General features: G+C 42.5%; 1 protein-coding gene across 1 annotated transcript; it reads right to left on the minus strand.

The window, feature by feature from the left end:
- Window positions 1-34379: 34379 nt before the first annotated feature.
- Window positions 34380-60142, minus strand: LOC145397239 (uncharacterized). Its single transcript, XM_080270435.1, has 6 exons — window positions 60066-60142; window positions 50241-50365; window positions 49826-49942; window positions 49273-49505; window positions 48553-48605; window positions 34380-34633 (listed from the first exon to the last, which is right to left on the minus strand). Exons 2-6 carry the CDS (start codon window positions 50331-50333, stop codon window positions 34380-34382), a joined length of 750 nt encoding a protein of 249 aa, XP_080126561.1. The 5' UTR covers window positions 50334-50365; window positions 60066-60142.
- Window positions 60143-72089: the final 11947 nt, after the last annotated feature.

Consider the following 72089-nt stretch of genomic DNA (forward strand, 5'->3'; position numbering starts at 1 on the left):
AACAGAGCGAAAGTTAGAGGAAAGGCCGCGAATGTTGCAGAAATGAAGAAGAAGAGAGTCAGACAGTGGTTACAGGCAGCTCGAGTCGTCACCAGGAGAGGATCTCTAGAATTTATTTTAGTCATCAAGACATTTCTTTACTGTTTTTAGTGACTCTCAAAGCCCCCTTTTGGCCCTTGAGGGTTTTAACCCTACTCTCCCATTGGTCCTTGCCATCCTCGAGTGGCTTTAACTGATTCAGCATCGGGTATTGTTGGGTCCCTGCTCATGTTGGTGTAACTGGTAACGAAAGGGCCGATGCACTGGCCAAAGTTGCTTTTTCTCGTCGACTCCCTGCTAATTACCCTCTTGCTGCCCCAGATTTGATTCTTTCTGTCAAGTTTGCTGTTCAGGCTTGTTGGCAGGCAAGATGGGATGCTGTTCGTGACATCAAACAAAGGGAGGTTAGGGAAAGGGTTGTTATCAATACTGTGCTCCACTCCATGCCTAGACGGTTGGAAACTGCTGTGACCAGACTCCGCACTGGGCATTGACTCTTGGGCTCCTGACGTGTGGTGGGAACCAGATGTATTGTGATGACTGCCTGGTCCCCCTTACTACCCGGCACTCACTGGTCGAGTGCCCGAGTAAAGGGGACCTGCATCGGAGGTTCCTCCATTGCCATAGGGGGGTGGATTGGTGCCTATGTCTCTCCTCCGTGCCTGGGGGAGCCTCTTCCTTTTCATCTAAAATTTTTAAGTTCTTGAGGGAGGAGGGCTTCCTCTACCTCTAATAGTCCAGTGAATTTTTTGTCAGAGTTTCTTTATTTATGTTCATTGCCATGTCCTGCTATAATGCTGTGAGTGTATATGTATGTATTTGTATGTATATGAATATATACGTATTGACGTATTTTTGCGCTATATGACCTATCAGTTGCGGCGCCATGCTGTTTTTAATAATTTATTTCAAATTCATCCCATTTCCTTGCCTTGCTTCAGTGACTTTTTCTGATTCAGAGAAGAAACAAAGAAGTCCGATTTTGCTGGGTTCATGCGCATGCTCGTGTGGAGGGCAATGAGAGGGCTGATACATTAGCAAAAGCCGCTTCTTCTCGATGACCCCGCCAACTACCCCCTTCCTGCTTCCCATAGGACACCTTACTCAAAATATGTGATTCTTACATGTTGGCAGAGCCTGTGGGATGCTATTGTTAATAATAAACTAAGTCATGTTTTTCAGAGGGTGGTAGTTCCGAGGGTTCTTCCCATCATGTCTAATAGATGGGAGGTGGCTGATGCCCGGATTCGCACTGGGCACTCGAGACTTACTCATGGGTTCCTAATGTGTGGTGGGATTCATCCGAATTTTGATGATTGCCTTGTTCCCCTTACTGTCCATAATTTGCTAAGCATGTTTTCGAGTCAGGGAAACAATGCATTGGAAGTTCCTCCACAGGCAGAGGGGGATGGATGATGCCTCTGTCCTTCACGACTGGAGAAGCCTCTGGCTATCTGATTGTATTTTTCGTTTTCTTAGGGAGGTGAACTTCTTACACAATTTAGAGTTGATTGATAATTTACTTTGTTGCCATTTGTTTTCCTTGACAGAGGTGTCGATATTATTTTATCCAATTATTCAGTTAATTCACTTCCGTCTAGAGACATTTTTTTTTAATTCATCTCAGGATATAACTGTACGAAGGTTTGGTATCACCTTCAGCAACCCGTTTACAACTAGAAATTTATCTGCAGCTAAGTAAAAGTGCTTTGAGGCTCCAAAAACAGAATATGTTAGACATCATCCTTGTGAAACAAATACAGTAACTCTTTACTACAACGTTATCTCTAAAAATATTTCTATCTGCAGTCATTGTTACTCAGAAAAGGAGTGATTTCTTTAAAAAAAATAAAAAGAACATATTAAGCTAAACGATGAAATTCTCTTACCTGTGATATAATTCTTAGACATTTATCAATCTCAGGTGTGTATGGGGCATCATGTGGCACTGGCCAGGCTAACGAAACCTGTAGCAGACCTTCCCTGCCTAGATACAAGGGGGAAGTGCCGTCTAGTTTAGCAAAGTTCCGGGATATTATCAGCTGCAGGTTCAGAGGCTCCCCAATATGAGCACTCCTGAAATAAAGACAAAATTAGTAGAAAATATTAATTCCTCCAGATGCTTTCCCCACCTAGAAATAACATGAGGTAGGATATATAAGGACAGAGTATACGATACTGGGAGATTTATGAATAGCATGTCCAGTAGAGTGGGCCACATAATCATTCGTACATCATAGAGTCCTCTGGAATCGTGGCTCCATGTCCATGCCAAATCATTTACACGTTTTTGCTCCTTCAAAGATATATAACAACTTTAAAAAGATACATAAACAGCTTTATACCCTTAAAATGAATGAACTACTTCTACAAGTATGGACTTAAATAATGGCACATTTAGGCTCATACTGGGAAGTTATTATTCAGCTGAGAGAAATATGGACGAAGAGAGGATTATTCCACGGCTGTACAGCATCTCACTTTTATTTTATTTTTTCAAATCCTTCATTTTCAAAGTCTCTCTTAATTCCTATACTCGGAGGACGCATTTCCTATTTAGTTCTACCTAAAGTCAGATCACTGTATGCAGACTGGTAAGAAGGGATTGCTGAAACCTTTTTCTGGCGTTAATTCTCAAAAGCTCTTGAATATAATCGTGTGGGGATAGTAAGATGATAACGTAAGATAAATGGTGAACAGATGTGGTATAAAACTAACTTGAACTGTGGAGATTTAGTCCACAGTTTCTCGGTTTAGAAATTACTGCCACTATACCACGAATATTTTTGTGCACAGGGGAAAAAATCATTGTGAACATGTTATACGAGTATCTGCCATCTGTAATGCCTGGCAGTACTCTCAGTTCACTCTAAATGTCGTGTAACAGACTTTGTTCATGTAGCAGGGATCACTGTTCAAAAAGCCATTTTGGCCCATATTTTCGTCGGCTAATAAAGCTCCTTAGCACCATTTCCTAATCGATATATTATGCTTCTTACGCCTTACTGTCATACTCTGTCTTATGTATTCCTTTAAACATTGCCTTACTCTGCAGAAATTTCGAATGAAGAAAATTCACCAGCCACATTTTAAAATAAATCGAAAAGAACAGGTGCCAAGGAGCCCTCCTTGCCCAGCAAGAATACGTGTCAGGACTCTAAAATATCATAATACAATACATAATAGCTAGTATCGTACATATGTAATCTAGAGGTTGGGTGAAAGTCATGGCAAGGGCTGGAGGAAATGGCAGTCACACATTCTCTTTCAGGAATGCCATAGACAGCAGGTGTTGCGCCTGATTGGAAAGTCCCCAGGATCGAGAAAATTCCACTCAACCGTGCCTTACATGTGACACAATCACTCATATACAAGAGAGAAGGAGTGTGCAGGCAGAAGGAGTTAGATGAGAGAAGTGAGAAGGGGGGTCTAGGAGAAAGTGAAAGGCACAGTGGGGAAAAGGCAGGCGCGCAGGTTAACGAGTAAGTCTCATCTCACTACGCTCTGCAGACTATATTACTCCGGAGATATCCCCTTTGAAGAAAATATACAATCAAACCCCAGACTCATCTTTATTTTTCTCCTGTCATCAACGACAAGTACAACTAACATTATCTCCTACAAATCAACTAACTGTTATAACAGCTCGGCTACGACTACGAAATAATACAGTATATCTACAATTATGATACGGGCCTGTGTCCAGAAGAGATGTATTGCTTTGGGAAACAGACTAAATCTAAAACGAATACTTTTTCATTATTCCAGAAAATCGTAGCATTGTGTTTACCTGCATTTTTCTTTTCAATCTCGGAACAGTTAGTCTCAGAACAGTATGTTAAAGTTTCGGAGATTCAGAGCCATAGACAAAAGTGTTTTTATAATATACTGTGAAAAAATACAAAAGTAGAGAAAAAAAATTCATAAATTTGGCTTACTTATAGTCATAATTTTGCATTCCTGTACTTTATTTATTTCAAACTACTGCCAGGACTCCTTCTGAGGACATAATTACAAGACAAATTATCACAATACAAAAGTATACTTTGTCTCCCTCATAATAAGTACTTCTTTTAAATAATTGCACCACATGGAAATCACTGCTATATATGTTCGATAATTATACAACAGACAAAATCACAAGCGATACCACTGTGTTGTACCGTTACCTTTAATTCGGTGACATTTCATTTATATTCTTACTGTGTCCAAGAAAAGTCATTCAGGCATGGAAAGATCTTTCGAACAGGTCATGACAGATTGGGTATCCATTTACTCCTTCAGGACGAGAGATCTCACTACAGCCTAACAGTGTCGTCTGGAGGAAACATGAATAAATGAGGCTTAAGAAACGGAACCTGTGTGATAGCTATCGTTATCTATCTGTTGCCGAGTAGGTAGAAAGGTGTTCTAGTATTCCCAAGAAGGCAGGTTAAAATTCACTGTTGGAACGAGGATCAGTTTATGGTTCTGAATTTTCGTAAGAGCAGATTTTACTGATCTAAGACCCGCTGACATTTCGTAGAAACAGCCTTGCTGATACCAGTACAGCAATCCTGTATGAGACAGGCTTAGCGTGTTTTCAGTATGGACGGCGGATGTTAAAGCTGTAGTGATGACATGTGGAAGTGTATGGCACAGTGCACTGGGGGACTGCTCGACCTCAGGGAACAAGATCTGGTGCGTACACGTAGAGTCGGAGACATAAAAAAATATATTAAAAATGTTCTTACTTTAATCAGTAACTATCACGATGTACAATATGCGGTACGTAAAGTGGAGTGCCCAAAAATAATTGAAAATGCTAATACTTTTTTTTTTTTTTCATTTATTCATATATAGCACTTTTTTTTCTACTACAAATGTATGTGACAAACACTTTACATATATACATAAAATATTCTGGTTTATAATTTAAGCAACCCATTAACTTTAATTCTCTTATGTCAGTCAATGTATCTCCAAAATACCAATAATTTATGCAGTGAGTTTTACGGGTATCATTGTAAGTTAAACCAACTCACTTCATCTTCAGAGCTGCGTTGAGTCCGTCCTTAACATCTCCTCCCACAACCATCAAGTTCCCAAGTTCTCTAAAGGCACTTGATTCAGAGTTTAAAAAGAACACCTTAGCTGAAGCACGAAAAGCTGGGACTGTCACTCTGAAAAAATGTACGAATAAAAATTACTTAACCAGTAATACAACTAAGGCCCCTAGAATATCGCAGCACTAATACTTGACGTCAAGATACAAGTATTTTTTTTTTTACTTTAACTTGGCCTAATAATGTCATCTTTGCATTTCGAATGCTAAGTTGTAACAATAAATTAAAAGCAACATGTGATCCTAGTCATGATGAAGTGCTATGGAAAGGAAGCGTGACGTAGTATTGCCTCTTTCTGCCACTGAATTTGGTGAAATATGCTACAAATGGACAAAAATCTGGATCAAGTTAAAATGAAAGAACTGTATTGTTTTTTGTTGGCATTTCTCTATACCGTCCAATCACTGCACATTCCTTGCATTTATCATATTGTAGTATGCGGGATAATAATGATAAAATTAAACAACTGTCTGAATATTTGATAAGCAATGAGCAAGAATATTTCCACAGTGCTAAAGGATGTGCGGATGCGGTCCATGTAGTAAGACAGACAGTGGAGAGAGCATAAGTGAAGGACTGTATGGCAGTGATGTCTCTGAAGAATAATGCATGTAGGAGCGAATAAGGTTACGAGAGCGGTCAATACAAAAGTAAAAAAAAAAAAATGTAAAGTTGGAGATATATATTGAGGGATGGAATACTTCAAGCATGGTCTATGTGGATGATGTATGACGTGGTACTTGAGAACACCGTTTGTAGATTTCTTCAGTGTTGTTTTGCTTGTGAAGAGTCAGGTCTGACAGTAATGTATCGTTGGATATGAATAGAACACTAGTTGCTGGGAGAGAACTAACTCACAGTATGATGTGTTGGTTAACTGAGGGAAAGAAAAAAAAAACTCATGATAGAGTTTAAAAATTTGGATGCAGTGACAGAGCTGGGAGATAATAATAATAAAAAGGGCCCAGTGTTAACTCAAATTTCAGTTTAATTCAACATCTGTGCGTCCAAACTTTTGTACATCAATATCTCACCTGTCAACTGCTTTGACCAGCTCTTCAACTGTCTCGGGTCTGGGAGGCAGCCTGGGGAGGGTGAGTGAGGCGATGAGGCTGCTGCGATATGCTGTGCCCACCACCACACTGAAGAACAACCAGGTGCCGACCAGGATGTGGTTGGACTGGCTGGTTGATAGGCGGCCGTACAGTCCTTGACCCAACAGGGTGCCCACAGACTCCAGTACCACCGATCCAGTACTCAGCACTCCATGCCGTGTTTGCCATACTTTTCTCCTCGTGATCTGTAAAACATTCATAGACACATTTATACATGTACACTGATACGAGTGAGTGAGTAGCTGTTTCTTTATTTTGTCACAGGGGCGAGTAGTGATGTTTCCTCAGTGGAATGGTTTAGACAATACCAGTCATGAAAAGAATGTACCTCCGCGCATCAGACAGCCTACCATCAGGAAAAAACATAATCCTTATGAGTTCAGTCATACCATTTTTTTTTCCAGAGCTGCTTGATATATCCACTTTCCTAAGGTAATTTTTTCCCTCTCTCCATTTCCTAATGAAATTTTTGGGCTACATACTGCACGCTCTGAAATAGTAAACATGCCATGGACTAGTCACATACTGCATGCAGTGAAGGTATGATGTGTTATCCATTTTTTTAAGAATTCAATTTGTTAGTAATGGCTAAATTTCTTGGTACCCTGAAAAAGACAGGCAGGAATATAACTGAATGAAAGAAGAATTAATTAACAATGCCATGCAGTATTCTTCCTCGCATAAAAAAAAAAAAAAAAAAAAAAAAAAAAGTCAGAAGTACCATACTGCTTACATGATAGTGGCACTGTAGAAGGGGCTTGGCATGAGAAGTAACAATCCAAACTCTCCCTCTACTCATCCATACCATAAATATGTATTGCAGGGAAATGTTTAGGAGAAAATTGAATAAAAACAGTAAAATATATATTTTAATTTCTTAGTGTATGAAAGGGACATCATCCAAGGACAGTTGTTGTAATAATAGCTGCAAAATGAAACAAATATTTTACCATCTCACTCTTATTTTCAGATGTGAATCTCTGTTAGACACTCACTTGAACCTACTCTCTGGCTTTAACTGGAAAATATATAAATGTTTACCTGACCAAGAGGGGGGTTAATGGTACCAGAATAAACATTTGTCTCCACTGACTCACTCATCTAGTTTAAAATCATATACTGTTGGGTCATGTTATATACAAGAGATTTACAAGAAGCCTTGACCATGAGAGGGTTAAATGCATCACTGTTCTCGGTGAGCTTAAAACAATAAAGAACAATAGCAATAGACAGCTGTGGTACCATATGGGACTTTGCTAAAGTGGGGGATCATATTGTGCTTCGCTAAAGTATAGCACATTGTGTAAAAATTCTTAAGGGGCTAAGAAGTACCCACCTTGGAAAAATATTTTTACTTGTGTGACTAACAGCAGAAGACGGGCCTGGGCTGCTGCTAGAGAATGTCACACATCTTAAATATAATAATAATAAAAGTAAACCCTCAATATAACGCATTAATTGGGGGGAGGAGTGGGTCGCTATATCAGAAAGTTTGCTATATACGAGAGATCAGTATTTCCGAGGGATTACCGAACTCTGTTTGCTATGTAAGGGGAGTCGTTTGGTCTTACATGGCCAAACATAAACTAACTCTAAGAAATTTTACATGGAGAATTCAATGGTTTATGAAGTCGTACATGTAAACACAATTATGTATGAAGTTGTGCATATAAATGCAACACCTATAATAAGAATACAGTATAATGTAGTAGTTACAGTGCACTTAGTGTGCCAGGAAGGGATGCTGTTGAAGTACATTTACAGTGCCAGAAAGGGATGCTGTTGTCACCATGGGCTTATTCCCAAACTTCCCCCTCATTTAGCGAACATTGTTCGCAAAATCCGGGAGAAGTTCGGTTGCGATTTGGCTGTACATTATATCCTTAATTCGCAATACCGGGGTCGTTATATCGAGGGTTTGCTGTAATAATAATAATAATAATAATAATAATAATAATAATAATAGTAATAGTAATAATAATAATAATGAAACAAGTGGTGCCAGGCACAACAAACCTCGCTTGACAGCAGTTATTTTATTGCTTTTAAATGCTGATTCATTTCTGCCATTCAGTATCAGTGGACAATTAAAATCAAAGGTAATGGCGTAAATGTTTTCACGGTACACCCTCTGAAAATCCGTGATCTTGCATTTGACCTTTCAAGGTCACTCAAGGTCATGCTGCCAAATGAAAGCCCATATGAGACTTCCTAGATCTTGGTAATAGTAAACAGCTCTGTCTTCAACGAGTTTCGTGTTATGGCCCCCTGAATATTTGTGACCTTGAGACTTAGTCAAAGGTCAAGGTACCAATTAAAAACCCATATGGGATTTCCTATATATTGATAACAATAAATGTCTCTCTCACATCAACCAGTTTTGCACTATAGCCCTCTTAATATCCATGACCTAGAGCTTGACATTTCACGGTCATTCAGTGTCAAAGGTCATGGTGCCAAATGAAAGCCCATATTTCAAGATCCTGTATGTCCAAAGAGTATACATCTCTATCTTCAATCGTTTTCAAGTAATAGCCCTCTGAAAATCCTTTCATGGTCACTCAGTTACCTTCAAAATATAATCACTTTCTTTTGGGACCAGTGCTTACATATCCTGAAAGTTTCATGTTATTTCATCCTGCCGTTTTTTCGTAATGTTGCTAACAAACAATGAAATTGTTATGCAGCATGTTCTGTGTCCCAACTTCTCGGGTCCAGTCACGGTGCAACTCTGGGTCCTTAATTCCTGACAGGGTCAGCACTAGCAAGGAAGGGAAACATAAACACCACGAGTGAACACATACACCAATATATTAATAGAGAAACAATTACACACACAATATTCTATGACCAGAGTCGAAATTACACAATGCCTTACACTGATATTGGTCTGAATCACTGTCCACCTAGTTCAGCATCTTTGTCTCACATCTGGGTTATTTCCTCACAGTATCACAGGCAATATTTTGGCAATATAGATAATACATCAACACAGTGAGGTTTACATACAACATAACCCAGTATGCCCACAGGAACAGCTCTCAAGTCTAGGTGCTCGCATGACATAGACGGGTCCTAGCTAATACATCATCTCCGTGTGACATGTACAGCAGTCCCTAGCCAACTTAGCCTCTATATACGCGTCACACAGGTCAAGAATATACCGTAGGTCACACTGGGGGGAAGTGGTGGGGTGGGCGAGGGGCTTACTGAGGATAGGGAGGGTTTCTCTCTGTGGGGCTGGGCCAGGGAACAGGGAGGAGAGGAGGGGGAGGATCCAGTAATGAGATACTGCTGTGTTATGTGAGTGATACGGGCTCATCTGTCCTGTCCCACGGGGGGGGTGGCTCTCAACCTGGGGCTGGAATTATAAAGCCACACGTGATTCACAGGGGCTCAACTCATCAGCAAGGGGGGGGGGGAACACTGACAGGGAGGGGAGCCGTGTATGGGGATAGGGGATAGGAACACAGGAGAACAGTTCACTGGTAGTTCACTGAAAAAGGGGGGGGGGAGTTCACAACACTGGGGAGGTATATAATCCGAGACCTGTCACTCAGTTCTGATGGAGAGGAGACCATGGCCTAAGGGGGAGAGGGCCTATGCAGGGAGCTCCAGGTGGCGGCCAGGCGTGGGAGGTGGGCCGTCCAGGGAGCTGTGCAGAACAGTGGGGCCCATGGAGTTGCCACTAGTTCAGGAGTAATGGGGCGGCATCTGCGGCGGCTTTCTCGCCATTGCAGCCCTGCAGGAGGCAAGGCTCTCGGGACTGAGCCCAAAGAGGGCCAGAGGTCGGGCTGTACCCCGTTGGCTCTTGGTCGTCTTTGGGGTCTGGGGGAGGGCCTGGTGGAGGCCCGGCCTGAGGGTAGACCGGGAGAAGGGTGCCACGAAGGTAGGGCGGCCCGTACCCCGGTCCGGGGTGGCTGTCAGGGGAGAACTGCGGCTGCTTGCATCGGGGAGGCCCTTCAGCCTCAGCGAGTGCCTGGGGAGACCCGCTGACTCCGGAGAATGCTGCCTCTGCTGCAGGGGGAGGCTGACAGGGTAGGGCTGCAGCCTCTCGTCCTGACAGAGCCCGTTAGTGTCTGGGGTGGCCCGGGCTGCAGGGACTGGATTCTGGGCCTTGGGGGTCACCTCATCTGGTCCAGACACAGGTGGGGTGGCTATAGGGGGAGAGACTCCAGCCTTCCAAGGAGAGAGCTGGAAAGAGAGGCACCTTGCTCCAACACCAGGGTGGTGGGGCGAGGCAGAGGTGGCTCCTTTCATCAGGCAGCCCTGTTGGGCACTGCCTGTGCTCCTACGTGGATCTGGGGTGCGGGGGCACTCCTGTCATAGGGCTAGGGCCTCTTGCCCTGGAGACTTTAGGATGAAGAGGTCGGGCATACACTCTCGGCTTTCGCCACAGCTCCGACGGAGTGTGTCTTCTCTTCGTTGGGTTGGGGTAACCTGTCCTGGGGACGTCAGGAGGAAGAGGTCAGACATACTCTATCGGCTTGTGCCACAGCTCTGACGGAGCGTGCCCTCCTTCCGTGTGGGAAGGTCTTGTGCCTGTAATGTCGGGAGGAACAGGTCGGATGTACTCTCTCGGTTTTCGCAACAGCTCCGACGGAGCATGCCCTCCTCCAGTCTAGGTAGGGGAATAGCAACCCTAGAAGCTCCTCCTGAGTCCTCAGACGACTCGGCATCCGAGGGTGTGCCTGGGAACTTGCCACTGCAAGTCCCACCCCGATCCTGGCGAGCATTCCCTCTGCTGGAGAGTAGTGTACTTTTTCCATACACTGCCAGGTAGTCTGGCTGCTCGGAAGAGTGTTGCTGGGTCGTGAGGGAGATGTGCTGTTGTTTCCTGGACATCCACTCAGGTAATTCAGCCCCTCCGTTGTCTTCTTGTGGGGTGGGTGTCACCCCCTCACTCTCTCCTCCTGGGGTGGTGGTGTCGGGCTCATCCCGCCGTGCTGGTATTTCAGAAACAAACAAAATACAAAGAAACAGCCAAAAACAATACTTCCCAGGACTCTGTTTGGGCGAGTTAATAAGTAAATAAGGGCCCATGTCTGCTGCCTGTTATTACTAATACTGGTTTCATCCATTCCTAACCACTTGCATGTTTACCTTGACAAGTGTAAAGCAGACAGTCAGCGTACAAGCCAATAAACCGATCCACACTTGGCCACTCAAAGGGTAGTAGAAGCTCAGCCAACTGGGTGTTAGGATCGGCGTGGCCATGACGAATTTAACAGCAGTTTGTTCAAAGGCGAATGTATAGTCCCATCTGGAAACATTAGAATTTAAGAGGCTACATTTGTAAACTTTATAGTCATCTATTCTATCCAGCCCTTAGATAGAATTTGTCCAATAATAATAATAATAATAATAATTATTATTATTATTATTATTATTATTATCATTATTATTGATATTATCATTATTATTTTTATTATTATTATTATTATTATTATTATTATTATTATTATTGATTCCTAAGCAAATGGAAGCATGGCCCCTTGAATTGGCCAAACTTGGCTGTCTTGACGTTGCTACTCCTCACCCTTCCCTGGGATGGGAAAGGAGGTCCTGATAATGATGATGATGATGGTGATGATGATGATAATGATTATCAATATTATTATTATTATTATTATTATTATTATTATTATTATACCTGAAAGTGAAGTCCCATCTGGAAACAGTGTCAGAATATTAGAGATTCTGTACTCTTACAAGTTCATCATCTTTGCATAACTTCATGCATCCCTCCAGAGCATATTCTCTCCCATTGAACATTGTCACACTACATGAGGCTATATCATTTACAACTCCATCATCATCTTCCCATCTATTTATCCTCGCCAGTCCTGGTTTCTACGCTGGGAAGACGAAGATAACAAAGAATTATGTGCAGAAAATATATATCAATCCTAGATGAATATACAGTCGTTCTTCGAAGCACTGCCAGACTAAAAGACGCAGCTACTAATACAGTATTTTTTTTTTTCTCTGGTATAAAGAGATCACTTTCAGCAGTGGAGTTAACTGACCCTGTTTCTAACCCCTTCACTATAGGATGGACTTTCTTACGCTTACTAATGTTGCTTAGTCACATGAGTAAACCAAAAGAAGTGACATTATTGTGAAAAAGCAAAAGTAGGTAATATGTACACAGTGCAGTTCCACCTTTGTAGGCATATTGCCTCCTTTTGCTTGTTCACAATAATGACACTTCTTTTGGTTTCTGTAATATGCAAACAATGCAGTTCCACATCTTTAGGCGGACCTGGAGCGGTGGTGTCTTCGCCTTGAGTCTACCCCCAAACGCCTGTCGATGCAGAAGAGGAGGACAGCATGGGGGCCAAACCTCCGCAACCCTCCCCCCCCGTCCCACACGGGGCCCGAGAATCTGGGGGTGGCTTCAGTTACCCGGGCAAGTATCACATCTCTCAACACAACACATACAACAAAACCGTTTTTTCTACACCGATAAATGACTCCCCAGTGGTCATTTCCTGAAGACCTCTTCAGCTGGTGACATTGAGAGCAATCCAGGACCCACCAAGAAATACATATGTCCAACATGCTCAAAACGTATGACGATGAGCCATCAGACAAAGGGTTCATTTCTGTGCAATTCCTGCAAGAACTGGACCCACTACATCTGCTCAACACTTACATCCAGACAACATTACACAAACACCTGGACCTGTTCCTAATGCTCCTTCCCCCCACCCAATAACCCCCCCCACCAACCCCACTCCTACTTCCTCCACACCTCCTCAGCTTTACCCACCAATCCTTCCCACACCATCCAATCCCCCAACCCCACCCATTCCACCCCAGTCTAATTCACCCCAATCCTTACCTCCATCACAACCTTCTACTATCCATTCCCCTCCACCCACACCTCCACCTCCCCTCCATGCTGCAGCACCCAACACACATCATACACACAACATAAACAGGCTTCAAATATCCATATGTGGCATGAATTCCAAAAAACAAGAACTCACACAGTTCATCAAACAACACAACATACACATTGCCATCTTACAAGAAATAAAACTACGCAAACACAAAAACACTTACATTTCATACTTTCACCACCATTAGACAAGACTTGGCTGATGGAGGTGGTGGTGGACTCAACATCCTGGTACACAAATCCATCAACTTTTCAGATACTAGTGCACACATAAAGTCACTTCTTCCCCCAACATGGCACCACAACAGAAATACAATCAGTTAAAATATGCACTGGTAACAAATCACACACAATTGCCAATACATACATCCGCCCCCAATCGTCTCCCACAGTACCACACAATTACTGTCCACAAATACACATCACTGACACCCAACATTATCCTGGGTGATGATTTCAACGCCAAGGTGTCAGCCTGGCATGTCAACAACCCTGACACAGACAGAGTGCTGGTACTACAATCCCAAAGAGATAATCTTTTCATACTCAATAATCTCCATCAACATACCCACACCAAGCCCTCTTCCTCCCCTCATCCCTTGACATCACATTTTGCTCCCCAAACTTCGCCCCCACATCCTGGAGAGTAGTCAAAACTCTTGGCTCTGACCACCTCCCAGTCATCATCACTACCAAAACCAGAATCACTCCAGCTGACCACAGACACACATACACTAATTATAAGAGAGCCAACTGGGAGGCCTTCACAACTGAAACAGAACAACACTTTGAAACATTAAACAGTACATCCATCAAAACCATCAACACGGCCATGCACACTTTCAATACAATTATTCAAAATTCAGACAAAAGACACATCCCTGGAGGCAACAGAAAGAGACACAGCCCCAGTTTCACACCAGAAATTCAAGGCCTCATCAGTCAACGAGACAGACTACAACACTCCCCAACACTCCATACACAAGACACCATACAACAAATACAAAAACTCAACACTCAAAATAAACAATGAAATATCAGAATAGCAAACAGACCCAGCCTTCGCACCTTTCACTTACAACCAGATGAAGCACATCATTAGCAACCTTAAGCACTCTTATGCCTGTGAACCAGACAACACAAGCAACATACACCTTAAACACCTTGGGCCACAGAAAAATTTTAAAGCATCTTTCCTATTACAACCTTCTTTCTGATCGTCAGTATGTGTTCCGTCAGAGACGCTCCACTGCAGATCTTCTCACCTACCTTTCAGACTCCTGGTCATCCTCATTTCGGAACTTTGGGGAAAGCTTTACCATTGCACTTGACATCTCAAAGGCTTTCGATCGAGTCTGGCATAAATCTTTAATTTCCAAACTGCCCTCTTACGATTTCTATCCTTCCATCTGTGCCTTTCTGGTCGTTTTATAGCCGCTGTTGTAGACGGCCACCGTTCTTCTCCTAGATCTGTCAACACTGGTGTTCCGCAGAGCTCTGTCCTATTACCAACTCTCTTCATTTTATTCATCAATGACTTTCTAAGCTGTACATCTAACCTATCTCAGCAGTTACTTCAACAAACAAAATGATGAGGCTATGGCAAACCTAATGTCTGACTTGGCTCGTATCTCTGACTGGGGTAAAAAATAATCTTGTTGTTTTTAATGCATCAAAAACTCAGTTTTTACACCTATCAACCTGACACAGTCTTCCACAGGAGTACCCACTAATGTTTAATAATATCCAGCTCAATCCTGCATCATCATTGAACATGTGTGGGATTTCATTCATTCGGGACTTGTCTTGGAAAGATCATATTGCATCTCTTGTAAAATCTGCTTCCAAGAGATTATGTGTGCAAAGCCAGCTCCGTACCTTCTTTACTCCTGCACAGTTGTTGACTTTATACACAGTTGTTGATTTTTCATGTGTGGGGAGGCCCCCACATACAGCTCTCCTCAACAGGATGAGTCAGAGGCTTTTCGTCTCATCAACTCTCCTGCTCTTACTGGCTTCCTTTAAATTCTCCTTCTCTTACTGGCTTCCTTTAACCTCTGTCTCTTCACCGCACTGTTGCATCTTTATCTCTTTTCTATTGCTACTTCAATGATAGCTGCTTCTCTGAACTGTCTGCTTGCATCCCTCCACCTCTACGACGGCCGAGTAGCACCCATCTAGCAACAAACTCTCATCCCTTTTCTGTTCAGCTCTCTAATGTGAGAGTTAACCATTACTCCCAGTCCTTCATTATGAAACAGGTCAGCTCTGAAACTGTCTCCCTCTGTATGTATTTCCTACTTCCTATGATCTCCAGTCCTTCAAATGCAGTGTGTCCAGGCATCTCGAAATGAATTGACCTTGAATTTGGCTTTCTTTTGTATTGTTTTTGTTTTTTTCTTGGAAGGAATGGTTTGTGGGCCCCTGGCCTTTGGTTCCTTCTTTCTTGCATAAAAAAATACAAGCACCCACTTAAGTATCAAACTACAGGTACTCACACAACATAGTGCTCAACATCTGGAAGCATGGCACTATCTTCACTATCCCCAAACCTAACAAAGACCTAACATTACCTTCCTCACAGCACCCCATCACACTCCTCTGTACCCTCTCCAAATTTACTGAATGACTGACATTATAACTAGTTACACCTCAGGCCCCCCTAGCCCCATCACAACATGGTTTTAGGCCACTACACTCCACAAACACTCTTATTACAGACGTTACACAGAGAATTTTTGATGGCATGAATACAGCTAGGCCACCACACATAACACTCCTAGTCACACTAGACATTAGCAAAGCTTTTGATGCCATCCTGTGCCACAACCTCACAAACAAAATATTCAACACAAACATGCACAATAACACAAAAAGATTGCTGGCAAACTATTCAGCAGGCAGATGTGCACATGTAATATTTGCTAGTCATCTTCAGACACCAGAAACTTCACAAATGGCGTCCTCCAAGGATCTGTTTTGTCCCTTACTATCTTTAACCTTTACATGCACGACATACCCACATCCCACACACCACAAATACACATAGCTTCCTATGCAGATGACGTAACACCTTACATGTACGCACCAAATGCAAACACAGCCGCACAATTCTTCCAGCCTTACCTCATCACATTACACGAATGGTTCACCACAAACAGGCTCAAAATAGCCCCCGTCCAAACTACAGTTACCCTTCTCACAAATTGGACAGCAGAACACAGTCACATGGCACATCTCACCCTAAACGACACTTCCCTACCACACACACACACACACACACACACACACACACACACACACACACACACACACAAAATCCTTGGTGTCACATACATCAATGTCATTTAAACAATACATCACAAATATTAAAGATAAATTAACACCAAGACTCAACACCTTGAGTTTACTTGCCCGCACAGCATTTGGACACAACAAAGAAACCAACACCACAGTATACAAACAATATATACGTTCAGTGATGAATTATGCAAGCCCTGCTTTGGCTCTGAACCACACTAAAACACACTATAACACTCCACAGACCATATAGAACAAGGCCCTAAAAATAATCACAGACTGCACAGCTGCTACACCCACAGACCACCTACACCAAGAAACCAAAGTCCTCAAAGTCAAGGATCATCTAGACATGACAGGCACCCAAATTCTCACTGCAACCTCCACAAACCCACACCATCCATTATACTACATGGCAGCACAGCCACAGACACCAAGAACACCAAAACAACACCCAGCACACGATATCATACACAGAGACTGTCATTTCTTCTCGCTTGCCTGCCTCAGACTAGCTTCCAGAAGCATATCCATACTCAAATCACTCGCTGCTCCATTCAGTCATTCAAAGACAACACACAGCTGCATGTACAGTCTCCCGATATCCACCCTTCTGAATCTTATCTCTCTCGTGAGGACAGGTCCACCTCTCCAGGCTGAGATGCGGGTATCATCCAGCCCTCATGAGTTATTAGGAGAGGCTGGATGACTCCGTCACTGATGCCTGTCCAGGATGTAATGCAGCACCCCATACTATTAAGCACATTATGGAAGACTGCACTGCACACAATCACCTACGCCAGCAACACAATATACATTCCTTGAGTGCTCTGTGGGGGAGCCCGGTCTCAGCTGCGGCCTTTCTTAGGGACTCGGGGCTGTTCGGCCAGACTGTCTAGGGAACAACTGCTACTACTACTACTACTACATTTGTAGGCAGTCAGTAGAAGAATGCTCTATACAACTGTGTACCGAGAGTTTCATTATCTCGGTACTCCACTACAAGTAAAACAAAAATTAAACCATAAATTAACCCTTTTGCATGCGGATAAGTTAATAAGTTTTCTGTGCCATGACACATCTGCATTCCTCTCCTCCCACCCTCTGCCTGCTGCGTGCTTCTGAAAAGTGGATTCTCGGCTCATTTTCACCACCCAAACATATTTATTTTGCCACAAAACCTACATATTCCTATCCGTTGATGTTTGGTCTACACAATAAGCCAAAAAAAAACACACACACCAAAAAAACACCCTATACATACATTAGGGCTGTGTGAATAAACATTCAGGAACATACTTCTCACTTCTCAACATCATAAGTCGAATGTTTACTAATCAGTCTACATGTTATACATCATTGGAAAGAGAATTTTATTAGCTTTCGAATGCCGGAGGTTCCAGTTTGATACGAGATATGCTGTTTGAGTAATGAGCGAAAAGGTAAAGCCCATTTCTGACAGACAACAGATTTTTAATTTGGGGAGCTCTAGCAAAAAACTTTTCTTGCCATCTTATTTTATTATCCTATGCAGAATTTCATTAGCTTTCATTTGAGACCAAATCAGTGATCCTAGGCCTCACAGTTTTCGAGAAAAATTAAAAAAGAAACTATGGTGTACCCATGCTGTGTTGTGACTATAGGGTGGTTTCCTGCCTTCTCCTAAGCTACTGCACGTATTTCACCAATTCTTTGTACACTAGATATTATGCACACTATATTGATATGATTCACTGTCACCATTTTTTATAGTTGATTAATCACATTTGGTGGAGGGTAGAGACAGTGTAGTTGAATAGAAACAGTAGCACAATCTTCGTTGGGCCAACGGCTGATAACGACCAGGAATGCTTCACGGACACCAAATTTCCTATTGCAAACACCAAATCTAATCACAACAGTGCCCAAACATTATACACAAGCACTGCTGGTATAGTGAAATATGGTGCACGGTTAGGATGGGGGTAAGAGTGGAAATTTGACCAGACAGAACTGCTCAGTACCTTCCCCACTAGCAGCTCATTTGGTACTGAATAACCTGTCTGCTCTCTTGCTGGTATCGGGACTCACAGTTGCCAATTCATTACTTTTGATGAGGAGCAGGGAAGCTATGACGCCTCCAAAAATGATGCCGATTGGCCAAAAACTTTTTCTCTGATGAAAGTTTTCATGCTTTAATGATGACAAAAGCGTTAATGTGTATGGGCGCAGCCACACCCTAATGACGACAAACGCGTCATCGTGTGCAGAGGGGTTAATTTCTTCATCACTATATGATTCAAAGACATCAGGCAATTACAAATAAGTTGTTGTTGCTCTCTCTCTTTTGACAATGTACAGCTTTTCTTTGCTGCATGACACTACTTGCAATTAAACTGGATGGTTGACAGTAACAGTGAATATCGTAATGCAAAGGTTAAACTTAACTTAGTATCTCACCTCTCAAGTCGTTCTGGAAGAACACCGTATAACACTGTTGATATGAACGATTTACGAATCACCACCTGATCTGTCAACTACAAGTAAATATAAATTAAAATAAAGAAGTGAAAGCCCTAATTGATTTTTTTTCTCATGTCATTGTTACCATAAGCCCCTTCAGAGAAACTTTTCAAAGAAAAAGTTATGATGTAGCATTCCTTACATCTTACCAGGATGGTGCCCTTCCTAATTTGAAAAAATTAATTATTCAAATGCAAAATAAAGGATGAGACAAGGACTTGAAGTATAATAATGTGTTGTTCTTCCTAGGAGGAGTGGAAAATTTAATTATCGCATTTATTTCGAGATGTCAGGACAATGGACACACTGAGTTGAAATGTCTGGAGGTCAAAGGCAGAACAAAATACAGAATGATGACGACAGTTCCTTAGCTGATCATTTGTATGCATAAAGGACCGAGAATAACCCAGTGACTCTTACAGGAAGGAGTAGGACAGGAAAGGGGACTAGAGCTTACTGCCTGGTGAATGCCATGCGGCTTCTGTAAATCGGTAGGGAGTGAGACAAAAACATTCAGTTCACATGAGTAATGATGTTAGAAATGTCAGCAGTATAAGGAAAGAGATCTAATGCAGTAGTGATGTACGAGAGGTAGGAAGTCACAAAGAAGAGGGGAGATGGTGAGAAGTTCTTTCTTTACCTCTACTGTGTTTAAAATAACACACACACACACACACACACACACACACACACACACACACACACACAGAACTACTTACTGGGTCGAAAATATCCTCTGGACAAAGCCAGCAAAATCCACAGGGATAAAGTAGCATCTAAGGCAATTTTCCGTTGATTTTCAATTTTTACTTGGTAAGGATTTATTAGTCACCATGATACATGAACTTGCTTTCTGTACCAAACTGTTTGGAAAGAAATTGAATGACATTTAAATAATAAGATATATATGTCTTTGATAGGGTCGGAAGAAACGTATCTGTGCATATCAGATCAAGAAAATATGCCATGTCATTCTCGTAAACTTTGATGTACTATGGTTAAAAAATTTTATCTACATTCTTGGGGATCATAAACGACGCCAAATAGGACAGATATCCCAGGGGTTTATCATGCAGTTTTAGATGGCACTGACGAGACCGATGCCAGTGACAGTTCCTATGTTTCATTGATCAACATCAGTCAACACTGATGGCGGTGAAGAGGCAAAAGCACTATTTCAATAAGATTACTCATTTCGTCTAGGATAATATTGAAGAACACTGATATACTGGAGCTGAATGGCTTTTGAAGAACACATTAAAAGGGATAAAATGATTTATGAAACAAGGTTCCTGATTGTAGCAACTATGAAAATGTGACCAAATAATAGCCCATGCAGTGAGTACTTTCTGAAGAAGAATTATGTGAAAAAACAGTAGTTTCCGTAAGGATCGCATTTTAAATAATCATTAACATATCACAAGAACTTCAGCGGGCTACTAAATATTACAAAATGATGTTGATATAATGTTCGGATGTAATATTGAATGTAATTACTTCGGCAAACAGACTGAAAGCAACAGAAGTCTGAATGAATACAGGTATTATTTAATTCTCACCTCACTCCAGTTGCGTGATGGAAGGACATGGAAAATAAAATTCAGGGCCTGGCCAACCACAACCAGTTGTTCGTAATCAATGCCTGAGTACCTGGTGGTATTGCCCTCCATGGACTCTAGCCAGTAGGGTTCAAATGGTAACGCTGTCACATCTATCGTCGCGCCATGGAAACTGAAAAAAGTAATGTTGCCTTCTAAGTGTAAGGGAACTGCAGTGCAGTCTTCAGGAAGGAGTACATTTTTATTCATTCTCTGGAAATCCTGTAGGAATAAAGTCAATTGCGTATTATTAAGTGCAAATAATGGAACTGCATGACAGATTTCAATCATTATCATCATCATTATCATCTGGACCTCTTTTCCCACCCTAGGGCAGGCTGAGAAGTAGCAATGTCCAGCCAGCCCAAATTTGACCAATTCAGTGGGTCACACTTCCATTCACACACCATTCACGCCCCCGGAATCCTGGTATTATCTGATATGCCAAAAATATTCACCACGTTCTGTAGCTTCACATAAACATATCCGATAGGGGTGCAAAATGCCCGATCATGCGCTTCTCCTCACAATATTCATCCAGCCAGCTCGATCTCTTGTCAGTTCCCTAGCCTCACCAACTACAAACCTTTCTTCCTTGCACACTCTTCCACTGTATCCTTCCACCTTCTTCTTGACCTACCTCACCTCCTCCCTCTTTCAAATTCGCTCAGATATACCTTTTTCTTCCCTCTCTATTGTTATCCATTATCTCCATATGGCAATACCATCTCATTACACTCTCTTCGATTCTGGTGTCCACAGACTTCCTCAATCCACATCTTTCACGAATCACATTATTCCGTATCCTAGCCACTGTCAGTACTCCATATACAGCCCATAGCAGTCCCATCTCCACTGCTGTCACTCTTGACTTTTCATATTTGTGCCACATCATAATCTCACATCCATATGTTAAAGTTGGCACTAACACTCCTTCACGTAAACCTCTTCCAGCTGCAGCACTCAAGTCTCTGTTTCTTATCAAGGACTTCATTGCACCAGAAACTTTCCTTCCTGGTGTCACTGTACTTTCCACTTCTTGTTAATTAGTTTTTTTGTTTGGTTAAATGATTGTTTGTAGGTTCGATGTTCTCTTAGATTATTTTTTTTATGACATGCATACTGCAAGCTACAGGTTGTACCTCTTTTACATTAACTTGCCCTAGATTTTCAGCATTTTGCAGCATATTCCACATAGCTGAGTGCCAATAAAATGCAGTGCTGTCATTTCCATACCACTTCCTCATGACTAGCACCATATTCCATTAATCTCTTGTATTCATCTCTTGTTGTAACTTAGCATTCAAGGTGGAGAGATAACAATTTTAAGACAAGTTAGAATAAAACGAGTATCGGCCAGTCTATCACCCATCCGCTGGTTGTTTCCCAACGTCGCCTTACTTCAAGCCCTAATATCTTCCAAACTGTTAAAGATAGAGAAAACAAAAGTATACATAAGACTCACCAACTCCTCCTTTCTCAAATGAAAGTATCTGGAGGTCTGTGGGTGGTCCCGTCGTTGAGTAAGGATAAGTTGAAGACAACTGCTTGCTGGTGTTATGACGGGCTGGTTTCGAGCATACGCCACTGGCAGTGACCTTGGAGTCGCTGGCTAGCGTTGGCAACACTGACCGGAGGTGTGATTATAACACTGCCCAGGTGTCCTTGTAAGGAATGCAGAAATTTCAATTCACTCTTCCACTTCTTATTCACCACAATAAGGATGATTCATCACCCTGTCCTTGTGGTTTCACATGGGGTTTTCTGCCCATTTCATAGTGCCACTGTGCCCCATAGGTTGTGGGAAAAGAATGATTTTCTGTACTCACTTCTTGCATCAAATATAATAATTTCCCTCTACTATGACACTTATATTTGCACTTGACATCACGAATATAGGCAATTCCACTCTGACACTTAACCCTTTAACTGCGCATGGCGGTTTTTTAGAGGTGTCCGTGGTGCACAGACATGGGGTAAAAATGAAATTTCCCAAAGGCCAAATTTTGTCTTAGAAATTGGGAGTACACATGCCAAAGTACAGTATATAGTAAAGAAATATTAGCTCAATATTTACCTTGGTAAAGCCATGGATGAACATCGAGGTGTCTGATTCGCTATTGGAATGTATGATTTTCGTTTTCTTTTTCTTTTTCGGTTTCGGTTTCGGAGGCTCAAACATGCTTGCATGAGTCGGCCTTGGTCACCATGGCACTATATTTGAAATTCACCTGCGCAGCCAGGGCTGTATTGAGCAGTCGCACTCAGAACAGCCCAGGCTGTATAGAGCAGTCTTTAGTAATAGCCGCTGCAATCTTACTATCAAATGAGGTGGTACCTCGGACTGCCGCCACTGGCAGGATAGGGCTGGCGGCACAGGGTCTTCCCGGTCGCCATCAAGCGACTGCGCCGGCAGCGACTGTTGCTATTTCCGGGAATGCTCGTCAGCGAAGAGGTGAAAGTGCGGCCTTATTCTTCACCAACATCCGCGGCCTTACCACAAATTTAAACTCAGTTCATTTTTTCCTTCAGTCCATATCCCCTTTGGCCCTTTTCCTCACAGAACCACAAATCTCACCCTCTACCGATATATCTCCATTTTGTTTTCCCAGTTACCATCTCCTTACAAACTTCAGTAACAAGGGCGGCACCTGTTCTTATATCAAATTCCAATATGCAGTTGACAGTGTTTTAAACTTCACTTCATCCAGTTTTGATTACTCATTATATAAACTAAATTGTCAATACATTACCAAATATATTTGTGTAGTTTATCGTTCCTCCAATGCTTCTTTGGAACCCAGTGTATTTGATTCCATATCCACTCAGTTGAGCAACTTTAACCTTGCCCTTAGCACCGAAATTTCCATTTTGGGTAATTTTGACATAATAATGTTGAATGGTTATTGCATTCTGCCAGGACTGACGATGCTGGTCTAGAATGCGAGCTGTTTGCAGAATCGTTTAATCTCACCCAGCTGGTAAAGCAACCAACCAGAATACCTGATAATCCTGACCATAATGCTCATCTCTTGGATCTATTCTTGACAAATAATCCAGATCAGTACAGGATAGAGGTACTGTCACCACTGGGATCCTCTGACCACAATCTCATCAAAGCCTCATAAGTTAACCCTCCCACACCTCCCCGTTCTGAACCTGTCAGGGTGACCCAATGGCACTTTGATAGGGCAAACCGGGATGGATTTAGAAATAATCTTGCTGACATTCCATGTCAGTCTTTCTTCTCTAGTGATCCCAATTCTACCCAGTCCCACATTTGTGACTTAATACTAGCTGGTATGGATTTATTCATACCAAGTCAACAGTTCTCTAAAACATTGAACTCTCCAATATGGTTTGATGGCAACTGTACCAGAGCAACAGGCCAAAAGTCATTAGCATATAACTCTTACTTAAAATGAAAAACATCTGAATCACTCTCCCAATTTAAAATTGCTAGAAATCATGCAAAAGCTGTATTAAATCTATCTAAATCAAAAATTCTTCAAAAGCAAGCATCAAAACTACTTAACAACCCTAATGACAATAGAATATTCTGGTCAATTCTTAATTCTTTCAATAATAACTTTAACAAGTCATCTTCCATTCGCCCACTAAAGTCTTCAGATGGCAACATTACAAATGACCCACGTGGGAAAGCAGATACCTTTGCTAGTACCTTTGCCAGAAACTCCACCATAGACGATACCAGCCAGAATGTCCCAGTACTAGAACTTGACTCTCCCAAAATTGCCCCACTTAAAATGCAGACAAGATAGGCTACGTAAAATCCATCCTAGACAATTTACCTACCAACAAAGCTCCAGGCCCAGATCGAATTCCGCCAATTGTTTTGAAAAAGTGTTCCCCTGAACTTGCCTCTGTTCTAGCTAAATTATTCAGACTATGCATACGTACTTCTTTATTCCCAAATTCATGGAAAGAAGCCAATATTCACCCAAGAAAGGAAGTTCGTTTGACCCCCAATAGCTGTCCAATAGCTGTCACATCTTCTCTTGGTAAGGTATTTGAAACATTAATTAATAAGCACATTGTTAAACATCTTGAATCCAACAACTTAATTAGTGATAGACAATATGATTTTCGCCTCGAAAGATCCACCATTGACATACTCAATCTCCTAACTCATACCATCCATCAATCAATTGATCTACAAAGAGAAACTCATGCAGTAGCTCTTGATATTTCTAAAGCTTTCGACAGAGTATGGCACCGTTCCCTGCTGTCCAAACCCCTTTGCTGTGGGCTAACGTCTTTTGTTCCTTTGATTTCTTCATATCTTAGTGACAGGAAAATAAGAATAAAAGTAGATGATGTATATTCCGATTTCCACTCAATTAACGCCGGCGTGCCACAGGGATCAGTTCTGGCACCAACCCTATTTCTGGTTCATATTAATGATCTCTTATCTGTCACCCACAATCCCATTCACTCATGTGCAGATGACTCAACACTACATAGTTCATTCACATTCAGATACTCATTTACAAAGTCTAATATCTCTACCTCTCAACTTAGTACAGCCATCTCCATAAATCAAGATCTATCTACGATCAGTGAATGGGGACAAAACAACCTTGTCTCTTTTAATGCTAGTAAAACTAAATATATACAGTTTACTAATAGACAGATATTGCCAGATTCGTACATTACCTTTAGTGCTACTAAAATTCCCATCTCCAAAAGTTTTGACATTCTTGGCATCTCATTTAACAATGCCCTCAGCTGCACCTTTTATGTCAGATCACTTGCTAAATCCGCCTCAAAGAAATTTGGACTATTGTACAGAGTCCATAACTTCTTCGGTGATGAGCAATTAGCTATAATTTATAAGAGTCAGTGTTCACTCTCAGCTTAAATAGTGCTCACCCTTGTGGAATGGTTGTGGAGAGGTTGCATTAAAAAAACTAGACAAAATTCAGAACAAAGCTGTTAGAATCATTAACAACCCTGCCAATACAAATAAACTACCTCCCCTGCAAGTAAGAAGGAATGTTGCCTCCCTTGCATTATTTTACAGATATTTTTTTGGCAAATGGTCATACGAAGTTGCGTCCATCGTGCCACCTTTCCATGCCTTCCTCATGCTACACGGGCATCTGGTAGCGCTCATGACTGGAATGTCACTCAGCCATATTGTAGAACTTCTGCCTATAAGAATTCTTTCATTCCCCGAACAGCGTCTCTCTGAAACTCGCTTCTCCAGAGATGTTTCCCTCCAAATTTCAACCCACAGCTATTCAGGTCTAGCTGTTACAGATATTTTATGAACAGAGGACACCAGTAATCTGGTGAATGGATTTTTTTTTTTTTTTTACTCATTTGTTTTTCCTTCTTCTGTTCTGTTATTACAAAAAAAAAAAAATACTGTTGCTGTCTTACGCAATATGGGCCAGTATGAGGTAATTACTTGTACTATAATTCAAACTGACTTGTACTAATTAGGGGCATTGTGAAAATATTAGAAATGTTATACACAACTTACATTATTTCTACTTCACATCATTAACCCGACGCATGCCGGCTATTTTTAGCCCAGTGGGTCACCCCAGTGCCGGCAATTTTTCGACCTTTTTTTTTTTTGGCTAAAATGATAGATTTTGATGTGGAAACAACGAATTTCACCATTAAAATGCTCACCGAGGCTCAGAAATGAGTTTTATTGAGTCCTGCATATTCGTGTACAGGTATAGCCGCTCTCCCACGCTCACCACGTACGTGAGAGAAAGCCGTTTTCTATGTAAGGTATACTCAGATATTTATGCTGGGAAGGTATAGCAATGTTCAGTACACTTTTCTGATTACTTATTACTTCAGCATCTATCATAATTTGCGTGTCTTTCTCACTGTGAATGCATTATCTTACACTTACTTGAAGACAGGTACAACCTGACTTCATTATGTACAGTCCTGGCACTTACAAGAAGGTATTTACAACTTGACTTCACTATATAGTCCTTACACTTACAAGATAATATTAACAACTTACACTTACATGAAAATATTTACAAAATGCCTTCACTATGTACAGCACTGGATGAGGCACACAGGCAGAGTGAGGCAGAACAAGCGTGAGGGGGAAAGCGAGTGAGTGTATGGCCTTGACAGCCTGGGGGATGGTAGAGGAACAGTTACCTTACATGCCTGCCAATTTTTACCCGTGAATCTTGAAAAATGCGGTCACAGTGAAGTTTTTTTATTTTTTACCATTTTAAAACGGCACTGGCACTGTCCGCGGCATTATGTCAGACAGTTTTAAAACGGCATTGGCACATGGCGGGTTAATATGCTTATGCTCACATATTCAGCACTATTTTCTGAGTAATGAGGGAAATAGTTTAGCTATAGCCAACCAGGTATTTTTCTTTATGGCCTGCTTCCAGGGGGTTTTCTCTCAAAGAACAGGTATGTTAACTAAGGTACAGTACTTCCAATTATTGTTTCGTCAGTAACCATGAACAGTAACACTAATTGCACTGCACTTATAGAGTTTACTATTAGACCCTTATATCATAGCACTTACTAGATATAACTTAAAATACCTAACATTTTACATGTGTATAAAAAACAACATATTTGTGCATACCTGTTTACTATTTTCATTTTCCCACACACCTGCTCAGTAGTCACGCTTGGAGTGATACTTACAAAAATATTAAGGCCATAGGGGTACCTTGCACTATGCACATTTGTAGGCTGTCTGGGGGATGGTGTTTGGTAGTGTTACAGATGTGGGACCGCCTGAATGCCAGATGACTTGCTGTGGTATAGCCAATTTCTACGAGCCTGTGCCACCGGAAGTAGTCTGCATAGCATTGCCTGTCCACTGTAGGTGCTATCTGCATCCCTCGTCTAGCACCTGGCACCTGTGCAGTTGAATACTCTTCAAGGAGCTTGCATGCAAGCTCTCTCTCAAACTCTCTTAGAGAGAGAGGTGTCTTTACAAGCTCCTTGAACAGCATGAAACTATTCAGGTTGGCGATATCAAGAAGGTGTAAAAACACCTTGTACCACCTGCAGACTTACAGTATGTAGGCAATCAACCTCACCAGTTTGCATGTTCGATTTAGCAACAAGCCACATGTTAATATTACTGTATTATCATTGACAGCATCTGGCTTCACCATGGGTTCCTTAGTCCTGTAGTCTGTTTATCCCGTTTCCTCAAACACACCCTTATGTACTGTTGACAACATTCTAACCCATCTCTTATCATGCCAGAGAAGGACTAACATGTTGCCACATTTCTTGGTAAGAAGGGCTTCTTTCTCAGTATTTGCTGGGAATGGGGGAAATTCTTTCTGTTTACTTGGACAGTTCCACAAGATCCAGTACTGCGTTCAAGCAAATACTTGGTCAACTCCGGGACCAAGTAATAATTATCAGTGTACAGAATGTGGTGCTTATTGAAATACTTTTCCATCACCACTTTCATGACTGATGCCGAGAAACAGTGAGGATCGTCACTAGGTGTATGTACATTCATAGCCGAATAAAGTATCACATCAAGCACATATCCAGCTTTACAAAGGACAAAGAATTTTATCCCAAAGAGGTAACACTTGCACAGCACATGCTGAATAAATGCCAACCTGCCCCGGAATGTCACCAGCAACTAGTCAGTTACCACTTTCTGAAACGGACGAAAAACCCTGGAAAATGACTCCTACACCATTGTTAGCATGGGTCTAATTTTTCACAACCTTTGGTTTGGTGCAGGCCCATAATTTCTATTGAAATGAAGGAACCTTACGATGGCCAGGAACCTTTCACGGGCCATATACTTACCGAAGACAGGTGTGCCCATGAGTTCATCTACCAACCAACATTCATGGAGCCCATGTTTCCTTATGTACACCATCAGTATGATAAGGGCTAGCTACACAAGGAACTCCCCCACCTTCACAGGTTGTCAGTCCCTCATGTGCATGCTTTTGCTGGCAGCCATGTCCAGTCACTGCACACTCATAGGCTGGTGGAAATTAATTTCATCCACCAGGTATTGCATGATGGTGGTTGTGTATATTGCCCTGAAAATGTTGCTAACAGTCCAGGGCCTGGACACCTGCTCCTTCCTCATCAAACATCAGCACAGGGGGCTCATAGCCTGCTCTTTTCTCCCAGACAAATGTATCCACTCTACCCACATCTGGTAAAACAGGCTGATTTCCATTTGCAGCACGTTTTTTCTGCGTACAAGCACACCCGCGTGCACACACAAAGGCAGGGGGCAAGGGGGAAGGAGAGGGAGAGGTGGGGGAGTATGGGGATGATGACTTTCCTGATGCGAGTCTTTCTTGTGGAGATGCTCATGTGGAGAATTCCACTCCTGAAGGGCCCAGCTATGGTGATTCTTGCCCTTGAAGTATTTGGTTGAGGTGAAGGTGGATGTTCAAGGACAAGACGATGGTGAACAGGCTGTGAGAGTGATGGTGAGATGGCTCATCATTGTTTATTTCCCAGACAACTGCCAACTCCACGCTCACCTACCAGGTGTCCTGGGTCATCTACGTCCTCTTCCTCAGTGAACTCATCACTGTTGAAGGTCCTGCCCTCTCCCAGCAGGAGTCTGAGAGCCTTTTCAGGCGTCTGAGAGCAGGAAGGGGTCGGAAGGTGAGAGAGTTCACTCTCCACATGGTAACTTCTTCTGTCCTCAGAAGATGTACTCTCATTAAGTATCTGTGTGGACATGGTGTCGTCTAAGGCATGACCAATGACACTGTTACTGAGTCCTTTTCCCCGGCATTAAGGGCAGAATTTTCGTGGGGGTCAATGATGCAATCAGCCCCCTGAACGGTGGGTTGGAATTGGACGATGACGATGACAAAGACATAGCTCCTCACCCTACCAATGCTGTGTACAGACTGAGCCGTGCATCGGTGGGGTACCTAGGGGACCTACCTACCCTATGGGTGTTGTTGAAAATGGTCACGAGTTCAAGAGGTGGTAGGAAGGTGTGTGCGTTGATATACGTCAACCAGCGGTGCTCCACGGCCTGAAGTGTGACTTTTATACATGTCAGCTGGAGTAGACTGTAGCACCAGTCGAGCAGGGCAGTATTCCCAAGGTGGATGGAAAGCTAATGACAGGGAGAGCTGAAGCTCCCGTTTCATCAGCCCTCAGGACTAGTTCCTGACAATCCCTCTTTGCTGAACATTTTCAATACTTCAGTAACACAAAGAGTAGGCCACCATGCTCTCCAATACAAGTTTCTCTAACTGTCAACACCAGTCTACATACACAGTACACACGACACTTCCTTTTCAAAAAAAAAAAAAAAAAATTGCACGCAATAACCAGGCCTAGGAGTCCCCTGGGGGGGGAGACCATAATTGCCCTAATCTGCCCCTCTCCCGGTGATGACTCAACGAGATGCCTGGAACCACTATCTGACTCACTACTTGATTTTTGCAACCTTCGCGGCCTTTCCTACAACTTTCTCTCTGTCGAGCACCACCTCTCCTCTAAACCTCACCTTCTTTTCCTGACAGAGACTCAACTGTCTGAGGCAACTGACAGCAAACCATTTTCTGTTTCCTCCTACTTTTTCTATACTAAATTCAAAGCCAAAGGTGGCTGTTCTGTATATGTATGCAACGACTTATCTTCCTCTCATTTTCCTGAACTTGATTCTTCTGAATTCTCTACTCTCTGGCTTTAGCTTTCTTGTCATTCTCTGACTAAATATATGTGCTGTTTACTTATCCCCTGATTCCACTGACTATGAAAAATTCTTCGACTGTCTTACTTCTACAATGGAATACATTCTATCCATATATCCTTTCTTTGAAATCTCCATTCTAGGAGATTTCAGTGTTCACCACCACCTTTGGCTCTCCTCTCCTTTTACTGATCCACCTGGTGAACAAGCCTACATATTTTCTATCCTTAATTACCTAGAGCAGCTTGTACAGCACCCTACCTGTATCCCTGACAGCCTTGGGGAGAGCCCCAATATGCTTGACTTCTTTCTTACAACTAATCCTTCTGCTTCCACTGTTAATCTTTCCTCTCCATTGGGCTCCTCCAATTACAGCCTTGTTACCTCGACTTGTCCTATCGCTCTGGTACGGCCTGTAGACCGTTCAAAGAAACGTCAACTGTGGCACTTTGGGGCTGCGGATTAGGAGGCCCTCAGGCAGTACTTCTTTGCTTTTCCCTGGAATGATTAGTACTTCCATGGCCGAGAGACATCTGAGTGTGCTTTGCGATTACGGAGGTTATTCTCTTGGACATGAAAGCATACATTCCCTTCGCATATCCTTTAACTAATGCAAGAAAACCTTGGTTTAATCACGCTTGTCCTAATGCTGTCCGCAAGGAGAAAAGGGCATGTAAAAGGTACCAGAGCCAACACACCCCTGAATCACATCTTGTTTATGTTTCTGCCCGGAATCGTGCTAAGTCTGTTCTTCACTCAGCTAAAAATAATTTCACCCGTACTAAATGCTCTCAACTCTCCAACTCAAATTCTTCCTGCTCCTTCTGGCACCTTGCCAAAAACCTTCTAACAACTTTACCTCATCATCCTTCCCTCTACTTTTCTACTCTGATGGCTATATAGCTATTTCTTCTACTGCTATTGCAGATCTCTTCACTCAGACCTTCTCCTCCAATTCCACCTAAGACGATTCCAGTGCTGTTCCTCCACCACTTCCCTCCTCTGACTTCCTCATGGCTGACATTAAAATGTCTTCAGCTGATGTACTTTCTGCCACCACTGGCCGTAATACTAAGGCATATGGGCCTGATGGAGTCCCTCCTGTTGTCCTCAAGAACTGTGCTTCTGTGCTTACACCCTGCCTAGGTAAACTCTTTTGCCTTTGTCTCTCAACTTGTTCCCTTCCATCTTGCCGGAAGTTTGCTCTCATTCAGCCAGTCCCAAAGAAGGGTGGCAATTCCCAACCCTCTAACTATCGTCCAATTGCTTTAACATCCTGTATCTCAAAAGTTTTTGAATCAGTTCTTAACAGAAACATTTTAAAGCATCTTTCCTATCACAACCTTCTTTCCGATCGTCAGTATGGGTTCCGTTAGAGATGCTCCACTGGCTATCTTCTCACCTACCTTTCAGACTCCTGATCATCCTCCTTTCGGGACTTTGGGGAAAGCTTTGCCGTTGCACTTGACATCTCAAAGGCTTTCGATCGAGTCTGGCATAATTCCTTAATTTCCAAACTACCCTCTTGCAATTTCTAGCCTTCTATCTGTGCCTTCATCTATAGCTTTCTTTCTAGTCGTTCTATAGCCGCTGTTGTAGACGGCCATTGTTCTTCTCCTAGATCTATCAACAGTGATGTTCTTCAGGGCTCTGTCCTATCACCAACTCTCTTTCTTTTATTCATCAATGATCTTCTAAGTTGTACATCTAACCCTATCCACTCGCACGCTGATGATTCCACCCTTCTCCTTTCCATTCGGTTCCGTAACGTCCATCTCAGCAGTTACTTCAACAAACACAGGATGAGGCTATGGGACACATAATGTCTGACTTGGCTCATATCTCTGACTGGGGTAAAAATAATCTTGTTGTTTCTAATGCATCAAAAACTCAGTTTTTACACCTATCAATCCGACAAAACCTTCCACAGGAGTACCCACTAATGCTTGATATTATCCAGCTGAATCCTGCATCATCCTTGAATATGCTTGGGGTTTCATTCACTCGGGACTTGTCTTGGAAAGGTCATATATTGCATCTCTTGTAAAATCTGCGTCCAAGACACTGGGTGTGCTAAGCCGACTCCATACCTTCTTTACCCCTGTACAGTTGTTGACTTTATGCACGGGTTTTATTCGCCCCTGTGTAGAGTACAACTCTCATGTGTGGGGAGGCTCCCCACATACAGCTCTTCTCAATAGGGTGGAGTCAAAGGCTTTTCATCTCATTAACTCTCCTCCTCTTACTGGCTTCCTTCAACCTCTGTCTCTTTGCCACCCTGTTGCTTCTTCATCTCTCCTCTATTTTCATACTCACTGCTCCTCTGAACTGTCTGCTTGCATCCCTTCACCACCACGACAGGTGCGTAACACCCGTCTAACATTCATCCCTTTTCCGTCCAACTCGCTAATGCAAGAGTTAACCGTTACTCCCACTCCATCATATATGCAACAGGTCAACTCTGGAACTGTGTATCTCTGTCTATATTTCCTACTTCCTATGATTACAAGTCTTTGAAACACAGTGTGTCCAGGCATCTCGAAATGAACGGATCTTGAATTTGGCTCTCTTTTGTATTTTCTTTTTTCCTCGGAAGAAATGGTTTGTGGGCTCCTAGTCTTTGGTTCCTTCTTTGTTGCATTAAAAAAATATTGGTCAGTAATTTGGATACATTACTTATATTACTTAAGTTTGTTAATGTCCAGTGATTTTGACAGAGTACATAAGATACTCCAGTTCTGAAATATCCAGTAATCTGTGCACATACTTGGTGTATTTCTCCGGGAAAAGGGTGAGAGGTGTGAGATAGCGTAGACCTGTGGTGGGGGTCCAGGAGGCCACTTGCTTCACCCGGGCACCGTCAGGGCTGTACGGCAAGTGAACCAACATGCTGTACCTGCACAATACGATTATAGTTTTCAGACAGAATTAATTATGTTTATTCCCTCAACACTACAAGGTTGTAATTTTCGCTAATGCATGGACAGCTTGTTGTAGTCTTTGGAAGAACTCTTGTAATGAAAGTTGTTTCTAGCAGAGGCTATATTTTAACTCTTTCACTAAGGAAAGCTATAACTAACCGCTCACTCTGAAAAGTATCACATGAGTGAAGTGTTCAGGCTATGAAGTTAATTCCACTTATGTCTGTTCATCACATAGGGCCTGCTTCTCGATGCCTTCGATGTTTTCTAATAAATAATATTTTTCATTTTCTTGCCACCTATGGTAGACTCGTGAGCCACAGGTCCAACGTACTGTCCACTGTTTTCCTCTCCCCGAAACGAAGTTGTAGCCAGGGTTTCTCACGGATAGAAGACCAGTTACTTTAGTCTGTTCACTTTAACTTGGCCTGAAATTACTATATCTCCTTCTTGAATGCTAAGCTGTGACAAGATATCAACGCTAAAATATATTGCTAGTCATGAAGAAGTGTCATAGAAAGGATGTAGAACCACACAATTGTTATTCTGGCACTGAGCTGTGTAAAATACGATGCAAAGGGAAAAAAACATCTGCAACTAGTTAAAATAAATGAGAAATAGCCAAAATATACACTGCAAAAGTAATATCATTGAGCGTTGTTCTTCGTTCAATCCAACAAACGTTTGAACTAAGAACTCAACACTGGACAGTTGGCTTTTATTCAGTGTGGAACTCTGGCTACGATTTCCTTGTACTTGTGGGAAAATTAGAGGATTGGCAGTTACTATTGCTCAAAAGTGTAAGTGTATATGAGCCACCTAAATATTACTGTGTCATTTTTTTGCATGGGGGTGGGGTGGGGGGATTCTGACACACTAGATGAATTCATTCATCTTTGGGGATTTTTTCCTATGGGGGTGAAATATAGCTCTCATAAAATCCTTCACAATAAAAACTTGCAAATTTTAATTCTAAATATTTGGTTTTATTTTGTTTGAAATTTATGAGATGTTATGATTTTGAAGGTGTTAACAGCTTGTCTATGATCAGGTATACGTCGTTGTCGAAGCTATTTAAAAGACACACAAGAGCATAAGAAGGCGTCCCATGCAAAATCAGTAAAGAAAGTGGATTTACGTACTCTCTAAGGACAACAGGGACACGACGCAAATGACAATACACTTAATTTACAAAAGAGAATATGAACTAAGTAAAAAATAAGAGACTTCCTGATGTCGATGGCTGTGGTGTGCGGGTGCACGTGCCCATTGACCCAGTTCCCACAGGCCAGGTGTGGGGACAGTCGAAACTTTCGTGTAAGAGGATGGGGAAGTGCTTCAGCTTGTGGCGGCTGCATTTGATGATTCTCTGCAGGTATTTGGGCAGATTTCCAGAGAGGAGAGCCAACTTGTGCATGAAGGATTTTTCGCGGAATTTTTTCATTGTCCGTGATGCAATATCTGGGGCACCAGATCACTATCACCAGGAAATTTCCCAACACTGGATTTACCTCCCTTCCCGTGATAAGAACCAACATGAAAGAATGCTATCCTCTTGAAATCAGTGGGTCATACGTGTGGCCAGTCCTAACCGTATTGATGGTACAGATAAAAATGGATGCCATACAGGACTGTCGGATCATGTACGACCTCACAGCCACACCTGTCGTTGGGAAGTACATGGCATATTATAGTGTACCTTGTAATACTACGGTTCCTGCACTTTTCCCCCAACCAGGAACCTTTACCTAATGACGGGTTGTCCATAAATCGTCCAATTCTAACCATGGTAAAAGTAACTTCCACGATTTATATATATATATATATATATATATATATATATATATATATATATATATATATATATATATATATATATATATATATATATATATATATGTGTGTGTGTGTGTGTGTGTGTGTGTGTGTGTGTGTGTGTGTTGCCTTTCCAGAAAGTGGCCGCAGACGAGCCCCATGTTTTCTACAGGGGATGACAGGCGTTTATCCAATACTGTACATCCATCACTTCACTTCCCCCCCCCCTCACTTCCTCATGGTTAACATTACAATTCCTTCAACTGATGCGTTTCCTGCCATCACTGGCCTCAGTACTAACAAGGCATATGGACCTGATGGGGTCCTCCAGTAGCCCTCAAGAACTGTGCTTCTGTACTTACACACAACCTAAATAAACTCTAACATTTGTCAGTCAATTTGTACGTGTTCTTGCTGAAGTTTGTTCCCAATGAAGGGTTACCATTCCCAGCCCTTTAATTGTCACCCGGTTTCATTAACATCCTGGAATTGTTGAACATTAACACCGGTTTCATTAACACTTTAAGGAATTGTTGAACATAGAGGATGGAAGTGATACGAGTATAAGTGGCTGGGGAATGGCTGGGAGAAGGAGGGAAGTGAGAAGACAGGGAGAAATCAGTAGGATAGAAGTTGTGGAAGCAATGAAGAAAGTTAAATCGGGGAAAGCCCCAAGAATTGATGGAGTGTGTGGTGAAATGCTGAAGCATGGGGGAGAGATAGTAGTAGAATGGATGTGAAAGACGTGCATATTGGCCTGGGAGGAAGGTAGAGTTCCGGAGGATTGGAAGTCAGGTGTAATTATCCCCTTGTACAAAGGAAAAGGGGAAAAAGAAGTGTGTGGTAATCATAGGGGCATTTGTCTTCGTAGTATAATAGGAAAGGTGTATGGTAGGATACTTATTGACAGAGTTAGGGAAATAACAGAGGAATTAGTTGGAGAAGAACAGGGAGGCTTTAGGAAGGGAAGAGGTTGTGTAGATCAGATATTCATTCTTAGATCTTTAGTGGAAAAGATTCTACAGACGGGAAAGAGTTGTATGCGGCTTTCATGGATTTGGAAAAAGCATATGACAGGGTGGATAGGCAAGGATTGTGGAAAGTATTAAGAATATATGGAGTAGATGGGAAGTTGTTGAATGCTGTGAAGAGTATGTATGATGGTGCTAAGGCTGCAGTGCGTGTGGATGGTGAACTGAGTGAATTTTTTCTCTTTGAAGGTTGGGTTGAAACAGAGATGTGTCATGTCTCCATGGTTGTTCAATCTGTACATGGATGGGGTAATAAAAGAGGTACAAGGTAGGGTAGTGGATGCTGGAGTGGCCCTGATGAGAGAGGGTAGTGTTTGGAAACTCCCTCTACTGTTGTTTGCAGATGATACTGTGTTGTTAAGTGAAGACGAAGGGGAGCTGCAAGGCTTGTTGGATGAGTTTGGGAAAGTGTGTAAGAAAAGGAATCTAAAGGTGAATTTAGGGAAGAGTAATGTGATGGTCTTTGAGACAGGTGAAGTCAGAGGACGTACAGCAAGGTTGGATGGTGAGGAATTGGAAAATGTGAGTACATTTAAGTACTTGGGTAGTGTGATGAGTAAGGATGGCGGTTTGGAGGGTGAAGTGCTTGAAAGGGTACAGCAGGGAAGAAAGGTTGCTGGTTCCTTGAAAGCAGTGAAAAGAAACAGGGAAGTGAGCATGGAAGTGAAAAAGTTACTACGTGATAGTATTGTGATACCAACTCTAACGTATGGAAGTGAAGCTTGGACGTTGTTGGAAGGGCACAAGTCAGGAGTGAGAGCAGTGGAAATGAGTTATTTGAGAGGAGCCTGTGGAGTCACATGGAGAGACAGGCTGACAAATGAGGATATAAAGGAGCTTTGTGGTGTGGATATGGACGTGATAGGAAGCGTTAGGAAGAATAAACTGAGGTGGTTTGGCCATGTGGAGAGGATGGAGAGTGAAAGACTGCCGAAGAGAGTGTATGTGAGTGAGGTGGAGGGGGGGAGAGGGAGAGGGAGGCCGAGGATGAGATGGAGGGATGGGGTGAAGAGGTATATGAGAGAGAGGGGTGTGAGTCGGGAGCAGGGCAGTGAAATGGCGGGGGACAGGGTGACGTGGAGGCGATTTGTTTGTGGCCACCCCGAACGGGATTGAGGCGTCTGGCAATAGATAGATAGATAGATAGATTTCTAAAGTTTTTCAGTCTAATCTTTAAAAAAAAATTACAGCACCTTTCCTTTCATAACTTTCTTTCCGATTGTCAGTATGGGTTTATCCACTGGGGATCATCCCACCTTCCTTTCAGACTACTGGTCATCCTCCTGTCCTCCTGTCGGGACTTATGTGAAACCTTTGTCAGTTTATTTGATATTTCAAAGGTTTTTGCTCGAGTCTGGCATAAATCTTTACTTTCCCAACTACCCTCTTACGGTTTCTTTCCCTCTATCCGTGCCTTTATCTCTAGTCAATCTGTACCTGCTGCTGTGATTCCATTGTTCTTCTAACAGGGCTCTCAGCAGTGGTGGTAACCTTATAATCAACCAGCATGTGTTCCTTACGTGACAGTAGGTGGATTGCCAGAGGGTTAGTGCCCCTCCCCGGAAAACAATTAACTAAAAATACAAACAACAGGCCTCAGACCAGGACTGACCAAAATGTGACGACAAGGGACCGAACAAAGAACATGGTACGGATATCTACATGAAATATAAGGGGTGCGAATGATGAGGTCAAAGAGAGAGAGATTGTCCAGGTGCTTCTGGGTGCATGTGGATGAACTGAAACTAAATGGAGAGGTGAGAGTGCGAGAGAATGGAAGTATGGATGTGGAATATGCATGGGAGTAAGTGAGAATGAGAGGGCAAAAGAAGGAATGTGTATTGTTCTGAGTAATAGATGGAAAGAGAATATAGGAGAGTATGGATCAGTTGGCTCAAGGATTGTATGGGTAAGATTGAAAATTGGACTACAAATGTGGGTGATTGTGTATGTATATGCGCCAACATAAGATCGTGCAAGGAGAGTGAGAGAAGAGTTCTGGACAAATGTGGAAGTGTGCATAGAAGTGTTTGAGAGGAATGAGAGAGTTTTTATTTTTGGAGATATGAATGGAAAAGTAGGGAATGTGAAGGAGGATAGAGTAGTTCGTGAGTGGGCTGTGCCTCCAGAGATGGAAGAGAATGGCAGTGCTTTACAGTAGTGGACATTTGTGCCAGGGGGGGGGTCGGTGATAGCCAATACCCTCTTCAGGCACAAAATGATCCACAGGTATCCGTGATGAGTGATGAGAAGGGTGGATGTTGAACTGAATGAAAAGAAAGCAATGATTGATTATGTGTGTATGGATGACAGAATGAGAAGGTTTATAATGGATGCAGGAGTATATAGAGATTGGGGGAGTGGTCTCTCTGACCACCACTTGGTGACTCAGCTGTCTGAGGCAACTGACAGCAACCCTTTTCTGTATCCTCCTACTTTCTCTATACTCATTTCAAAGCCAAAGGTGGCTGTTGTGTATATATACGCAACGACTTATCTTGCTCTCGTGTTCCTGAACTCGATTCGTCTGAATTCTCTACACTCTGGCTTCGGCTTTCCTGTCATTCTCTGACTAAATATATCTGTTCTGTTTACTTATCCCCTAATTCTACTATCAAAAATTCTTCGAGTATCTTACTTCTACGATGGAACACATTCTATCCATTTCTCCTTTCTCTGAAATCTCCATTCTAGGAGATTTCAATGTTCACCACCACCTTTGGCTCTCCTCTCCTTTCACGGATCCACCTGGTGAACAAGCCTACATCTTTTCTATCCTTAATGACCTAGAGCAGCTTGTACAGCACCCTACCCATATCCCTGACTGCCTTGGAGAGAGCTCCAACATACTTGACCTCTTCCTCACAACTAATCCTTCTGCTTACTCTGTTAATCTTTTCTCTCCGTTGGGCTCCTCCGATCAGAACCTTATTATCTTAACCTGTCCTATCACTCCAGTACGGCCTGTGGACCCTCCAGGGAAACGTCGTCTCTGGCATTTTGGAGCCACAGACTGGGAGGCCATCAGGCAGTACTTCTTTGATTTTCCCTGGAATGATTATTGTTTCCATGGCCGGGAGCCATCTGAGTGTGCCTTGAGCATTAGGGAGGTTATTCTCTCGGGCATGGAAGCATACATTCATTTCACATATCCTTTGACTAACGCAAGAAAGCCTTAGTTTAATCACGCTTGTTCTAATGCTGTCCGCAACAAGGAGAGGGCCTACAAAAGGTACCGGAGCCAACCCACCCTTGAATCACATCATCTTTACGTTTCTGCCCGGAATCGTGCTAAGTCTGTTCTTCGCTCTACTAAAAATAATTTCATCCATACTAAATGTTCTCAACCCTCCAACTCGAATTCTTCCTGCTCCTTCTGGCACCTTGCCAAAAATCTTTCTAACAACTTTACCTCATCATCCTTCCCTCCTGTTTTCTACTCTGATGGTTCTGTAGCTATTTCTTCTACTGATAAAACAGATCTCTTCGCACAGACTTTCTCCTCCAATTCCACCTTAGACGATTCCAGTGCTGTTCCTCCATCACTTCCCCCCTCTGACTTCCTCATGGCTGACATTAAAATTTCTTCAGTTGATGTATTTTCTGCCATCACTGGCCTCAGTACTAACAAGGCATATGGGCCTGATGGGGTCCCTCCTGTTGTTCTCAAGAACTGTGCTTCTGTGCTTACACCCTGCCTAAGCAAACTCGTTCACCTTTGTCTGTCAACTTGTACCTTTCCTTCTTGCTGGAAGTTTGCTCTCATTCAGCCAGTCCCAAAGAAGGGTGACCACTCCCAACCCTCCAACTATCGTCCAATTGCTTTAACGTCCTGTACTTCAAAAGTTTTCGAGTCAATTCTCAATAGGAAAATTTTAAGGCATCTTTCCTATCACAACCTTCTTTCCGATCGTCAGTATGGGTTCCGTCAGGGACGCTCCACTGGCGATCTTCTCACCTACCTTTCAAACTCCTGGTCATCCTCCTTTCGGGACTTTGGCCAAAGCTTTGCCATTGCACTTGACATCTCAAAGGCTTTCGATCGAGTCTGGCATAAATCTTTAATTTCCAAACTGCCCTCCTACGGTTTCTATCCTTCTATCTATGTCTTCATTGCTAGCTTCCTTTCTGGTCGTTCTATAGCTGCTTTGTAGACGGCCATCGTTCTTCTCCTAGGTCTATCAACAGTGGTGTTCCTCAGGGCTCTGTCCTATCACCAACTCTCTTCCTTTTATTCATCAATGATCTTCTAAGCTGAACATCTAACCCTATCCACTCATACACTGATGACTCCACCCTTCACCTTTCCATTCGGTTCCCGCAACGCCCATCTCAACAGTTACTTCAACAAACAAGGGATGAGGCTATGGCACACCTAATGTCTGACTTGGCTTGTATTTCTGACTGGGGTAAAAATAATATGGTTGTTGTTAATGCATCTAAGACTCAGCTCTTACACCTATCAACCCGACAAAATCTTCCACAGATAAACCCACTAATGTTTAATAATATTCTGCTTAATCCTGCATCATCCTTGAACATGCTTGGGGTTTCATTTACTCAGGACTTATCTTGGAAAGATCATATTACATCTCTTGTAAAATCTGCTTCCAAGAGATTGGGTGTGCTAAGCCGACTCCGCTCTTTCTTTACCCCTGCACAATTGTTGACTCTATACAGGGGTTTTATCCACCCCTGTGTGGAGTACAACTCTCATGTGTGTGGAGGCTCCCCACATACAGCTCTTCTCAATAGGGTGGAGTCAAAGGGTTTTCATCTCATTAAGTCTCCTCCTCTTACTGACTCCCTTCAACCTCTGTCTCTTCGCCACACTGTTGCATCTTTATCTCTTTTCTATCGCTACTTTAATGGTCACTGCTCCTCTGAACTGTCTGCTTGCATTCCTCCACCTCTACGACGGGCGCGTAGCACCCGTCTGGCAGCAAACTCTCATCCCTTTTCTGTCCAACTCTCTAATGCAAGAGTTAACCGTTACTCCCAGTCTTTTATTTATGCAACAGGTCAGCTCTGGAACTGTCTCCCTCTGTCTGTATTTCCTGCTGCCTATGATCTCCAGTCTTTCAAACGCAGTGTGTCCAGGCATCTCAAAATGATCGGATCTTGAATTTGGCTCTCTATCGTATTTTGTTTTTCTCTTGGAAGGAACTGTTACTGCGGGCTCATGGCCTTTGGTTCCTTCTTCCTTGCATAAAAAAAAAAATCTGTGTCCAAACGAAATGGAGAAATAGAAGTGAAAGACAGGAGGATGAAGCTGATACAAGGAGAGTGGAAAGGTTACAAGAGGATGAGAAAAGGACAGAATATAAGAGGGAAGTGGAGGAGTGATTGGGTAAATATGGACTGGAGCAGATGGGTAATGTGGAAGGTGTGTGCAAGATATTCACAGAAGAACTCTGTGCAGCATGTGAGGTGGTGTGTGGGGTGAAGAGAAGACAAAAGCGGGTGCGGGAACAGCATGGTGGAATGAAGAGGTGAGAGAGGCCGTGGCACAAAAAGAGGGAAGCACATAATGAGTGGATGATAAACAGGGCCGTGGAAAAAGTTGAGAGATGGAAGAGAGAGTTGTATGTAGAGAGAAAGAGAGAGGTGAAAAGATTAGTAGGAGAGAGTAAGAAGAGAGTGGATGAGGAATTTGGAAAGAATTTGAGTGTAAACTGGAGGGAATGTAAGAAACTGTTCTGGAATGAGGTAAAGAGAGTTAGACAAGGTGCCAAAGAAGTTAGCTGGGGAGTGAAAGATAAAAATGGTAGATTACTAGTGGAGAAGGGAGAAAAAGTGAGTAGATGGAGAGAACACTTTAACGAATTGTTGAACATAGAGAATGAAAGTAATGCGAGTATAAGTGGCTGGGGAATAGCTGGGAGACGGAAGGATGTGAGAAGAGAGAAAGAAATCAGTAGGAGGGAAGTTGTGGAAACAATGAATAAAGTTAAAATGGGGAAAGCCCTCGGAATTGATGGAGTGTGTGGTGAAATGCTGAAGCATGGGTGAGAGATGATTGTAGAATGGATGTGGAAAATGTGCAGATTGGCCTGGGAGGAAGGTAGAGTCCCGGAGGATTGGAAGTCAGGCATAATTATTCCTCTTTACAAAGGAAAAGGGGAAAAATAAGTATGTGGTAATCATAGGGACATTTGTCTTCTTAGTGTAACACGAAAAGTATATGGTAAGATACTTATTGACAGAGTTAGGGAAATAACAGAGGAATTAGTTGGAGAAGAACAGGGAGGTTTTAGGAGTGAAAGAGGTTGTGTAGATCAGATATTCGTTCTTAGATCTTTTGGGGAAAAGTTTTTAGAGAACGGAAAGAAGTTGTATGCAGCCTTCATGATTCGGAGAAAGCATACGACAGGGTGGATAGGCAAGGATTGTGGAAAGTATTTAGAGTATGTGGAGTAGATGGGAAATTGTTGAATGCCGTGAAGAGTGTGTATGAGGATGCTAAGGCTGCAGTGTCTATGGTTAGTGAACTGAGTGAATTTTTCTATTTGAAGGTTGGATTGAAACAGGGATGTGTCATGTCTCCATGGGTGTTCAGTCTGTATATGGATGGGGTTTAAATGAGATACAAAGTAGGGCAGTGGATTTTGGACTGGCCCTAATGAGAGAGGGCAGTGTTTGGAAACTCCCTGTACTGTTGTTTGCAGATGATACTGTGTTGTTAAGTGAAGACGAAGGGGAGCTGCAAGGCTTGATGGTTGAGTCTGGGAGAGTATGTAAGAAACGGGATCTAGAGGCGTATGTAGGGAAGAGTAAAGTTGTTGATCTTCGAGAGAGGTGAAGCCAGTGAATGTACAGTGAGGCTGGATGAGGAAGAAATGGAAAATATGAGTACGTTTAAGTACTTGGGTAGTGTGATGAGTAAGGATGGAAGTTTAGAGGGTGAAGTGCTTGAAAGGGTACAACAAGGAAGAAAGGTTGCTGGTTCCTTGAAAGCAGTGATAAGAAACAGCAAAGTGAGCATGGAAATTAAAAAGTTACTACATGACAGAATTGTTATACCAACTCTAAAGTATGGAAGTGAAGCTTGGACCTTGTTGTAGGGACAAAAGTCAAGAGTCAGAGCTGTTGAAATGAGTTATTTGAGAGGAGCATGCGGAGTCACATGGAGAGACAGATTGACAAATGAGGAAGTGAAGGATCGTTGTGTTGTGGATGTGGATGTGATAGGAAGCATTAGGAGAAACACACTGAGGTGATTTGGCCATGTGGAGAGGATGGAGAGTGAAAGACTAACGAGGAGAGTGTATGTGAGTGAAGTGTAGGGGGGTAGAGGGAGGGGGAGGCCAAGGATGATATGGAGGGATGGAGTGGAGAGGTATGTGAGTGAGGAGGGTGTTGGCTTGGAGTAGGGCAGTGAAATGGCGGGGGATTAAGGCGTCTGGCAATAGATAGATAGATTGCAGTGGTGTCCCTCAGGGCTCTGTCGTATCACCAACTCTCTTCGAATTTTGTCAGTGACCTTCAAAGCTGTACATCTAACCCTATTAACTTATATGCTGATGACCCCACCCTTCACCTTTGCAATCACTTCCCACAGCATCCATCTCAGCAGGTACTCCATCAAAGAAAAGATGAGGCTATGGCACACTAATATCTAACTTCACTCATATCTCTGACCTGACCAAAAGTAATTTTGTTGTTTTGAAAGCATCAAAAACTAAGTTCTTACATCTTTCGACTAGTCAAAATCTACCAAAGGAATTTTTTCAAAGTTTTTATATTACCCAATCCAATCCTGCATTATCTTTGAAAATAACTGAGGTTTCATCCTCTCAGGAATTATCTTGAAAAGATCATATTACATCTCTTGTAATCTCTGCTTCCAAGAGATTAGGTGTGCTATGCTGCCTCCTTGCCTTCTTTACCCCTGCACAGTTGTTGACTTTATACAGGGTTTTTTATTCACTCCAGTGTAGAGTGCAGCTCTCATGTGTGGTGAGGTTCCCAGCATACAGCTCTTCTACACAAAGTAAAGCCAAATGCTTTTCGTCTCAGTAATTCTCCTCCTCTTATTGGCTCCCATCAACTCTATCTCTCTGCTGCACAGTTGCATCTTTATCTCATCTTCCAGTAGTCCAATAGTCACTGCCCCTCTGAACAGTATGTGTGCATCTCTCCACCACTAAATAGTGGGTGCGTAGCACCCATCTAAGAGCAAACTACATGCACAGTACACAAAACACTTCCTTTTCAAAAATTAAAAAGAAAAAAAATGGCATCGAATAACATAGCCTAGGAGTTCCCGGGGGAGGGGGGGGAACCATAAATGTCCCCACCTTCTGCCCCTCTCCCGGTGACGACTCAAGATGCCTGGAACCACTGTCTGACTCTCTTCTTCTTCATTTCTGCAACATTCGTGGCCTTTCCTCTAACTTTCGCTCAGTTGAGCACCATCTCTGCTTCCCAAAACCTCACCTTTTTTTTCTAACTGAGACACCTGTCTGAGGCAACTGACAGCAGACCCTTTTCTGTATCCTCCTACTTTCTCTATACTCATTTCAAAGCCAAAGGTGGCTGTTATGTATATATACACAACAACTTATCTTGCTCTCGTGTTCCTGAACTCGATTCTTCCGAATTCTCTACACTCTGGCTTCGGCTTTCCTATCATTCTCTGACTAAATATATCTGTGCTGTTTACTTATCTCCAAATTCTACTGACTATTAAAAATTCTTTGACTATTTTACTTCTATGATGGAACACATTCTATCCATTTCTCCTTTCTCTGAAATCTCCATTCTAGGAGATTTCAATGTTCACTACCACCTTTGGCTCTCCTCTCCTTTCACTGATCCACCTGGTGAACAAGCCTACACCTTTTCTATCCTTAATGACCTAGAGCAGCTTGTACAGCACCCTACCCGTATCCCTGACTGCCTTGGAGAGACCTCCAACATACTTGACCTCTTCCTTACAACTAATCCTTCTGCTTACACTGTTAATCTTATCTGAGTTGGGCTCCTCCGATCACAACATTATCACCTTAACCTGTCCTATCGCTCTGGTACGGCCTGTGGACCCTCCAAAGAAACGTCGTCTGTGGCACTTTGGAGCTGCGGATTGGGAGGTCCTCAGGCAGCACTTCTTTGCTTTTCCCTGGAATGATTATTGCTTCCATGGCAGAGAGCCATCTGGGTGTGCCTTGCGCTTTATAATTCTCTTGGGCATGGAAGCATACACTCCTTTCTCTTGTCCTCTGACTAATGCACGAAAGCCTTGGTTTAATCACGCTTGTTCTATTGCTGTCTGCAACAAGAAGAGGGCCTATAAAATCACGTCTTTTATAAGTTTCTGCCCGGAATCGTGCTAAGTCTGTTCTTCGCTCTGCTAAAAATAATTTCATCCGTACTAAGTGCTCTCAACTCTCTAACTCGAATTCTTCCCGCTCCTTCTGTCACCTTGCCAAAAACCTTTCTAACAACTTTACCTCATCATCCTTTCCTACTCTTCTCTACTCTGATGGCTCTGTAGCTATTTCTTCTACTGATAAAGCAGATCTCTTCGCTCAGACTTTCTCCTCCAATTCCACCCTAGACGATTCCGGTGCTGTTCCTCCATCACTTCCCCTCTCAGACTTCCTCATGGCTGACATTAAAATTTCTTCAGCTGATATATTTTCTGCTATCACAGTCATCAATACTAATAAGGCTTATGGGCCTCATGGAGTCCCTTCTGTTGTTCTCAAGAACTGTGCTTCTGTGCTTACACCTTGCCTAAGCAAACTCTTTTGCCTTTGTTTATCAACTTGTACCTTTCCTGCTTGCTGGAAGTTTGCTTTCATTCAGCCAGTCCCAAAGAAGGTTGACCATTCCCAACCCTCTAACTATCTTCCACTTGCTTTAACGTCCTGTATTTCAAAACATTTCGAGTCTGTTCTTAATGGAAAAATTTTAAAGCGTCTTTTCTATCACAACCTTCTTTCTGATCATCAGTACGTGTTCCGTCAGGGACGCTCCACTGGCGATCTTCTCACTTACCTTTCAGACTCCTGGTCATCCTCCTTTCGGGACTTTGGCGAAAGGTTTGCCATGGCACTTGACATCTCAAAGGCTTTCGATTGAATCTGGCATAAATCTTTAATTTCCAAACTGCCCTCTTATGGTTTCTATCCTATCTGTGCCTTCATATCTAGCTTCCTTTCTGGTCATTCTATAGCCGCTGTTGTAGACAGCCATCGTTTTTCTCCTAGATCTATTAACAGTGTTGTTTCTCAGGGCTCTGTCCTATCATCAACTCACTTCCTTTTATTCATCAATGACCTTCTGACCTGTACATCTAACCCTATCCACTCATATGCTGATGACTCCACCCTTCACCTTTCCATTCAATTCCCGCAACGTCCATCTCATCAGTTACTTCAACAAACAAGGGATGAGGCTATGGCACACCTAATTTCTGACTTGGCTCGTATCTCTAACTGGGGTAAGAATAATCTTGTTGTTTTTACTGCATCAAAAATTCAGTTTTTGCACCTATCAACCCGACAAAATCTTGCACAGGTATACCCACTAGTGTTTAATAATATTCAGCTTAATCCTGCATCATCCTTGAACATGCTTGGGGTTTCATTTTCTCGGGACTTATCTTGGAAAGATCATATTACATCTCTTGTAAAATCTGCTTCCAAGAGATTAGGTGTGCTAAGCTGACTCCGCTCTTTCTTTACCCCTGCACAATTGTTGACTCTATACAGGGGTTTTATCTGCCCCTGCGTGGAGTACAACTCTCATGTGTGGGGAGGCTTCCCACATACAGCTCTTCTCAATAGGGTGGAGTCAAAGGCTTTTTGCCTCATTAACTCTCCTCCTCTTACTGACTCCCTTTAACTTCTGTCTCTTCGATGCACTGTTGCATCTATATCTCTTTTCTATCGCTAATTCAATGGTCACTGCTCCTCTGAACTGTCTGCATGCATTCCTCCACCCCTACAACTGGAGCGTCGCACCCGTCTCGCAGCAAACTCTCATCCCTTTTCTGTTCAACTCTCTAATGCAAGAGTTAACCGTTACTCCCAGTCCTTCATTTATGCAACAGGTCAACTCTGGAACTGTCTCCCTCTGTCTGTATATCCTGCTTCCTATGATCTCCAGTCTTTCAAACTCAGTGTGTCCAGGCATCATGAAATGATCGGATCTTGAATTTGGCTCTCTCTTGTATTTTGTTTTTCTCTTGGAAGGAACAGTTTTGCAGGCTCGTTGCCTTTAGTTCCTTCTTCCTCACATAAAAAAACTCTCATCTGTTTTCTGTTCAGCTCTCTGATACAAGTGTTAACTCTTAATCCCAGTCCTTCACGTCTGCAACTAGTCTACTCTGGAACTGTCGTCCTCTGTCAGTATTCCATACTGCCTATGACTTCCAGTCTTTTAACTGCAGTGTCCAGGCATCTCAAAATTAAAAGATCTTGAATCTAGCTGTTTATTAACTTGTTTTTATTTTTTCTTGCAGGGAACAGTTATCGAGCTTCTATTCTTTGGTTCCTACTCCAATGCACACACACACAAAAAAAGGGGAATTGTGTTAATATAGTGCAATATACCTGGAAAGTGGGTTTGTCGTGATAGTAAACTAGTATTTATTTTGTGTAGTTCCTGTAGTGCATGTTGGACTTAAGTAAGTGCTTTAGAAAATAGGAAAACTACATTTGTGGGAAATGAAAATGACCACATGGACAACTCAAATTATCTCACGCAGCACAGAAAACGTACTAACAGGCAAAGTAAAAGTAACTGTATACAGCAAGCCATGTACAGTAAACCTTGCAACTTTTTCTCTCTCCCATCCAACACACTGTAATGCAATGTCACTCTGGAATGTCTGGAAAATTTTTGCCAATAAACTGAGATAGCCACACTTGCAAGGGGTAATGATTCATTCATGGGGCATGGGCCAGGGGCAGTGGAGAGAAAAGTCAAGGTCAAGTGGGGAAAGGTAAGCGTGAGTGTATGCCAGTAGGGAGTCCCCTCTATGTCCTAGGCCGGCGTAAGAGCTATTGGCTGTCACTGCCGACTCGCCGACTCGCCCACATAGGAATAGAGCTTTATGTGACTCCCCACATATCCTTCATTCATCACCTCCTATTTCCGCAACTCATCCACCCACAGACCTGGGGACTTACAATGGAGAGAGGAAGGATAATGGAATAAAGAGGCCTTTAATTGAAGCATCAATGTGCTGTAGTTATGTAGTCTTGACTGGTTAAATATAGCCTGCTTTTCAAGATAAAAAAAATGCATATGAGAAGGTCTTAGTTTGTAAGACCCCCAAGCCTTAGGAGTTAAGACTGAGGGGAGCTCAATGCTTGAGTAATTACATTCTGAAGCTATTGTGCAAAACAGTATGCCACTGGGTGTACTGGTCAATGAAATATTAAATATTCATTGGGAATGCAAAATGTGGATTGGTTGGAAATAGGATAATGAACAGGAGTGGCAAGAGTAGATCTACACTTTTTACCCTGCACCTGACAGTCAGAGGAGGATGTTATCACTGGGATCAGTAGGTGTCCATACATAGAGTTGGGTGGTAGGGCAGCTGGCCAGGCGTGGAGATCTCGTTTCTAGGCCTGAACACAGAAACTATTTACTGAAGTCATGAAGTTTCACATAGTTATGCGTCTTAGATTGAACTGGTGCCTTTTGAATGGTAGAATGCTGTGTCTTAAGTAGTGTTTTTTTCTTATTATGAAAAAAGTAAAAAATCCATAGATTTCAACGCAATCCGCACAAGGAATCTGAAGGGCCCAAATTATGCGTCCTCAAAGATTTCTCTTTATGCACACCTTTAAAAGAAAGATTAGAGGGGGTGAGAGCCATTACGTGCTTGGTTGGGTGTGTATGAAGGTGGGGGATATGTGGTTTGTAAGATGGAGAGTTGCAACAGGATAGCATTGCCTATGTTTGTAGACGGTATTAGAAGACATGTAGTGCTGGCAATGGAAATAAGATTTCTTATAGAAATTCTCTGTAAGGCACAGGAGACTAAAATGGATTGTGTAAGCAGAGACGAATGACTAGAAGAGTCTAGAATGAGTAAGTGCTGGGGAAGGGTGGGTGTAGTGCACCAGGTCAAAATTATTATAGGCTTGGCAAGGGATTTAAGCAATTTCATTTTTAAGGGAGATACAAAAAACAGTAAGCACATGCCACTTTCAGATACCTGGCATCCTAGAAAACTAATACAAATAAAATTTTTGGTATTAAAGAAATGTTCTTTGTTGCTGAATAACTTGCCGTTTGTTAGATGCTGTGGTATCAGCACTGATCGCCATGGTGTTCATCATGGAAAATGTCCAGTGGGAAGCGAGTAAAGCCCTCAGGTCTTCCCTGGGCAGGCGAGTGACCACCACCAGCTTCGTCGACCACACCAGGAGGCGGCCCTTGAGGGACCACTCGGCGAAGGTAGTGAGGAAGACTGGGTCGTCACTCACCACCACCACCATCACGCACCACGACACCTGCCGCAGCTGCTGACGTAACCATGGTACAAGTTAGCTTTGTGATCTACCTGCCTCACCAGTAATGTGAGTGATCTACCCAGCCCAGCAGTGGCATCAGAGTGACCTACCAACCTTTGCAACAGTGTGAGAGTGACCTACCCACTTCAGCATTAGGTAAGAGTGATCTACTTGCCTCAACAGTAATATGAAAGTGACCTACTCACCTTAATAATAATAATGTAAGAATGACCCAACCGCCTCATCAGTAATATGAAAATGGTCTACCTGCTGCAACAGGAATGTTAAAGTGACCTACCCACCTCAGGAGAAATGTAAGAGTGACCTACCCGACGAGCCTGGCCGACCACCCAAGAGAGCTGTGCCTGCGTCACGTTAGCGTCCTTGCCCTCCACACCCACCTCGAACACACCCACACCCCATGCCGCTCCAACATCACCAATACTCTAATGGGAACCAGGGTATAATTATGCAGAGTAAATTAGTTCTCACTGGGTTAAGTTGCCAGCGAGGAAAGTGTAATACTACTTTAAATATTCATCTGAATTATCAAGATATTTATTACAGTACAGTAATGCTTTTCATAAAAGAATAAATTATTTTCTGAGTATTACCGAGTACTAAAGGAAACTTTCAGTGTTGAAACTTAATTCTAGCTATGAGACCATCGCTGTGGTAATGAACTGAGCTTTCATCCAGTTATGGTGCCTATTTAGCATCCATTAACGTACTCATTCCTATTACCTTTATTATGATGCCATTTTCTACTAAGTTGTCTGTGAGCAGCATCGGAAAACAGCTGCCTTGTAGCCAAGTTTTGAACACTGAATCAACCATCTGTACAGATTCCCACAGACGATCTCTGGAATCTGCAATGAAATAATGACTATGTATGCATATATATATATATATATATATATATATATATATATATATATATATAGATAGATAGATAGATAGATAGATAGATAGATAGAGATAGACAGATAGATAGATATTGATAGGTAGGGACTCACACCAACCACTGACTTGACGTACTGCTGTTCTCGGATGTCTGCCTTTTCCTGACCTTCATCCTTCTTTCCTTCATCCTTTCCTGTTCCTTCTGCCTATGGGTGGCTACACTCCCTCTTCTGACTTTCTTTCCTTCATCCTTTCCTCTTCCTTCTGCCTATGGGTGGCTACACTCCCTCTTCTGACTTTCTTTCCTTCATCCTTTCCTCTTCCTTCTGCCTATGGGTGGCTACACTCCCTCTTCTGACTTTCTTTCCTTCATCCTTTCCTCTTCCTTCTGCCTATGGGTGGCTACACTCCCTCTTCTGACTTTCTTTCCTTCATTCTTTCTTCTTCTTTCTCCCTATGGGTGACTCTACACTGAGTGACAAGCCAAATGGTTTCCTGTACCCCACGAAACAAATTATTTCGTTGGGTGGTAACCATATAACCAAACTTTGGCGCCTGGTGATTTAGTTGGTAAAAACGGTGCTGCAGTCGGATTGAGACGGTGAAGGTTTATATCCAAGGGGTGGTTGGGGTTTATTGCTCACATAATGCCACTCGGGGATGAGTGAGGCTGGTCACTCTCATCCTAAATATCAGAACCAACCTGCCTAGCCCCGGGCTCCTACGTTCCTCATGGGGCCACGTAGGATTGGATGATGAATAGAGAGAGAGAGAGAGGTGTGTGTGTGTGTGTGTGTGTGTGTGTGTGTGTGTGTGTGTGTGTGTGTGTGTGTGTGTGTGTGTGTGTGTGTGTGTGTGTGTGTGTGTGTGTAAAAAGAAACCATAGGCCAGAGGCCTGTAAGATTGTTTCCGCCAAGAAAAAAACAAAAACAAGATAACAGAAAGCCAAATCCAAGATCTGTTCATTTCGAGATGCTTGGATACACTGTATTTGAAAGACTGGATCTCATAGGCCAGTGTTTCTCAACTGGTGCTCCATGGACCACTGGTGCTCCATGGTGACTTATTGGGTGGTCCAAAGGACGTTCACTATATTTGGTATTAAACTGGAGATTGGTGCATATATTTTTAAATTTGTTGAAAATGCAGTACGAAAAATTTTATCAAAGTAAATAATTGGCCATTCATTTTATTGTATCATTCCTATTTAAGAAATATTTTTCAAACCAAAATGTTTGTTATCTATACTTTATTTATCATTACTCAAAAATGAAATGGTCCACAATATTTTTTTTTTAATTGGGCTGGTGGTCCGTGGCCTGAAACGAGTTGAGAACCACTGTCATAGGCAGTGGGAAATAGACAATAGATAGAGGGATACAGTTCCAGAGATTACCTGTTGCATACAGGAAGGATTGAGAGTAACGGCTAACTTTTGTTTATGAGTTGGACAGAAAAGGGATAAGAGTTCTTGCTAGACATGTTCCACACGCCCATCATAGTAGTGGAGACAGTCCAGAGGAGCAGTGACCACTGAAGTATCGGCAGAAAATAGATAAAGATGCAACAGTACGGCGAAGAGACAAAGATTGAAAGGGGCCAGTAAGAGGAAGAGAGTATAATGAGAAGAAAAGCCTTTGACACCATCTTGTTGAGAAATGTTGTATGTGGAGAGCCTTCCCACACATGCGAGTTTTGCTCTACACAGGGGCGAATAATACTTGTGTATAAAGTGAACAACTGTGTAGGGGTAAGGAGGGCACGAAGTTGGCTTAGCACAAATAATCTCTTGAAAGAAGATTTTTATAAGAGCGGGAATATGATTTTTCCATGGTATATCCAGAGAGAATAAAGCTCTAAGCATGTTTGAAGATGATGTAGGATTGAGCTGGATATTATTAAAAGTTAGAGCATAGTCCTGTGGAGGATTATGATGGGTTGAAAGATGTATGAACTAAGAAACTGAACCATGACAAACAACAAGATTATTTTTACTCCAATCAGAGATGTGAGCGAAGTCAAGCATTACGTGTGCCATAGCCCATCCCTTATTTATTGAAGCAACTGCGAGATGGATACTGATGGACACGAATGGAATTGTGTAGGGTGGAGTCATCAGTGTATGAGTGGACAGAGTTATATATACAGCTTAGAAAGTCGCTAATGAATAGAAGGAAGAGAGGTGGTGACGGGACAAAGCCCTGAGGAACACCAATATTGATAGCTCTAAGAGAAGAACGGTGGCCGTCAATAACAGTGGCTATAGAACGACCAGAAAGGAAATTAGAGATGAACACACACATAGAACGATAAAACACATAAACAGTCATTTTGGACATAAAAAATTTATTCCAGACTCGATTGGAAGCCATTGAGATCTCCTGTGCAATGGCAAAGGTTTCGCCAAAGTCCTGAAAGGAGGATGACCAGCAGCTGAAAGTTTGGTGAGAATGTCACTAGTGGAGCATCCCTGGAGGAACCCATACTGACAATCAGAAAGAAGGTTATGATAGGAAAGGGGTTTTATTTATTTACCTTTTTTTTTTGAAGATTCAAATACTTTTGAAATAAAGGATGTTAAAGAGTGTGGGGAATAGTTAGATGGCTATTCGGGAATGGCCACTTTTCTTTGGGACAGGCTGAATGAGAGCAAACTTTCAGCAAGAGGGAAAGGTACAAATTGACAAGTAAAGGCCTTGTCCTTGTTGTGGGCAGTATTAGAACCAGTGTGATTAAACCATTTTTTTTTTTTTTTTTTTGCATTAGTCATAGGATAAGAGAATGGAATTATCGCTTCCATGTCCGAGAAAATAACCTCTATAATGCGCAAGGCACACTCAGATGGCTCTCTGCCGTTAAAGCAGTAATAATTCCAGGGAAAATCAAAGAAATACTGCCTGAGGTCCTCCCAATCAGCAGCTATATTGTGCCATAGCCGCGGCTTCTTGGGAGGGTCCACAGGCCTTACTGGAGCAGTAAGACAGGTTAAGGGGATAAGGTTGTAACCGGTGAAGCCCATTGGAGAGAAAAGATTAACAGTGTAAGCACAAAGATTTCTTTTAAGAAAGAGGTCATGTATGTTGGATCTCTCTCCAAGGCAGTCAGGGATACTGGTAGGGTAGGGTGCTGTACAAGGTGCTCTAGGTCATTAAGGCTGTTTCACCTAATGGATCAGAGAAAGGAGAGGAGAGCCAAAATGTGGTGGTGAACATTGAAATAACCTAGGATGGAGATTTCAAAGAAAGAAAAAATTAATAGGATGTGTTCCATCTTAGAAGTAAGATAGCCGAAGAGTTTTTCATAGTAAGTAGAGTTAGGGGACATGTAAACAGTACAGATAAATTTAGTTAGAGAATGATAGGATACCAAGAGAGTAGAGAATTCAGGAGATTCAAGTTCAGGAACACGAGAGCAAGATATGTTGTTTTATACATGTACAAAGCATCCATCTTTGGCTTTGAAATGAGTATTGAGAAACTGGAAGGATACAGAGAAAGGTTTGCTATCAGTCATCTCAGACAGTTGAGGTTCTCTGAGGGAGACAATGTGAGGTATGGTGGAGGAGAAACTGTGTTCAACAGAGAAATTATTACAGGACAGGAAGAAGTGAGTCAGACATTGGTTCCAGGCATCTCGTTTGGCCGTCGACGGGAGATGGGAGGATGTTTTGGATTTCATGGACAGCCCCCCACCCACCCCTATTCAAGGGACTCCGAGGGTTTGTGTTGAGACGCCATTTAAAACAAATTTTGAACAGGAAGTGTAAAGTGTAATGTGCATGTAATCTGGTGCTGACAGTGAGAGGAACTTGTATTGGAGAGCATGCTGGTCTACTATCTGTGATCCTGAAACACTAAAAAAAAATCAGCAAATGGGGAATGGTCAGTAGCTAGTCCCGAGGGCTGATGAAATGGGATCACCAGCTCTTCCTGTCATCAGCTTTCCATACACCATTGGAGTACCTCCCTGTTAGATGGTGCTGCAGTCTACTCCATATATATTTAGATAGGTAGATAGATAGATAGATAGATGGATAGATAGATAGATAGACAGACAGACAGATAGATAGATAGATGTTAAAGTTGGTCCAGTCAGAAATAGGTTCCTGGATAACTGATACGTTGATGGAATACATCCTTGAAGAAATAGGTTCGCGGGGTAATTAGACCCACATGGGAACAGGTCTATAAAAGAAAAAAGATGGCAGGGCAAAATAGATCCCCATGAGAAATAGTTTTTATTAAAACTTCCACATACTTTTGGGAAATTTTATTCTTGACAATATTGTAGTCTTACTTATTTTAAAATTGCGATATTTCAAAGGCTATTTGGCCTAGAGCCTTCAAACTTGGTCAACTTAGATGGACAACTGTTTGCTTCGTTTGGCCAAATATGGTGGCAATCCGTCAACCGGATCTCCACATATTATCAAGAATACAGAAAAGTGAGTCAGTCACATTATCTCAAAGACTACTTAAGCTAAGAAGCTGAAATTTTAGTAAAATATACCGGTAGCCTTCAGGCAGACGCATTGTGGAAAGGAGTATGGTTATAATCGGTTAATTATTTCAGAGATCGCCTCGGGTAAAAATCTGGGACATATATTTCTTATGTCACCAAAAAATCTATGAGGGATTAAAGCTAGAGGCACCACACTTGGTGGACTACTAGACTGTGATGGCATAAGGTGACATGCACAATATCAGTTACCTTGACCTCAAAGGCCCTTCACAGCTCGGCTTCTAGAAGCAATGGCTGTGGGAAGGTAGTCTTTGTCAAAATTCTCCTTGGAAAATTTTACTGAGTTATAATAATAATAATGATAATAATAATAATAATAATAATAATAATAATAATAATAATAATAATCTATCTTTCTATCTATTGCCAGACGCCTCAATCCCGTTTGGGGTGGCCACAAACAAATCGCCTCCAAGTCGCCCTGTCCCCCGCCATTCCACTCCCCTGCTCCCAACTCACACCCCCCTCTCTCATATACCTCTCCACCCCGTCTCTCCATCTCATCCTCGGCCTCCCCCTCCCTCTTTCCCCCTCCACCTCACTCACATACACTCTCCTCGTCAGTCTTTCACCCTCCATCCTCTCCACATGGCCAAACCACCTCAGTGTGTTCCTCATAACGCTTCCTATCACATCCACATCAACACCACAACGCTCCTTTATATCCTCATTCGTCAGCCTGTCTCTCCATGTGACTCCACAGGCTCCTCTTAAATAACTCATTTCCACGGCTCTCACTCTTGACTTGTGTCCTTCCAACAACGTCCAAGCTTCACTTCCGTACGTTAGAGTTGGTATCACAATACTGTCATGTAGTAACTTTTTCACTTCCATGCTCACTTCCCTGTTTCTTATCACTGCTTTCAAAGAACCAGCAACCTTTCTTCCCTGCTGTACCCTTTCAAGCACTTCACCCTCTAAACTTCCATCCTACTCATCACACTACCCAAGTACTTAAACGTACTCACATTTTCCAATTCCTCACCATGCAACCTCGCTGTACATTCACTGACTTCATCTCTCTCAGAGACCATCACTTTACTCTTCCCTACATTCACCTTTAGATTCCGTTTCTTACACACTCTCTCAAACTCATCCACCAAGCCTTGCAGCTCCCCTTCGTCTTCACTCAACAACACAGTATCATCTGCAAACAACAGTACAGGGAGTTTCCAAACACTATCTTCTCTCACCAGGGCCACTCCAACATCCACTACCCTACCTTGTACCTCTTTTATTACCCCAGCCATGTACAGATTGAAAAACCATGGAGACATGACACATCCCTGTTTCAACCCAACTTTCAAAGAGAAAAATTCACTTAGTTCACCATCCACACGCACTGCAGCCTTCGCACCATCGTACATACTCTTCACAGCATTCAACAACTTCCCATCTACTCCATATATTCTTAACACTTTCCACAATCCTAGTCTATCCACCCTGTCATATGCTTTCTCCAAATCCATGAAAGCTGCATACAACTTCTTTCCCTTCTCTAGAAACTTTTCCACTAAAGATCTGAGAATGAATATCTGATCTACACAACCTCTTCCCTTCCTAAAGCCTCCCTGTTCTTCTCCAACTAATTTCTCTGTTCTTTCTCTAACTCTGTCAATAAGTATCCTACCATACACTTTTCCTATTATACTAAGAAGACAAATGCCCCTATGATTACCACACACTTCTTTTTCTCCTTTTCCTTTGTACAAGGGAATAATTATACCTGACTTCCAATCCTCCGGGATTCTACCTTCCTCCCAGGCCAATCTGCACATCTTCCACATCCATTCTACTACTATCTCTCCCCCATGCTTCAGCATTTCACCACACACTCCATCAATTCCTGGGGCTTTCCCTGATTTAACTTTCTTCATTAATAATAATAATAATAATATTTATTATTATTATTATTATTATTATTATTATTAATATCATTATTTTATTATTATTATTATTATTATTATTATCATTATTATTATTTTTATTATTATTCTTATTTTTATTATTATTATTATTATTATTATTATTATCATTATTATTATTATTATTATTATTTTTATAATAATAATAATAATAATAAAAATAATAATAATAATAATAATAATTATTATTATTATTATTATTGTTATTATTATTATTATTATTATTATTATTATTATTATTATTATTATTATCATTCCTTGTGAAACTGTGCCTGCAATGAGGAAAAAAGCTGTGATTGTACCATGTACAAAAATAAAGGTGAGCGAAGTGAGTGCAAGAATTATCGTGGCATAAGCTTACTAAATGTGGTAGGGAAGGTGTGTGGAAGAATAATTATGGAGAAAGTAAGAGAGATATCAGAAGTCCTAGCGAGCGATGAACAGGGTGGCTTTAGGAGTGACCGAGGATGTGGGGATCAAATATTTACAGTGAGACAGATAGCACAGAAGGCTTGTGAGAATCACCATAACGTGTTTATGGCATTCATGGATCTGGAAAAACCATACGACAAAGTGGACAGAGAAGGATTGTGGAAAGTTTTGCGTATGTACGATATAGATAGTAAGCTGCTAGATTCCGTCAAGAGTTTTTATGATAGTAGTGAAGCATGTGTAAAGGTTAATGGGCATCTAAGTGAATGGTTCACGATCGGTGTTGGCGTGCGACAAGGTTGTGTGATTTCCCAATGGTAGTTCAATATATATATATATATATATATATATATATATATATATATATATATATATATATATATATATATATATATATATATATATATATATATATATATATATATATATATATATATATATATATATTGTAGTAGGTGGGGGTGCTCACCATCCACTCACTCAATGTAGTGCTGCTTTCGGGTGTCTGCCCCGTCCTCTTCTTCATCCTTCTTTCCTTCCATCTTCTTCTATCTTTCTTTCCTTTATTCTTTCCTCCTCCTTTTGCCTACGGGTGACTTTACACTCCCTCTTCTGTCTTTCATTCCTTCATTCTTTCCTTTTCCTTCTGCCTATGGGCGACTGTACACTGAGTGACAAGCCAAGTGGTTTCCTGTACACCAGGAAATTATTTACTACGCTGGGTGGTAACCATATAACCAAATTTTGGCGCCTGGTGGTTTAGTGGGTAATTATTGTGCTCCAATCGGATTGAGCCGGTGAAGGTTTATATCCAAGGGATGGTTGGGGTTTATTGCTCACGTAATGCCACTCAGGGATGAGTGAGGTTGGTCACTCTCATCTTAAATGTCAGGACCAACTGCCTAGCCCCGGGCTCCTACGCTCCTCATGGGGCAACATAGGATTGGATGATGGATATATATATATATATATATATATATATATATATATATATATATATATATATATATAAACCGGTACTGTATATATAGATAGATAGATAAATAGATAGATAGATAAATAGATAGATAGACAGACAGATAGATTGATATATATATATATATATATATATATATATATATATATATATATATATGGATGGGGTGAAGAGAGATGTAAAAACACGAGTAACGGAAAGAGGGATGGCGTTAGTAATGATTGGTGATGGATGGAATATCTCAATTTTGTTTAATGCTGATGATGCAGTACTGCTTGCTAGTACCCGACAAGAACATGGTAGGCTGGTGCAGAGTTTGGCTGAGGTCTGTGAACACCGTGCGTTGAGAATAAATGTAGGAAAGACTAAAGTGACGGTTACTGAGAGAGAAGGAGACTCCCAGTTCGATGTTACGGTGAATGAAGAGACTAGAGGTGATGAGAGAGTTCAAATATCTAGGTACAGTGATAGAAAAGAGAGGAAAATGTGCAAAAGAAGTTGGAAGTAGAGTGAGACAAGGAAGGAAAGTAGCTGGTGCAATGAAGGCCTTGGATAAGAAAAAGAGGCTTGAATGTTGCAGCTGCATGAGGATTACATGAAGGAGTGTTAGTGCCAACTTTAATATATGGATGTAAGGCTATGGTGTGGCGTGAAAATGAAAAGTCAAGAGTAACAGCAGTGGAGATGTGACTACTGAGGAATGTATGTGGAGTACAGAGGGTGGGTGGGATACGAAATGATGTGATTCGTAAAAGATGAGGAATGAGGAAGTCGGTAGATACCAGAATCGAAAAGAGTGTACTGAGATGGTATGGTCATGTTGAGAGAATGGATAACAATAGTGGTGAAAAAGGTATATCTGAGCGAATTTGAAGGAAAGAGGAGGCGAGGTAGGCCAAGGAGAATGTGGAGAGATATGGTGGATGAGTGTGAGGAAGAGAAGTTTGAAAGTCGGTGAGGCGAGGGAACTCACAAGAGATCGAGCTGGCTAGATGAATGTTGTGAGAAGTGCATGATCAGGGAACTGGCACCCCTTTTTAACGTGTCAGCGTCCGGATTGACTTAATCGGATACGTTTATGTGAAGCTACGGAACGTGGTGAATGTTTTTGGCATATCCGATAGAGCCAGGATTCCGGGGGCTTGGATGATGAGTGAATGGAAGCGTGGCCCATTGGATTGGGCAAACTTGGGGTGTCTGGACATTGCTACTCCTCACCCTGCCCTAAGGTGGGAAAGGAGGTCAGGATGATGGTGATTATTACTCCTCGTGAAGGAAATAGATGTATGGTAATATACCTTGTAAGTCTCTTTTGGAAACCTAGGTACATGAGGAATTTCATCCATGAAGGAAGAAGAGTTCATGCGGGAAAAATTTGTTGAGGAAATGTCTCCATAGATCAGAAATAGATCCATGTAATAAACAGGTAATGAACTGAAATCATTCCATGATGAAAATTAGTTCAGAGAGAAAACTGGAATATGGGATGCCTGAGTCCAGAAGGAAGTGTAACTACCATGTAGAAAATGGGTTATTGGCAGATAAGAGGTCTAGGTTAGTGGCAGATAACTGAGTCATGAGGAAACCATCCTATGGGGGAAAATAGGTCCTATTGAAACAGGATCTTGCAGGAAGAGGATCTAATAAACAGGTCCACAAGGGAAATTAGGCTTGTGTTGGTTGACCCCAAGTAGGTATAGCATGAGACAGGCTTGTATGTGAGTGAAAATTACTTGATAAGCATGGAAGAATGTACATGCATATAGCTGTATAAGGTCACTGAATGGTTGTGCGTATTTTAAGCAACTGTACCTGCAGAAGGTGTAAGCAGAGAGCTCCTTGCATCACATACAGTGGCAAAGAAGACGATCAGCAACAGACCATGCTTCATCATCCTTACGGCCAACATCTGTGAGGACAATATGCCGTTTAGCAATGTAGAAAGTTCATCTATACTCGTATATCATGCAGTACTCCTTTCCTATTAGTAAGATAGGGCTCTGACGCCTGGATACTAAGTACCAGTATTTAAGTCAAGGGTGACAAGCCCCGATGGGCTTGAGTGACATCGATCTAGCAATTTTCCCGAAATAACCGTCAGACGGAAACATTTATGATTCCCATCCAGGTAAAGCACCTGAACCCAATAGACCACAAAGCATCGATTTGGTTTTATGGTTACCAGCCATGTTGGTAAAAGTTTTCCTGGATTACAAGAAACCATTTGGCTCGTCACTCAGGGTAGGATCGCCAGAAGGATGCATTACATGAAGCAAATGGATGTGGGCTGCCTCTACTTACCATACAGCTCATATAATCAAATAACACTGTGTAACAAAGGATTTGTTTATTCAGTTTTTTGGTCTCGTTAGACTCAGTTTTCCACGCTGATTCCAGTGCTGTATGTTATGTCTATCGCTATTTTTTATCAACAATTGGTAATTGTTATTTCCAGTCTTGTTACTGCACACCGATGTAATGGTTAAAGTAATGGCTGACCGTGAGGACATCGTTTATGATGGAGGGGAAAGTGATGATGAATCGTATGTCGGAGAATGTTCCGGAAACACTCCACACTTTCCCTGTCAGCAAAAACTGGATGACTTGGTCCGAGATTTAGGACTCACCAAGTCCAGTGTTGAGCTGCTGGCATCATGTCCAAATGAATGGAACTTGTTGGATCCCAACCGCAAGTTGAGTTATAGGAATCGCCACAGCAAGCTTGCATCCTTCTTCAAAGTCTGTGAAGAAACCTCATTGAGTTATTGTTTTGATGTTAAGTGTTTGTTCCAAACCATGGGAGCGGATTACAAGGCTTCAGAATGGCGACTCTTCATAGACAGTTCTGTGAAGAGCCTAGAAGCAGTACTTTTGCCTATCGGCAACGAACTCCTAGTCGCACATGCTGTGGAAATGAAAGGCCATGAGAATGCGAAGATTTGTCTGACAAAGATCAAGTACTCAGATAACAAATGGAAGGTTTCTGGGGATTTCAAAACGATTCCGTTCCTACTTGGAATGCAAGGCGGTTATGCGTAGTATTCATGTTTTTTATGTTTGTGTGACAGCCAGAGAGATGCAGAACATTTCATGAGGAAAGACTGGCCTCTCAGAGAGTCTCACACCAGGCTCGTGCAACGTTCTGAGAGCTCCACTGATCTCCAGGGAGAAGGTATTGCTGACGCCAATACACATAAAACTTGGTCTTGTGAAACAATTCCTGAAAGCCATCGACAAGGATGGCGATGCGTTTCTGCATATCTGATCAATGTTCCCAAGCTGAGTGTGGCAAAGATGGCGGCTGGCATATTCACTAGGCCAAAGTTTGAAGAATGCGTGCAAGTGATGAACTTCAGAATATAATGACTGATGACGAAGAGAGTGCTTGGAATGCTTTCAGAGGGGTTGTGGAAGGTTTTCTTGGCAACCAGAGGAAACCAGATTCCACACAGCTCGTCGATGACTTGTTCGGCACATTCCATTGGCTTGGATGCAGAATGCCAATCAAATTTCACTATCTGCACTCCCACTTTGATTTCTTCAAAAGTAACTTGGGTGCAGTCAGTGAGGAGCATGGTGGACGGTTCCACCAGGACATTCTGCTGATGGAAACCAGATATCAGGGCAGGTGGAACGAGGCGATGATGGACGATTAATTTGGGGGATTGTTGAGCGATTATTATCACAACTACAGAGCAAAGTCAAGATCAAAAGTGCATTTCTAGATACAATGTGCCGTGCATTCCTTGTGATGATATTGTTTGTTCATTTTCTAGTGATATTCATGATATACACCCGGAAATATATAAATTATTTGATATTTTCAACATTCTGAAAATGGTAAGAAGTTGCAGTTCTTGTCCTTGTATTATACATATATTGTTGCATATTTCATGTTTCTCTAGATTTACACAATAACAAATAGCATATTCGGAATCTCCGAATTGACACTGACCAGAAATAGCATAAAAATCAACATAAACAAAAAATTGGTTTAAGTTGGTTACACAGTGTGATTTATGCAATTGGAAATGTAATAAGAAACATGCCATGAGGCATCCAAATGTATATTTATGAAGGTACTGTTTCTGTATCTGTAGTAATGGTTAATATCCATGTAATGCACTTCTATAATGTTAACATCTGCCTGTAAAATTAACTGTTGACACTGATGTAATTCCTGGCACTGCAGCTGAAGGCAAAAAGTCTGTTTATGTCAAAAGATATGTTCACATTTAGTTAGCTGTAGGGTTAGCTCCTTTCACTTCTGCTGGAAGCAGCAGGGCACTATATCCTCGAATTTGCAGAAGTAAGTCCCGCCAAGACATCGACAGAACCGGCAAACGAATGTACAATCTCCTCCACAATGAGGGTCACCCTTTTCTACTTAGAAATAGAGGAAAGCAGCCCAGCCCTACTGGTACTGTCTAGTGGAGGAGGCACATAATGCATGTAGCATAGCATCCACGACATTCAGTGGATAGCAGGAGGTTAGAACCCGCCATAAAAATGCCATGCATAAAGATTCAATGCTGAATGGAGCTTCTCTGTTAGGGAGCTCGTAAGGCACGCCGTTCTCAGTGGCAGCAGGGTGGGGCACACCCTATGCAACACTCAGGTGTTAAGAGCTGATTTCTTCCAGTCAAGACTGAGCCCGCTAACTATGTTTAGAAGAGTTTTGGATGCAGGAGGAAGAAACAGATATATGAGTGTCTGCTTCATGCAGGTCTGCTCTAATGCATCTGGTCCCCCATCAGCATTATAGTGTATATGGGATAGGTAGAGCAGTAACTGCATAGGTTCTTTGGTGAAAAATACGTCCACCAGCGTGTGGCCAGACGTGAGAACCAGTGAATTAAATATACCCCTCTAGAGAGTCTCTTCAACTAAAGCAAACTTGAACCTCCAAACAGCATACACCCTATGGTTCTTCTCCACAGAAAGTACTGAGCCAACAGGTACCAACGGCGATGGTGAGTGAGCTGCCCTGTTTCTACTGTCTGTGTCAGGAAGTTCTGACCTTGACATGTCATACTATTTGATGCAGTGTACTGCTACTTGGTTGTCCATTTGTACTAGCTTACCCTTAGCATCCTGACATTTATGTGCTTGACACACTCTGTCTCTGTCCAGACCCCCTGCTGCTGGTCCCCCTCGCTTGACTGCATGTTCCAGCCCATTTTCTGAGGCATTGGTTACAATCGTGAGCTAATGGAGTCTGATAACATTAGTCATCAAAACAGTCTCCTGAGACCTGCAGGACTGGATGGAGCATGTGTCGAGTGCGGCTTTCTTTCTGCTGGGATCACGATTACCTCCCATAATATGTGGCAGTGGCACAACGTGCCAAGAGGAAATACATTCGCTGCTACGATTAGTACCCACAGCAGAGACTCCCAGTGTCTTCGTGGCTTCAGGTTGGCAAGAGGTGTCCTGAACTAATTTCCTCATAGGCAGCATGCACTGTCCGGGGAAAGGCGCACCCAGACTCGCCTGGAGTCCTGCTCCAGGCCTAACCAGATTACTTGCTTCATAGAGCCCAAGGAAGATTTTTCCATACTGATTTTGAAGCCGAGCTCTGCAGCTGTGCAGATAACCTGTCTTATATTTTGGGACACTCTTTCTTGGTCGCTCCTGAGAGGAGCCAGTCATTGATATAGATTAAAACGTTGATTTCCTCTGACACCAAACGATGCACCAGCACCTTTGTTAGTCTGATGTAGACACAACAAGCAAGGCAAATAAAGTCATGTCAGCATGTTGACTGATAAGTAACTTCATTCGCTCAAATTGTTATGAATTTCTTGTATGATTGGTTAATGGGAATGTGCCAGTAGGTCCCATGGAGGTATAATGTTGTGAACTATTCTCCCTGATGGACATGAAAACGAACCTGAGTTGTCATCAACATCCTGCAGCAGTAGGTAGTAGTAAACTGTTTGAGATGACAGAGGTCCACTACCAGTGTGTTTTCTGATGAATCCTGCTCTGGAACCGTGAAGGCTTGAGAGACGACCACCGGTCCTCTAGTGAGCTCCATCATCCCTTTTTCCTGCATGTCATCCACATGGGGACTCATCTTGTGGATTGGCCTCATGGAGGAGGGAGGTATCTTGATGGGAAGAAGCTGGTGGCTAAGCAAATCACTTACTGACCATGTATGCTGGCCATCATGATTGTGGCCAGGCATTGTGTGTGATCTGCCAGATATCTGGAAAAGGGCTGGCCTGAACTATGTAAGCCAGAGCCCGGTGGATCAGTACTTGTTGTATGACTCTCCTTTGCTAGTGTTAATTTTTGAGGAGTGGGGGCCTTGGTCCAATCCTTTCACCCTGGATGTGTTGCTTGGTACACATGGGATGCTTGTAGTGATGGGTAGAAGGCAACCTCCGCCGTTTGAGGGAGGTTAGGGAACAGGGCGGGAGGTGTATTGTACAAGGGAAGTGAGCATATGCCTCGTCCACATATGCATCCAGGGCCAGGTGAGGAGGAAAGGGAGCCTCCCGGATGATTGCATCCCTGGACACTCGCTCAGATATGGTGAATGCCATGTTTCTATCAATAATGACCTCTTGACTTCCTGCATTGGAGATTCTTTGCAAGTCATTTGAGCTGTTGTTGAAACTGAGCCATCAATACCAGTACAGAACCTGAGAAGTTAGGTTGCTGACGGGAGCCAAATCCTGAGAGATGACCAACAGTGACAGTTTTGTTGCTTTTCACTGACAATGGGAAATGAATTGGCACGACCCTGTGAGGAACTCTGTGAAAGAGTCAGGCCGCTCCTCTAGATATGACAGGATGTGGGCAGGCAACAATGAGGAGGCAAAAACACTGTCCCTTTCCAAGTGTCCTGGTAGTTGACGTCCCACTTGACCCTTTTCAAGCGTCCTGGTAGTTGACATCCCACTTGGCCCAGGAGAAGGAGGGTGTCACTACCGAATTGTGAGAGTGTTGACTTCCAAAGCCATTAGATGTACGATAGTGTACTCTTCAGAGGATGATAGGACATTCACTGCACCATTGTAGGCATCTGTGATACCTGTGGCATTGATCATGAATAGCCCTGCACTCGCTTGCACCTTCTTGAGCCAGACAATGGGGAACTGGACTTCTGTGGTTTCCTGCACCATTAAGGCCCAGTGAAGATCGATGTTCTGGCATTCTAGTAACGATTCGTCTAACTGCTCAGTAAAAGTTTTAATGAATGAGATCTGGATCAGCGATTTCAGTTCCTTCAGAACTGACGGCCAGTTAAGAATCAAGTGGTCCACGCTGGGTCTGTCAATTCTGTCCTCATCGTTCTCTTTCCCCTGTGAATGTAAGGGTGTGTTTTTGTTTAAAAGGGGTTGGGGACTGCTTCTCTACTGGGATGGATAACCCTGTCTGGACTCGCAGTCAAGTGATAAACGAGAATCAAGGGATGAGGAATGGGATGGCAATGACAATGAAGGACAATACCAGCATCTGGCATCCTGGTTACATTATAGCTCTGCAACTTCCTGTTGCAGTTTTAGTCGACTGCATCAGTGAATCTAAGGTAAGTAGAGGAATGGAGGAATGGGAGTAGGGTGAGATGGGTTGATGAACTGAGAGAGATTGTGAATGGTGGTAGTGCTTGGTCTCCCCAATTGCCCTCTGCTCCAGGGATGGCTGGTGGTAGTGTGTGAGATTTCTGCTATGGTCCAGTATAGTGGGTAGGTGTGGGGTGTCGTTTGCTTGTCTCTCTCAATGCTCTGGATGGATGGAGAAGCCATGTAACGAATTTTCTGGTCGATACTCCAGGTGCTCTGGGGACGTCAGGGTTGATGTTATGTCCCTCCTCATTGGCGACTGTCTTGCCATCCGCTTGTGCCTCATTAGACCAGGCAGAGGTGTAATGGAAGGGAGCGGTGTTACTGGACATCCTTCCTTGGCAGAAACCAAGTTTCACCACCATCTCACTATCCTCCGACATCAGACTGCATCCCTCATGACGAGGTGCTAACTTTTGAGCCCTCTTCCATTGGGCTGCCAAATTGGTGCATTCCAGGAGACTATCCAGGTTAGAGACAGTAGACAGGGCATCAAGCCACAGACATTGCCTGCCACAACACTGGGCAATGAAGATTTCGTCCTTTGTACATGGGGTGTGAGATTTACAAAGAATAGGTCAAATCCCCACCTAGTCTCCCAGAGAGTTCCTCTGAAGGAGCAGGCCGACCTTGGATGGGAAATGTCAGCCTAGGAAGGACGTAGTGCACAGAAGTGATAATGAGTTGTATCTAGTTCATTTTATATGACTAAAAGTTCGGTTGAGTGAGAGTGTGTGGCTGGGGCATAGTTGTTACCATGCGGACGTGACCAGAACATAGATTAAGTTAGTTGTTAAGTCATTTTTTTTCCTACTGTAGTATTAAGTCTCTTTATAATATAAAAACTCGAGTGGATGGGAATATGTGCCTTGGTCACGTAATCCAGCATAATGTACACGTGCGCAAAGTGATGTAAGGCACGATGATTTTTATTGCTTATTGATGTAAGGGTATAAAGAGAGAGGTGTTGTTGAGTAGTTATTATAACTAGAGAATGTCATTTTTGGGGGTTAATCGATTGTAAGGGGAAAGACCACATTGAGTCTATCACGAGTCTGTAATAATAAAAATTTTAAATAGCGTAAGCCGTCATTCCCTCCCTCCTCCTTTCCATCACGCAGTTTTGGCATATTTCACTCGCTCACTGGCCGTGATAGGTGATGGATGGTCGGTACTGTCGTCATCCTCCTCCCCCCCCCAAGGAATTCTGAAGTGTGTATTGGTGACGCCATTAGCCATTGCAAAATCGAGTCCCGAGTTTCCCGCTCACCACTCTGGTATCTTGTGAGCTGAATAGTGAGGTATTTCCCATATATTTGCGTACTGTACTTTATATTATCATTTAGTAACTAGAATGCGAGAATGCTACCTAGTTCTGTCTGAGCCTCAGATAGGTGTGTGAGTTTTGTGGGCCAAATATCAGGTGCCCTGGAACTGTAAGTTGTTAATATGTGTTAAGATGACTTTGCAATTCAGTACTTATTAGGGCTATGTTGTGAGTTAATGTTCACGTAGTTACTTTGTAAGGCACAATGATATTGACGCATTGATGATTTTCATGTTTAGAATTAAAAGTTATTCATGCTTCCTGTATTTGTTATAGTACATTCTCTTCCATGTTATCCCTACAATAAGTAATATTTTGAGCAGACCTATGTGTCTGTAGTGCCATGTGTTATTCTGTTATTACTTGAGATGTCGAATGTTGTAACTCATGTTTCTTTATTATGAGATTTTCCTGATCATGTGAAGGGATTACTTGCATTGGGGAAAATAGTTATTCATTATACATATTAACTTCTAGCGGGTCCAAGTGTGGAGGTCGAAGTACCAGTGAGTGAGTCAAAGTTCAAGTGTGGAGGTCGAAGTCCCAGTGCGTGAGTCAAGGTCCTAGTGTGGAGGTCAAGGTTGGCAGTGGCAGAGGACTGGACCAGTGAACTATGTGCTCAGAGGGACGATTATGGAGGAACATATTGGACTGGGACAAAGGAGCTAAGTTTTGTGGATTTGATATTATAACCATATATTTTCTTTTGAACAACGTGTCAACTGATTCAGGTTTAATCTGTAATGCAAGGAGATGGGGAAGATTACCTTTCTTTTGGTCTGGTTAATACACATTCCCTCCCACTCGAACTTTATTGTTTGTATAACCCTTGCGATGGTTTGGGCATATGGAGAGAATGGATAATGAGCGATTGGCGAAAAAGATAACTAGATCTGATGTGAGAGATGTAAGGCTGAGAGGAAGACCACGAATAGGATGGATGGACAGTGTGAAGAGAGCGCTGGAAGTGAGAGGGATGTCTGTTGAGCATGGAAGAGTGACTGTGCGTGACAGAAATAAATGGAGAGAAATTGTGAATGAATAAATGATGACGCAGCCCTGAGGGGATATTCTCCCGCATTTGGTCTGATCAGCTAGTCAGGTCAGGTGCGGGTAAGGGGATGTGTCTGTTATGATGTGGCAGGGGTAAACCAGCTCTGCTGTCAGGCCCTGATGCGGATGTCACTGATTGCATTGCGCAGTTGGCCCTTGTGCGGTGTGGTGCGGTGAGGATCTGTCCGTTCTCCCCTTTGGGGCTGAGATGCGAATGAATGTGTTTGAATGGATGAGTAAATGGGGAGTGTGTCGTCCTGTCTCGGCTACCTCCCTTTCCTTGGGGGAAGCAGCCTAGGTATATAGATAGATAGATAACCCTTGAGAACTGGTGGTTTAGAGCTTACCTAGTAGTTTATAAATATGAAACCTTAGAAGCATTTTGGGAAATTGCGAAGGTCGGGCTTGGGTTGGCCTAGTTGGAGACTGACCCCGTCATTTTGGCATGCTACCACTCTTAACTTGACCACTTGAAATATAATAAATGCAACCGAAGAGGCCGCTAATGGGAGAGAGTCTCCATCAGTCTTAGTTCCCGACCGTTCCAGCACACAGTGGTCATCAATGGTGACTTGATTTCTGCCCCTTTTGACCACGTAAAAGCCTGAATCACAGAGTTGACAGTACATGGAGGGGTACACGGATACATGGGAATTAGAAACAGATGACTGCTACCTCCTCCCCTTTTTGCTGTCACTCTTCACGTAGGACTAGGGGAAGTTCAGCACAAGTGAAACTCCCAAGCCACCATCCCCAGCGGGTGAAACAAATCCCTAGGAACAAATAGGAGGTGAGGGAAGGCCAGGTAGAAGGGGAGAGAAGATTAAGCAGGATAATTCCCCATAGGGAAGGTACAAATATGGCCGTCCCCCTCCTCAGACCTCGTGGTCGAGAACAAAGAACAAATGAACATTGGATTATCCATGGAAAAAATCATGACAGGAGCACAGGTCTTGAGTCCCAGGCAAACATAATCTAAGGGAAACAAGCTGGGAAGGAAGGAGCCTGCCAGGCACCTGCATATTGCAAGCTGTTCACCATGTGAAGCAGACAGTTACCACTATACCGAAAAGATACAAATAATTAAAAATGTAAAACCATATCCTGTGCCTGAGAATAATGTAATGATGACAGTAATGCACTGAACATGCTCAAACTAAGCATTGTGTTCCACATGGGGCAGAAGGACCAAAATTATTGGCCATGGAACTGATGCTAAATTATTTGTCAGCAGAAAACAATGACTGGAACCTCGGACAAACAAAGGAGGTCATCGCGTGATGGAAATAGCCCATCGTGCCTGTGCTAATTTAAAACTGTGTTCAATGGTTCATGCAACACACTACATACAATACTACACCAATTATGGCCTGGGTAAACAGCATGACAGAAGAATTCTGCCCTTTTCGAACACAGTGAAAAAATTGCACACCACATGTTCAGACAACATACTAAAAAAATTTAATCATACTGACCTAATAAAGAGTAAAAATCTATAATAAGTACAAATCTAAATACAAAGGACATTCTTAGGGTGGGAATTTGGAATGTGAGAGGAGTGAATGATGAAGTGAAAGAGAGAGAGATTGTTCAGGTGCTTGAGGATGCAAGAGTGGATATATGTGGATTGACTGAAACTAAATGGTAAGGTGAAAGGGTGAGAGAATGGGAATATGGTTTAGGTATATGTGCGGGAGTTAATGAGAATGAGAGGGCAAGAGAGGGAGTATGTCTGATGATAAGCAAGAAGTGGAAGGAGAATATAAGAGAGTGTGGAACAGTGGGTGCAAGGATTGTATGGGTGAGGATGAAAGTAGGTATACAAGCGTGGGCGATTGTATGTGTGTATGCGCCGACAGAGGACCGAGGGGCAAGACTGAAAGATGAGTTTTGGGCGAGAGTAGAAGCATGTATGGACAAATTTGAGAGGAGCGAGAGAATATTTTTGATTGGAGACATGAATGGCAAAGTTGGGAATATACGTGTGGATGGAGTGGTTGGTCAGTAGGGTGTGCCAGCTGAAGTAGATGGGAATGGTAGTGCTTTGGTGGACATCTGTGCTGGTAAGGGGTTGGCAATAGCCAGCACCTACTTTCGCCATAAGATGATCCACCGGTATATATGGAGTGTAATGAGGAGGATGGATGGTGAGCTTGTTGAACGAAAGGCAATGATAGACTATGTGTGTGTGGATGAGGGAATGAAAAGACAAGTGTTGGATGGAAGAGTGTGGAGAGGGTGGGGAAATGGAGTCTCTGACCATCACTAGTGATGGCCAAGGTAAAGCTGCAAAGAAAATGGTTGAGGAGACGAAGGGGGACACAGGAGGAAACAGCTCCTCTGACAAGAGTGGAGAAATTGCAAGATAGTGAGAAAATGGCAGAGCATAAGAGCATAGTGGAAGAAAGATTGGGAAGGTATGAGCTAGAGCAGATGGAAGGGGTGGAAGATGTATGTAAGATATTCACAGAAGAGATAGGCACTGCATGTGAGGTGGTTTGTGGAGTGAGGAGGAGATGCAAGGGTGTGCAAGGGACAGCATGGTGGAATGATGAGGTGAAACGAGCTGTGGAACAAAAGAAGAAGGCATATAGTGAATGGTTAGTGAGCAGAGGTAAGGGAGAAGATGAGAGAGAGAAGAGAGAGGTATATGTGAGCAGGAGAAGGGAGGTGAAGAAACTGGTGAAGGAGAATGAGAAGAAAGTGGATGAAGAGTTTGGGAGGAATCTAAGTGTGAAATGGAGGGAGAGTAAGAAATTGTTTTGGAAGGAGGTAAAGAAAGTAAGGCAGTGTGAAACGGGAAATAGTAGGGGAGTGAAAGATGGGAATAATAGATTGTTGGTGGAGAAGAGAGAGAAATCGAGGAGATGGAAGGAGCACTTTGAGGATTTGTTGAATGAAGAAAGTGACAGCAGTGCGAGCATAAGTGGTTGGGGAATGGCTGGGAGAAGAAGAGATGAGAGGAGGGAGGAAGAGATCAGTAGGGTGGAAGTAGTGGAATCAATGAAGATCAAGTTGGGAAAGGCCCCAGGAATTGACAGAGTGTGTGGTGAAATGCTGAGGTATGGGGGTGAGATTGTTGTGGAGTGGATATGGAAGTTGTGTAGATTGGCTTGGGAAGAGGGAAGGGTTCCAGAGGACTGGAAATCAGGTATAATCGTTCCTTTATACATAGGACAAGGGAAGAGAGAAGTATGTGGTAACCATAGGGGTATTTGCCTTCTTAGTATGACTGGAAAAATATATAGTAGAATTCTCATTGATAGGGTTCGGCATATGACAAAGCTAGTTGGAGAAGAACAAGGGGGATTTAGGAAAGGAAAAGGGTGTGTAGATCAGATATTTGTTCTAAGATGTTTAGTGGAGAAGTATCTAGAGAAAGGAAAGAAAGTGTATGATGCCTTCATGGACTTGGAGAAATCTTATGACAGAATAGATAGGCAAGGTATGTGGAAGGTATTAACAATATATGGAGTGGAGGGGAAATTGTTGAGTGCTGTGAAGAGTATGTACGAAGGAGCTAGGGCTACGGTGCGAGTGGATGGTGAGCTAAGTGAGTTCTTTGATCTCACTGTGGACTGAAACAGGGTTGTGTGATGTCTCCATGGCTGTTTAATATATACATGGATGGGGTTGTAAAGGAGGTGCAAGGTAGGGCAGTGGCTGTGGGGGTGGCTCTAATGAATGAGGATGAGATTTGGAAGATTCCACTGTTGCTGTTTGCTGATGATACAGTATTGTTGAATGAAGATGAACGGGAGTTGCAAGTTTTGGTGAATGAATCTGGGAAAGTGTGTAGGAGGAGGAAGCTGAAAGTTAATGTAAACAAAAGTAAAGTTATGGTGTTTGAGAGGAATGAAGTCACAGAATGTACAGTGAGGT

Source organism: Coenobita brevimanus, chromosome 40 (assembly GCF_032717465.1).
Source record: "Coenobita brevimanus isolate Jiangsu-jjx chromosome 40, ASM3271746v2, whole genome shotgun sequence".
NCBI lineage: Eukaryota > Metazoa > Arthropoda > Malacostraca > Decapoda > Coenobitidae > Coenobita > Coenobita brevimanus.

Excerpts from the sequence above, each read along its gene's own strand:
- LOC145397239 (XM_080270435.1), bottom strand. The coding sequence starts at position 50,333 with ATGGTTGATTCAGTGTTCAAAACTTGGCTACAAGGCAGCTGTTTTCCG. Across the intron at positions 49,943-50,240 it reads AAAATGGCATCATAATAAAG|AGTATTGGTGATGTTGGAGC; the intron begins GTAATAGGAATG and ends GGTTCCCATTAG. Across the intron at positions 48,606-49,272 it reads ACCACAGCATCTAACAAACG|GCCTAGAAACGAGATCTCCA; the intron begins GCAAGTTATTCA and ends TTCTGTGTTCAG.